General features: G+C 37.8%; 3 protein-coding genes across 3 annotated transcripts in view; 2 read left to right on the forward strand and 1 right to left on the reverse strand.

The window, feature by feature from the left end:
- Positions 1–1,157: 1,157 nt before the first annotated feature.
- On the forward strand, positions 1,158–17,940 carry LOC121420000 (nodal modulator 1-like). Its single transcript, XM_041614511.1, has 10 exons — positions 1,158–1,334; positions 3,760–3,895; positions 5,141–5,241; positions 5,766–5,869; positions 9,914–9,986; positions 12,430–12,582; positions 13,490–13,621; positions 15,064–15,153; positions 16,485–16,541; positions 17,722–17,940. The coding sequence occupies exons 1-10, from the start codon at positions 1,197–1,199 to the stop codon at positions 17,923–17,925; spliced, it is 1,188 nt and encodes a 395-aa protein (XP_041470445.1). The 5' UTR covers positions 1,158–1,196; the 3' UTR covers positions 17,926–17,940.
- A 331-nt stretch (positions 17,941–18,271) lies between these two features.
- Positions 18,272–54,382, forward strand: LOC121420667 (nodal modulator 1-like). The gene is made up of 19 exons (XM_041615329.1): positions 18,272–18,303; positions 19,419–19,569; positions 20,973–21,114; positions 22,012–22,143; positions 24,341–24,477; positions 25,984–26,132; positions 26,705–26,803; positions 27,426–27,596; positions 32,410–32,492; positions 43,837–44,011; positions 45,144–45,270; positions 46,335–46,576; positions 47,887–48,028; positions 48,844–48,930; positions 49,580–49,690; positions 50,530–50,631; positions 52,081–52,200; positions 53,269–53,361; positions 54,143–54,382. Exons 1-19 carry the CDS (start codon positions 18,272–18,274, stop codon positions 54,278–54,280), a joined length of 2,433 nt encoding a protein of 810 aa, XP_041471263.1. The 3' UTR covers positions 54,281–54,382.
- Positions 54,383–64,542: 10,160 nt separating this feature from the next.
- LOC121420001 (PR domain zinc finger protein 10-like) overlaps positions 64,543–72,089 on the reverse strand; it is a 16,827-nt gene continuing 9,280 nt past the window's right edge. Inside the window, exons 7-9 of the mRNA XM_041614512.1 lie at positions 69,867–69,970; positions 68,393–68,645; positions 64,543–68,099 (exon numbers count right to left, since the gene is read on the reverse strand). Of these exons, the coding sequence (XP_041470446.1) occupies positions 65,092–68,099; positions 68,393–68,645; positions 69,867–69,970 (3,365 nt within the window). The 3' untranslated portion in view covers positions 64,543–65,091. The remainder of the gene's footprint in view (positions 68,100–68,392; positions 68,646–69,866; positions 69,971–72,089) is intronic.

Consider the following 72,089-nt stretch of genomic DNA (forward strand, 5'->3'; position numbering starts at 1 on the left):
TAACAAGTATTGGAAACAAAACGATACTCTTGACAAATATTCCCTGAAATGAACCCCTAAACAAGTACAGGAATGTTTTATTGTTACGGGTCCTTCGGTCGTCGGCTTTACCTTATTTGGTTTAGTACGACCCCACCCCTTCTACACGTCGCTCAAATCGGACTCGAAACACGAAGTGTTGGGGAAAAAAGGACATCCTTTATAAAACATTAATTTTGTTTTATCATCCCCGCAAATTCGACCCTAAACACGTAATTTTCCTAGCGAAATAGATACCCTTTTTTCATTATTTTGGTGTTTTTGATACCCTTATCACGTTACGTACGTAACGTGCCCTATCGTGAAAAAGACATCCTTTTTACGTGTTTTTTTGGTCGCGCATGGTATGCACTCGTCAATATAAGTGCCCCCCCCCCGGGTAGACCACTGATCTCACCACTGACTAGTGATGAGATCAGTGGGGCAAACAATCGGGGGGGGGCACCTGTTAACATCAGGTTCGCAGAATGCAATCAAGAGAGATTTACGGAGGTGTTGATTAAAGGGATGCTTAGGGTTAAAGTTATTTATATTTCAATAGATTTGATCAAAATCGGATAACAAATAACGAAGTTATTGAATTCTAAATTTGCATCATTCCGGTGAAACAGTTTCAGGCATGTCTTCATGGATATGGATAGGTGGGCTGATAATGTCATATCTCGACTTTTTCTTTGGTATTTTATTATATGAAATAAGGTTTATTAAAAAAAATTTCTACCAAGAACTAAAACAATTGGATTGACAACCGATTAAGTGCATTAGATATTTTTGCTGCAACTTATTCCATCATATCAATTGAGACATATCCTTTACAATTATGATTTCAATAACATAAGAAAACGGAAAGTGGGGATGTAACATCATCAGCCCACCTAATAAATATTCATGAAGAAATGCCTCGAACTATTTCACCTAAATTATAAAAATCATTGAATTTCAATAATCTCGTTGTTATTTTTCCGATTTTGATGATATTTTCAGCATCATGCTCTGTCAATTTTACTATTTTTTATTTATTTACTTCAGCCCGCAGGCGCGGCCGGACGGACGGCCGTACCGTAGCACCTCTCAGTGTTGACGCCCTCTATTGATAATTCCTATCAAGGTTCGTCTCCCAATTTCTGCTGGCGCTGGCTTGGGTCGCTCGATCAATCATGAACTTACTTACCCAATTTATACCCCTTGTTTTTGCTGTAATTGCCTGTATGGCAATCTCGATTGAAGCCGAAGACTTTCTCACGTGCGGAGGCTTCATCAAATCAGAAATCCAAATAAACTTTGCAAGAATCGAGGTAAGGAATACGTTGATCTGCCCAGTCTTTGATTTTCTCCCTGGTCCCATATATTTCAGTTGGTGTGTGTCTATCGCTGTTCATCCGCTGAATTGCATTTTCTCTTGCCATCTTTTGTCTTTGTCCTCTCGGAGAAGTTTAATTGAAAACACCTTTTAATCTTTTTTTCATTTTACCTCCTAGACAGATAGCAAGCCAATTCGCACACAGTGTCATGAGGACAGAGCTGAATTTTTTATAATCAAGGCCAGGGAGTCATTTTGAAAAAAAAAATCAGTATTACTTTTGTCTTTGAGACATGTCAGAGCTGCCAGAGCCGAGGAGAGGCAGAGCCTTTTTGTTTTTCAGGATTCAGCGTGTGGTTTTAGGCTTTTGCTTTGCAGATCTTGCTTGCTTACAAACTCATTTGAAATGTTTCACATTGTTTGTAGGTCTAGGTTTCTATTCCTATTTTCTTTAAACTTTAAAAAAGGACAAGTCCACCCCAACAAAAAGTTGATTTGAATAAAAATAAGAAAAATCAACCAAGCATAACACTGAAAATCTCATCAAAATCGGATGTAAAATAAGAAAGTTATGACATTTTAAAGTTTTGCTTAATTTCACAAAACAATATATCATACATCTAGACAGCTGGCAGCCATCTGTTTCAAGGAGTTTTTAAACATTTTTTTTAATTTCCCCTCATACATAGATGGTTCGCTATCGTGCAGCCACCATTAGGGGACTTGCAACGCAAGCCAAGCCAAAATCCCCCGTCGGGGCTTTTCAATTTTTGTCTTCAGTGAATACAAATTTTGAAAATTAAAAGGGGAAGTTCACCCTGACAAAAAGTTTATTGTAAAAATAGCAGAAAAAATAATTTAAACTATTGCCGAAGGTTTGAGAAAAATTCATCAAATAAATAAAAAGATATTAGAATTTCTATTATTTGATTTGTGACGTCATATGCGAGCAGCATTCCTACATAGCGAATGGTAAAAAATCAATGAAATGTCATTTTCTCAGGAAATTGAGAATGGTTTTCACTGTAACTTTTGTATATCAATAGACAAATCATTTCACATCCGATTATGATAAGAAAACAAAATTAAGTCATCAGGAACCATACAAAATTTGAAATTCATGCATTTTATATTACATAACACATGGGGCAGCTGCTCGTTTATGACGTCACAAATCCAAAATTTTGAACTCTAATAACTTTCTTACTCTTTAACGGATTTTCCTCGAACCTTCACCAATATTTTTTACAATTTTTTCTACTATTTCTACAACAAAGTTTTCTTCACTGTGAACTTCCCCTTTAATGCGACCAAAATGCAAATTAATATTCCCTCTTGGCATTAATTGCCCCAAAACGGAGAAAAAAATCAAGTTAAAAGGAACAAAAACAGTGACTTACCTCGGCTGTCGCGCAAAATCACTTCCCCGTTTTATCCGATCTTAAGTACATAAACATATGGCCATTGAGTCCCCTGTACAGATCGCGCTAGAACTTCGGTCTCTGTATTTGGTGAGTGAAGTCAACGGAGTTCAGCTGAACAACCAACAAAACAGAGACCGAAGCTTTTGGTCTAGTGCACATCCTGGTCTGAACATGCAAATGACGAGACTGATGACATCATCCAGTCACTATTTCTTTTGTATTTCATTATATATGAAATATTGTCAAGTGAAACAATGATTAATTCCTCCATGAACATGTGGAATTAGCATTGATTAATACTGGTTGGTTCACTTAAGTTGGTCCTTATTGTCAAATCTGTAAAAAATGAAATATAATTCAAACAATAGAAAACAAAAGAAATAGTGAGTGAGGAACATCATCGACCGTCTCATTTGCACGTCACTGAGTTGTCCATATCTATGTTTGTGAAATAAGCAAAACTTTAAAATATATTAACTTTCTTATTTTACATCTGATTTTGATAAAATTTTCAGCATTACACTGTATGCTAGTGTGATTTTTCTCTATTTATTCAAATCAACATTTTTATGGGGTTGACTTGACCTTTAATCATGTTCATATATTGACTAGACCCTAATTGTTAAGTGTCTATTTATGTTACATCTGATTCAAGTCTGATGTTTATTTTTGTGTATTTAAATGGAGATTAGATCTAGCCTTGAGGACTCTGTGGTGATATTTGAAAATATTTTTACATATATACTTTTTTATCACAGAGCCTTGAAACCCTTCCCATACATGCATTTATAAGTGAGACCTATACACCCGGATGAATTTCCCTAGGAAATCCATATTTACTAATTTAGAGGGTGAAATCGGTTTGTATCTATTTATTTTATTTATCCATGAACCTTCATGCTCCTACTGCGTATGAAAGGTGTAAAAAGTAGACCTGGGACGATTGTCATTTTTACCATTCGATTATTTCCTTATTATTTCCTTATTTTCTTGCAGGTCAAACTTTACACGAAGCAAGGAGCTTTGAAGTACCAAACGGACTGTGCCCCTAATAATGGCTACTTTATGATACCGGTCTATGACAGAGGAGACTTTATTCTCAAGCTGGAACCACCATCAGGCTGGAGTTTTGGTGAGAAGGGAACAAGTGTAGGCACTCCTGGGCCCCGTCTTGCAAAGAGTTACGATCGATCCAATCTATCGTAACTCTATGGACATCCATCAGTGTCATAATTTCTTCTTCAGGAAATTTGTAAAATGTCCATTGTAAACAAAAGAGAACACACCAAAGTGTCAAGAAATCAATGAATTTATGGATATACATTCATATTTAGAAGATTTTTTGAACAAACATGCATTTTACATGCTGACGCTGCTGGCCGTCCATAATTGCGATTGATCAGATCATTCACAACTCTTTGTGAGATAGGGCCCAGGCCCCGTCTTGCAAAGAGTTACGATTGATTTGATGAACTTTAATTGTATGGAAATCCATCCATGTCATAGTTTTTTCTGCAGAATATTTGCACAATAACATTTGTAGACATAGAGAAGCACAGTAATATTCAAATTAAACAATGTATGAATATATAGCATATCTAGAAAATATCTTGAGCAAACATCCATTTTAAATATTGATGTTGCTGGCTTTCCATAGTTGTGGTTGATCAGATCAATCGCAACTCTTTCTAAGACGAGGCCCTGGTACCAATGAGGTCAAAACATAACAGTATTGAGTTGACCTCTTGGGCAACAAAAGCACATAAGTGTGGGGTGCATTAATTTTTGTAGAAATTTGCCACCCGCAGTAACACACACATGCACACAATGAGGACGACAAGCGTTGTCGGCGGGATGTATTGTCCAGTGATTTTTTTAAAAAAATTTAGTTATGAACTTTTGTGAGTGCGATCTAAAGTAAAAATATCTGCGGATTTTGTTTTTCGTTTTTTTCATTTGCTGTCGATACAGATTATCCTGATATCGTTTGGATCCAATTCAATTCCAATTTTTACAAAATCGTAATTTATTGAGAAAAATCATCTCTATGTCTCTTTTTCATAAAACGTACACAAATATGGTTATTAGATCAATGTAATTTCAGGTATCTTGTTTTTTTTCAATCATTTTGTTAAAACCAGGTTGAAGATATACACATGTTTCAATGTTTTTTTTTCATCTGCAAGAGCAGTGTGTATTTTAGCTTGCGTGCAGCTTGAGCGCCATGATGAGCGAGTGCACCAAGCATTTTATTATGGAATACACTTTTTGGGGGAAAATACATTTTTTTTAATCACAGAATACAGTTTTTCATTCCCAGAGGTTGGCAGGTCTGGCAATGTAATTTTTTTCCCTTATTGGTGCTTTCTTTTGATAGAGCCAACGAGTGTAGACCTGAAGATTGATGGTGAGAATGATCCCTGTAGTCAAGGAAAGGACATTAACTTCTTCTTCAAGGGATACACTGTCTCCGGAAAGGTATGCAAAGCTTTATGGCTGTGATGATGATGGGGATGATTGTGATGTTGATGAAGATGATGATGATGATGATGAAGATGATGATGGTGGTGGTGTTGATGATGATGATGATGATGATGATGGTGATGATGGTGGTGGTGGTGGTGAAGATGATGATGATGATGATGGTGATGATGATGATGATGATGATGAAGATGATGATGATGATGATGGTGGTGGTGGTGGTGGTGAAAACGATGATGATGAGGAAAATGATTGTGATGGTTATGGTGATGGTGGTGATGGCATTGATTGCGTTGATGGTGGTGTTGGTGATGGTGGTGATGATGATGATGATGATGGTATCATGATTATGATGATTAATGAAGGTGATTATTATGAAAATGAATAATGATGAGGATCGTAATGAAATATGAATACTGTGATAAAGTTATAAAATGACCTGGAAATTGTCAACAGATTGATAGCAAAACATAAATAAATACAGAAGTTAATCATTCCACGTCTCTTGTTCCTTTGTGTAGGTTGTAAGCAAGGGTAAGAAAGATGGTCCTGAAGGCGTTCTTATATCTATCAAACCCAAAGACAAAGATGTTGCCATGGAAACACGGACAAAAACGGGTGGAGTGTGAGTAGGGATCATTTTCTTCCTTCTTTAACCCTATCTAGGCCGGGGTATTTGGGAGTTCCTATGGCCGGGGGGGCCTCCCAGGCCCCCCCCCCCCGACCGTCGACCGCGCGATCGCGCCGAAAATTGGCACACGGGTTGCCTGGGACATAATCTACAAGATTTTATAGTAATTTATTTTATGCGAATGGCTATTAAGTGATTATGCTAATTTATGCATAATTAGTATGTGAAATCATACTTTTCCTCTAACTCCCTAAATAAAGCTCCAAATGTACTAATTTTTGGTATAGAAACTCTTTGTGGTGTCCTAAGCAAGAGTACATGAAAAAATTGTGATATCAAATCATTTTCTTATGTATTATATTGTTTTTGCAATTTCTTATGTATTTCTTTGTTTTTTTGACCTTTTGTTTTTCATTGTTTTTTCAATGAAATTTGTTGGGGACTCTTCTGTGATCATAAAAAAAATAAAATGAATACATTTAGACTAGCAAAACTAAAAATAATCATACATTTATGAAATTTGGTTAAAAACACAATTTGCATTGACTTTGTACACGAAATCACGTTTTTTAGCAATTTTCGGTCTGACATGCACTTACATAATGTTGCGTAGTTTCGGAACTACATACCCAAGTGACGCAAAATTGGTCTCAAGAGTTGCGCAAAACTTGAAAGTAAAAACTCAGCGAGCGACGCGGTCAACAAATTTCGCATTGCGAAAATATCGCGCGATTCGTTGAGGGGGGCCTCCGAGGCCTAGATAGGGGGGGGGCCTCCGAGGCCCCCCCCGGCCTAGATAGGGTTAAATAATAACAATAATAATAATAATAATAGCTGCATTTATTTGGCGCTTTTTGCCTATGGATACCAACTGCAAACTATTCTTACCCTGGCTTTAGCTTGAGTTACAACATTTTCAGCAGTGATAGGTGCATTCAAGAAATGAATCCTGGTAGTGCCCATTTACCTCATTTCTTTCTGAAGGGAAACATACCATGGCCAGGATTTGAACCCATGACTGTGTATTTGAAAGATGAGAGTCAGAACCACTAGACCACGACACTCCCTCAACAGAGCATTACAGGCTAGGATAATAATAATAATAACATTTGTAGGGCGCTTTATACGGATGTTTCAAAGCGCGCAAGTTGGCAGATAATAATGATATACAGTCCTTCGAAAAAAAAAGTTATGAGAAAAGGTGAGTTTTAAGTGATGATTTGAAAATTTCTACAGAGGGAGCATTTTGGATATGAATTGGGAGTTTATTCCAGAGGTTGGGAGCAATTACAGAAAATGCATGATCACCATATCGGGTCTTAGTGCGAGGGCCATGAATTAAATTATTGGAATATGATGGACCTAAGGATCTGACAGAAGAGGAAGAACGAAGGGAAATAAGTTCTTTGAGATATTTGGGTGACATATTATGGGTAATTTTGTATACAATGAGTAGAATTTTGAACGTTATGCGAGAGTGAACCGGAAGCCAATGAAGTGATCGGAGAATAGGGGTGATGTGTTCGTGTTTCTTGCTCAAGGTTACCATTCTCGCTGCAGTGTTGAGGATTCGCTGGAGGGGAGAGATGGAAGAAATTGGGAGGCCGGCAAAGAGGGAGTTGCAGTAGTCAAGATGGGATGAGACGAAGGCATGAATGAGACCAAGATATCATTGCCGTAGAAATGCACCAAGATATCATTGCCGTAGAAATGCACCAAGATATCATTGCCGTAGAAAATATTTGATAATGGATGAACATGGTGTTAAATTGATCAAAGCAATGATCAAAAGTCTATTGCCGATCACAGTGTTGCCAATCCGATGGACATTTGATCTAGCACCTTTTCCTTTTGGTTACAAAGCCATTCTTGCGCACAGATACTACTCTGTGTTTGGGCCACTTAAACAATAAGTCAACACCTGGGGGGCGTTTCATCAATATTTTCGTCCGACAAGATGTCAGATCTGACAACTTTCCTGGATTCTGATTGGTTGAGAAGCACTGTTACTATAGTAACTGTCGCATAAAACAGGACTTGTCGGATAAAACGTCCGACAAGTCCTTTCATGAAACGCTCCCCAGGGGAGTGTTTCATGAAAGGACTTGTCGTTTCATGAAAGGACTTGTTAGACGTTTTATCCGACAAGTCCTGGGAAGCGTTTCATCAGTATTTTCATCCGACAAGTTGTCAGATCTGACATCTTTCCATGATTTTGATTGGCTGAGAGGCACTGTTCCTATGGTAACTGTCGGATAAAATGGGACTTGTCGGATAAAACGTCCGACAAGTCCTTTCATGAAACGCCCCCCAGTTCTATCCGACAGTTACTATAGTAACAGTGCTTCTCAACCAATCCGAATCCAGGAAAGTTGTCAGATCTGACAACTTGTCGGACGAAAATATTGATGAAACACCCCCCTGAGATTGATCAGCTTAGTCCATGCAATACATTGTCCTCTTCGCAAAATATTATACAAATAATGAATGTGTATGCGTGCAATGGGAGGAATATTTTCATGAGATGAAAGATGTACATGTAAGGTTCCATTCAACGAGCCGTTAGCCGAGTTGAATGAAACTTTTAATCTTTCATCGAATGTAAATATTCTTTCCATTGCACAAATATTTACATTTATTATTTGTTTTATATAACTCATATAAGTTACAAAGTTTTTAAAAATGTAAAAAAGGAATAAAAAAGATAAAGATTAGGTTGGCCTATTTCCATCAACTCCTTTTCTCTGATAAAAAAAAATATTGCTAGTCGGTGGATTACACCATGTATCGACATCTCATCAGCCCTTTGCTTTCATTGTTTTGTGCCGCGCATTGCTTCATGGATATGAGTCAAGTGCGCACAGTCAGTTTGATCTGCGCTAACTTCATGCGCGCAAACACACATACACACCCTCACACACAGGTAAAAGTAGACATACACATGATTATAATGAGGGAGCGCTAGCGCGCTTACCATGCAATGGAAAAATAAAAAATGCACGGTCACCGTGCAATGGAAAATAAAAAATGCACGCAGTAAAGGATGGACCAAATATTGAACACCTTTCAACCAATCAGATGGCAAGATTCTTCGTTTGAGTTATATAAATGGGATTAAATGGCTATCTTGAATGTTAATAAAGAAATAAAGTCTAGGATAAGAAATAAACAAGGTAACTATAAAGTGTTCATTTCCACAAATGGAGATTTGAGCTGCAATTTTGGGATGAATGCTTATGGTTCATTCCGCTCCATATATTCCCTATTCTCTATTATACAAATATTCAATGTTGATGAGTGTGATCGTTCCGAATATTGCATGAGTGTGCAAGTCGAAACAGTCTACTGTTTCAACTTGCAACGAATGTAATATTTGGAACGTCGCACGAATACAACATTGAATATTTGTTTTATACAACATCGATAGCTTACACGTTAGACTAGATCTATAGGTCTAGTCTATGACTAACGCGTGTTAGGTCTTATTTTGCTTCAATAAAATGTTGTCTTTTGAGCGTCGAGTAGATTTACTCCAGTAATCCCAGGAGAGTCAAGTACTTTCAGCATAGATCCATGAAGTCCAATTTGTAAACAAATTCCATAAAACCCAGAAGGAAATCAAGAAGGTACGCAGCCGTACCCTGCGAATACTTTGCTTAACAACGTACATACGCACATTGTATTCAGCTTAGCAACGTGTATGCACAGTGCTACATACATCGGTCAGAGATACGAAAACGTGATTACGCGCGGGCCGCTAATTCACTTAACGTGTACGGGGCTTGTCCATGGGTTCAGTGTGCCCAGGGATCTTACAGTGCTGGCTCATTTACTTCAGCGTGCTATAGTCGATTCCTCTGAATGTCATGTGACACGCTTTCATCCAATCAGCTGTCAAGGATCTATCCATGTGTTGTATAATTCTTACTATTTTTTTATTGTAATGCTAGGTTTGATTTATGCATGTAATTGTCTGATTGTTATTGTATGATATAAAACTTTATTATTAAGAAAAAAACTATGTTGATCCTTTTTTAGGTACAACATTCCGAATGTGTTACCAGGCGATTTCATCATCACAGCTTCCCATCCCTCCTGGACTTTTGAAAAGGTGAATTTTATCTTCTATCTAAGCCTATTTTTAGCTTTGGTAAATCCCTTCAAAGTGCATGTCACTATTCCAGTTAAAGTGGTTAGTTAACATTGGTTTGACTTTTAAAAAATCTGAGCTAGAAGGTCACACTTGTCACCTGTGTCTGTGATATGTTACAAAAATGAAGCCCAGCAAAAATTGCATTCGAAAATAATTATTTAGTGCTTCAAAAATTGAAATATAAAATGACCCGAAACACCATCTAAATTTCATCCCATACACTTATGTGTTCTATTTAGGCGTCTATAAGACGCTTATTTACAAAATCGGGGTTTGCCTTGTAGTGTTAGCTTTTAATTCTCAAAAAATGTTTGTTTTCAGGGTTTATTAGTTCTAATACATTCAGTTGTACACATGTTTCATCTTGGTTAGAGATTTTTTAAATCGGCTGCTCACAAAGTTAAACAATACCTTTAACCACTAGGGCCCCATTACACAAAGGTTAAAGATCAATCGCTAAATAAATTGGCCTATCAAGATCATCGTTCCATGCGCATTTTCCTCAGTAGACTGACTAGCAACCAATCAGAATGGCTCTTTCAAATTAATAGCGATCTTCTGCGAATCTTTGTGTCACCGACCCCTCATTATATATGAATGTGTGTGCGCCCTGAAATGGTTAGAACGCGAAGGATATGAAATAAAAAAAGTGATTTGCAAGATAAATTTAGTGATTTAGCTCACTACATCGAACTATTGTTTGATTGGGTGCCTAATCAAACTTAAATACCATCATATTTTCATCTTGTTTTACATGAAACCCTTCTCAACCATGGAATGGGCTGAAAAGTAGAGCTGCCAGGTAGTACGGATTTTCAGTATTTAGTACTGAAAAATAAGAAGAATACTGATGGTTTCATGCAAAATACTGATTTCTAAAGTTTCTGTTTTATGTGTTGTCTTATGGTATTTCATTGGAAATACTGATGTCATCATCAAAACACTCATTTTCAGCTTTAAAAATACTGAAATGTTCTGTTTTAGGTTGGCAGCTCTGGAAAAGGTCAGGATATGGTCTTTGTCTTTAGCACTATATTCCAAATTTTAATTTTAATAACTTAAGAAAAATGCTAAATTTGAAATCTAAAGGCTCAAAAACATCTAATAACCACTACACTTTTGTAATATTGTTTGGTGATACTCAATTATAATTCACATTACAGACCCTTTGCCAGTGTGTACATTGGCTTTAAATCTTAAAAGGTAAAGGAAAGTCGTTACAGCAAACAATTATTTCATGAGAAACTATAAACTCTAGGTTAAATGCCACCATATAATGATAGATCTATATCTGGTACATTGAAATGAATTTAGCTTTGTGAAAACCTGAAATCTTTAGCTGTAAACCGATAACTCTAATGATTACTAACACAAAAATGTGTATGTGGGACAGTATATTAATATTGTTTGTAATAAGTACTTCCTTTGCCATTTAAATGCTGTAAAACACTGGATGATTTCAAGCCCCCTGTTGGTGGTGATGGTGTTGGAAGCACTGTTTGGATTGTGTTTCCTAACCCAAAATCCTATTCTAAGTTTATGATGGTGGGCCCCAAGTCTGCGCACCTAACAATTTGGGTTAAGATTTAACATGACTTTCTTCTTATTTCACAAAATCTGTTGGTTAATAATAGTGTTCCTTATATAATTAACAGTTAGTGTACAAAATTTCTCATTAAAAAATGAAAGAAAATACAAGATTTTCTTGAAAAAACCTCGGGCAGTCATTTTCAGATTGAAAAAAAAAATGGTACCCCATGTCTGCGCACTCATTCACTTTGCACACGATTCAGGGATTTTGATGACAAACGCTGCATTTTGAGGCCGTCACATGAAATGCCGTAAATTCATTATTTTTCCACCATTTTGAGTCGGATTTTTTTATGAATACCTGTCTATGTATTGCATGTGTAAAGTTTGTGCTCGTTGCGTATCTTTTTTTACTAGAATCGCGCAGATACGCGGGTGCGCAGACTTGGGAGACCGCGCAGACATGGGGGAACTGACCATACATAAATAATCTAGGGTCCTGTAACACAAAGGTTAGCGATTGATTGTACGCTTGATTTGCACGATTGATTTACGTTATAGTCAATGGAATCAATCGTAGAAAAATGTTCTACGATCATTTGTAAGTTTTGTGTTACGGGCCGCAGATTACAATGTTGACAGCTCAACACCTAGTGAATGACTTTTCAGGCCTATCATAATTTGTGTGGTGTTATACACCTGTAAAAATTGACCTAAAACCGACATTAAAGGTCAGTACTGAATTTGAAATCACCAGTTGTGGTGAAGTGCATTATGGAGAGTATCTGAAGTGCTTGTTATTGTTGCTATTATTATCATTCGAATGTAAGATTTTTACCCCTCTTGGCAAAATGGTACATTCCATTCTCAGGCCAGCATTACACACACAGTCACCAAGGATACAGCTACTGTGGACTCTTCCATTATTATATCGGGGTATGATGTGAGAGGCAAAGTGATGAGCGAGGGTGAGCCCATCAAGAATGTTTTCTTCATTCTCTTCTCTGACACGGTTAAAAAAGGGGTGAGTTTCGTTTATTCTTTTATTTAACGTAAGATAGGCCTCGCATGTGTGCACGCCAACATCATTTCCTTGTTATAAACCGTATTCAAAGGCATATTGGCCTCAAGATGAAATTAAAACAGCATGTAGGTCCAATCATGTGTGTTTCCAATGATCGTACAAAGGCAAGGAGAATGTATTTGACCAATCAGAAAACTTGTTTCATATGACTTATTTAATGGACTGTACACTGGTAAGTAGAGCGCTTCTGACCAATCAGAAAACTTGTTTCATTTGACCTTTCTTATGTAATGGATTATGCAAAAAGTATGATTTATGCATAAATTTGCATAATTAATTCATATAAAATAAAATCTCATTATTTGTGATAAATTTTACCATACAGCCTTGTAGATTACAACGCACACTACCAGCGTGCAAATTTTTGCGGCGCTCGCGCGATCGGTGGCCGAGATCTCAGGGGGGTTGAATCAACCCCCCCCCCCCCCGGCCACAGAACAGCCAAAAAAGCCCGGCGTAGTTAGGGTTAAAAGGAACTCATATTCTGAAAATTCATCTAATAAGAGTTTCAACTCCTTGATGCCAAGCACATTTTAATGCATATATGTTAAGTAGAATAAAACCGGTGTGTTTGCTCAGTTGGTAGAGCGTCTGTCTCACAACCGGGAGGTCGGGGTTCAAACCCCGGATGCATCAGACCAAAAGACGTTAAAAGATGGGAGTTGCTGCTACCCTGTTTGGCATTCAACCATTTTCGGGATAGAGCCTCGTCAATCTGGCGCTGCACAGCGGCTGCCAGGCCCACGATCAATTGGGCAAAGCAAATTTTCGGAGTATTTCATTTCATGTCTATTTCGAACAATAAAATATGGATTTTTTTTTAAATCCTTTCTCGAACCATTGATAGGATGTTACAGGATGTCAGAAGAGTGCAGTGAACGGGTACCAGTCTGAAGGGAAATCCCCTCTGTGCCATGTGCAGTCTGATGTGGAGGGTCAGTTTGTGTTTCCCAGTCTGGGCAGTGGCGAGTATAGAGTGGTGAGTATACACTGTATGCTTGTTACACATCGCACATAAGACTAACATTTGGTGTGGGAAAATGGTACCAGTCTTTTTTTTACTGAAATACAGATTTGATGTTTTTTATGTTTAGCAGTGGCGAGTATAAAGTGGTGGTGAGTATGCACTGTATGCTTGTTACACATCGCACATTAGTATGGTATTCAGAGCGGGAAAATGGTGCCATTCTTCTTTGCTGAAATATGGATTTGCCATTTTTTTTGGGGGGGGGGAAGGATGTGTTTTATTTTCTTTGCAGTTTCATTAGGGCCATTGAAACTAGCTATTGCTGCTTTACAAAGTCTAGGATTGACTTGCTTTTGGGTAATATACATGTAGAAGTAGATAGTACATGCATATAGCAAAGTTGTTCAAATTTGTGAATGAGGAGGGGATGAAAAGGGTTCAGTCGATCAAAGAATTACTTTGTTAATTAATTTGTATGACATATTTATTCATTTGTATGACATATTTTATGTTTTTATGTTTAAGGTTTAGGTTTAATGTATGATTGAAATTAGGTTTAACATATTATTTAGTAATTTAATGTATTTTGTAAAGAGTATTATGCACTTTATACATTTGAAATATTATTATTTCTACTTTCTTAATTGAGAATTAAATCTATGCGTTGATGAATGAATCAGTTAATCATATGTTCAATACTGATAAGTTATTTTGACAATTATTCACCTACAGTTTGGGTTTTTGTAAGTTTGCTTATTGACCTTGGATTCTCTTGTTTTTCATTGCGTTGTATTTCCTGTTTGCATTTAGGCAATACATAGGTGTACGCAAGCCCAGAATGCAAAGCTATAATCCTGTCCACAAATTTTTTCTGTGTCAACTAGGTATGACCAGTGTTTAGGCTTAGTTGGTAGAACTAAGTGGGGGCGTTGTGGTCTAGTGGTTCCGACTCTTGCCTTTCAAACAGAGGGTCGTGAGTTCGACTCCTAGCCATGGCGTGTTTTCCTTCAGCAAGAAATTTATCCACACTGTGCTGCACTTGACCCAGGTGAGGTAAATGGGTACCGGCAGGAAGAAATTCCTTAAAAAGCTGTGCACATCAGAATCTTTAGACTAGCTTAGTAGGGGTAATATAGGAGCGCCTTGAGCACCTAGCAAGATGGATACGTTGGCTATACAAATCCAATATTATTTATTTTTTTAGAATGTCCGTCTCACAACCGAGAAATCAGGGTTTCAAACCCCAGCCGCGTCAGACCAAAAGACTTGAAAAGATGAGGTTGCTGCTACCCTGTTTGCATTCACCGATTCAAGAAATAGTGCTACGTCGATCTGGTGCTGCACAGCGGCTGCCTAGGCCCACGATCAATTGGGCAAAACAAATTTCTGAGTATTTCTATTGCAGATTTCTATTTTGAACAATAAAATATTGATATTCATTGTCATTCTTCTAGGTACCTTTCTACAAAGGCGAACACACAACCTTCGATGTGGTTCCTGCGTCCCTTCAGTTTACTGTTGAGCACAACACTGTCCAGCTTCCGGTAAGTATAGCATACCATTCACAGAGCTGCTAACCATTACTTTTTTGCCGTAATCATTACTGTTTTTCAACCAAATAATGAGTTATGTTTTTTACTCACTAAGTATGTTTTTTAATAAAATATAGGAAATTATGTTTTATTGGAAGGATTCATCACCATGTGTCTATTTCATAAAAATATAATAATCATAGGCAATTGCATGAATTTAATTTCAGTTAACTAGACCAAGGTCACTGGTCATTTGGGGTCAGTATTATAAAACGTAAGTTTTGTTGGGATCACAAAATATAATATCTTATTCCGGGGGTTGGCATGTGGGTTCATGTTGACAAACTCCCCCCCCCCCCCCCCCCCGGCCATTTGGCCTCCCTAAATACCCAGGGCTAGATAGGGTTAATTTGATTTGATTGCAGTTTTGATACTAGTACCAATATACATTCAGTAATTACATGTACATTAGCAGTATTTTCTTGGATTTACGGACTTTAATGTATTTTCTCTATTACCCAGACCGTGTTCCAAGTAGCAGGTTTCTATAGCTCTTGGTGATGCTTTGTATCAATTCGACTTTAATGTGATAGCATTTTGTGTCATTTGATTGCAATTCAATATGATTTCCTAAACTGGAATCAGTAATTTCATTACGCTTGATTTCACAAACTGTATTCCAAGTTGCAGGGTTCTCCATTTCTGAAGAGAACTATCATTTGATGGCATCTTAGTATGTCTCTTGATTGCACTTTGAATTGATTACATACATTGCATTCAGTGATTACATTACTCTTGATTTCACATGCTGTATTCCAAGTTGCAGGTTTCTTCATCTCTGAAGATTACTATCACTTGATAACAAATAGGGTGTCTTTTGATTAGTTTTTCAGTTGATTACCAACTCAGCATTTAATTATTACATTACCCTTGATTTCACAGACTATTTTCCAAGTTTCATGGTTCTTTATTTATGAAGAGTACTATCATTTGATAGCATCTTAGTATGTCTTTTGATTGCACTTTGAATTGATTACCAACACAGCATTCAGTAATAGCATTACTCTTGATTTCACATGCTGTATTCCAAGTTGCAGGGTTCTCTATTTCAGGAAAGTGCTATCATTTGATAGCATCATAATATGTCTTTTGATAGCACTTTGAATTGATTACCAACATAGCTTTTACATTACTCTTGATTTCACATTCTGTATTTCAAGTTGCAGGGTTCTCCATCTCAGGAAATAGTTATCATTTGATAGTATTTTGTGTCATTTGATTGCACTTTGAATTGATTACCAACATGCATTCAGTGATAACATTTATTTTCTTGATTTTCACAGACGGTATTTCAAGTTGCAGGGTTCTCCATCACAGGGAGAGTGCTCTCAGTTGCAGGGGTAGGTAAAAGTTCAGATTTATGTTAATTTCGTTTGATTTAGATGAAAATAGAGTAATATGATATTTTAATCTTTTTGTTTGTATTCCAGTTTAGCTTTGAAAATCTGCAACAGAGCTTGTACCTTCAAGGTTTGCTCAAGAAAGTAAATTAGATTTGAAATTCTATCATTATACAAGTTAGGTAGAGGTTTTATTTTTTAGGCTAAAAAATGTTTCCATTGACATATTCCAGAATGAGGTAGGATGAATCAAGTGCTCAAAGGAATTATATTTTAACCCTAAAAAGACTGAGCTATTTCGACGCCTAAGAAGCTGAATCAGCCCCCCCTTATGATCTCGGCCGTCGATCGCGCAATTGCGACGAAAATTGGCTCATATGTTACCCATGGCATTATCTACAAAACTATAACATCAAATTCTGCAAAAAGTCTTGTGTCTCATTAATTATGCTAATTTATGCTTAAATCATAAGTGTGCTCTAATTAATAAAATAATGCCCCTGAAATGCAAATTTTTGTTTCACATACTGTAGATAGGCATCTGATCAAATTTATTTTGATAAAAAAATTTCAACATCACATTTATTTTCTCATGTATACTATTGTTTTCTAAATTTCTTATGTATTTCTTTGTTTTTCAACTTTTTGTTTTTTTATTGTTTTTTATATGGAAATTGTCGGGGACATTATTTTGACCATAAAAAAGATAAAATTAATTTATTTTAAGCAGTAAAAGGAAAAATAATGATACATTTATGAATTTTGGCTAAAAACACTATTTGCATTGGATTTGTACACAAATTCACATTTTTGAGTAATTTTTGGTCTGCATGCACTTACGAAATGTTGCGTAATTTCGGAACCGCTTACCCGGGGGTCACAATTTTGGTCTCAAAAGTTGCGCGAGACTTGAAAGTAAAAGTCAGCGAGCGACGCGGTCAAAAAATTTTGTGCGGCAGATTTATCGCGAAAAATGTCGAGGGGGGGGGCTGAATCAGCCCCACCCCCAGTCTTTTTAGGGTTAACAGTATTACATATGAACTAGAAAACAGAGACAAATCGTTGTCAGGAAGGTGCGACATATAGAGAGTCGGGAGTCAGATTAGATATTTCATGGGTTTGCCCCATGGCATGCTGTATGGAATAGCCCATATTCCTCCACCATCTCTTCTCATTACAGGGCAGCGGGGTCCAAGGTGCAAAGGTCAAAGTTCAGGGCAAGCCAGAGGTCGTGACCGGGCCCGATGGTACTTTCAGGATGGAGAAGATCAAGTCTGGAACCTACACACTGCAGGCCAGCAAGGAATATTTGACCTTTGATCCTTTGAATGTCAAGGTCACACCTAATACTCCTAGACTGCCTGATATAGTAGCCTCAAAGTAAGTACAGTGTACTTAACCTTAAAACAGGGGGGGGAGGCTTGAATCATCCCCTCGACATTTTCTACGATTATTTGGCCACACAATATTTGTTCGTACTGTGCCTTGTTGTTATGCTGTTCGCAAACTGTTTCCCTTCAAATCTTCCTTGTGCATCTTTTAAGACCATTTTTGCGAAAATCGGGCATACAGTTCCGACGGTAGTAGGCCTTGTATACCTGCCTGCCATAGCGAAAATGACCATACAAAACAATTTTTATGTACAAAATCAGTGCAAATGTTGCTTTTTGTCCTTCTTGAAATAATGCCTGAAATTGAAAACTGTCTTATTTTCACAGTTGTTTGCAAGCATGTTACGAGCTCTTGTAGTGGAGAAGAATGTGTTTTTGATCAATATTAAAGCTTGTGTATAGTTTTGGTAAATCCACCAAAATGCACCTATCACTATTCCAATTCATTGCTAGCTAATATGAATGGATATGCCCTATAACAGTTATGATGTGGAGGATATGAAATGAAAATGTGTTTTACAGGATAAATTTTGCGATTTTACATGGAAATTTAACTTGATCGGGTAACCCGATCAAATTAAAATATCTGTGTGTTTTTTTCTTTCATTTAAATCCTATTCCAAATCATGAAATGGGCTGAAACTTTCAAGATATGTTCTTTGTCTGTAACTTTTGGATATCTAATCACTAAATTTATAAGATAAGTGCTTGAATGCCCATTTTTTAAATTTAAAACAAGCATCGCCAAGAGAGGGCGCTACATATCCAAGAAGTGATTATTTGAAATTTTCTCAGAGAAGTGCAGTTGGAAAAATATGTAACGGTCTCTACGCTTCAGTTAGACTGTCATATTAGATGATATTCGATTATCAATCACATTATTGACCCTTTACCAAAGCTATACACAGGCTTTAAATGAAATTATAATATTACCCTCATTGAAATTTCGGTGCATTCTTGTAACAATTCATTTAGAATTAGTTGAGTTTTTGATAGAATCTGTGCTTTGATGATGATAATGGCCCGTATTCTGAAGTCGGGTTTAACTTAAACTCAGGTTTAAAGTTGTGGTTTAAGTATGGGAAGCCAAAAGTATCAGAATTGTTATTAAGTTGTATGTTTCTTATGTTTACTGTGCTCTTTCCTGATTCATCGATGGTAAAGATAATCATCTACTCTTACTTCCTACACAATTATGAATGATTTGAGAGCCGAATGAGCTGAAAGTATGATATCTCTACTGTTAGTGATTATGTAACAATTGGCTGTCCATACTTAAACCACAACTTGAAACCTGAGTTTAAGTTAAACCTGACTTCCGATTACGGGCCTATAAATTTACACAACCCTCATATTTATTTTCTCAGGTTTTGTGCATGCCATCATATAGAAACGACTCATTAAGAATTATCTGAGTTTTTCATTGAATCTGTATTATACTTGGATGATGATAATTATATATATTCACAAAAATCTTCTGTCACAGGTTCAGTGCCTGCGGTCGTGTAGAAACATCGGCTGGAGGCCAGAGGAAAGTCAGTCTAACTAAAGAGGGCAGCAAACAGCCTGAGATTGCTACGACAGACAAGGATGGAGCATTCTGCTTCACCGCCTCGCCAGGGGTATATGTGATGCAGGTGAGTCAATTTTATAGAGCTGGTGTGGCTCAGTGGATAAGTCTTTGGACTGTAAACCACAAGGTCTAGGGTTCAAATCCCACTTGCATCCTTTTGCAAGGCATTTATCTACATTTGCCACTCTCCATCCAGGTGCATTAGATGGGTACCTGGTAGGAGGAAATTCCTTGGATGCTTAATCATCCGATCAGAGTAGCTGTGCTGAAGCTGGGGTAAAAGTGGGCAGTGCTTAGAAATCAAATGGGAGTCACAAATTATCATGGCTTGAGTAGTTCATGAAGGAAAACTGAACAAAAAAGGGGTAAAGCCCCAGTCAGACATAAACGTGGGATTACCCTTCATATCCGGGATGGTCCGGGGAGAGATCCTTGTATACCCCTTGGGCATCCTTAGAGGTCTGTCGAAGTCAGTGTAGTTTGGTGAACTTCCAGGAGGCAAGCACAGCAGTTTTGGGGAGGTCGAAAACATCCGGCATCATCCTATGAGTGCCATGTTGATAGAGCAATCTTGGGAGGTCCGTATAGCTGCCGTACTGGTCCGTGTAGATACCCTGATTATCTGTGTAGATGCTGTGTGTACAGTCATCAAAGCTCAATCCGAGGCAAACCTTTCCCAGACCTCTCCGGATCATGCCGGCATTGCCGTGTAGATCCTTGAGGGTCCGTGTTCATAAGTCACCGGAGCTTTAAAAATTATCCCGGCTTGAGTAGCTCATAAAAAATAATAAGAGAAAAAAAAAAGAAATAAAAAAAGGAACAAAAAAATGGGCACCTGACATACAATAGGCAGGGCGCGACAAATTTAATTGCCCGCTTGTCAGGGGCAAGGGAAATGACGTGCGGGCAAGCAATTCTCAAAGTCAATTGCCGGATCGGGCAAGTGGTCGTTTTGGAAAAATATATCAGTAGACCCTCTAAATTTCAATATCTTTTGGATAATTGCAGCTATCTCTCATATTTTGTCAAACCAGTAAAAAAATTCAGTGGAAACTGATGTAAAATCAGCGCCAATTACCAATAATTTATCGCCAGGTACCTCGTTCCAAAAACCGTGCCATTGCATCTTACGTTCTATGTGTGCAATGACTGCGCATGCGCTACTATCTTGCGCAATTTGCTGATGCAAACCCCCCCCCACATAAAAAAACCCCACCAAAAGTGGCTAAAATTTCTTATTTTGCAAAAATCCATGAATTGGCCATCTGTTTTCCATATTACCTTGAAATTCTTTTGATTTAGTTGGAAACTACCGAAAAAAGGAAGAATATTCAGCTCTTTTTTTTGTAGAGGCCTGAAAAGGTTTATTTTATGGCATTGTCTAAAAAAATCTTGAGCAGAACAATAAAATATGGAATGACTCTAGTTGCAAGATTAAACATTACCCCTCCCCCTTCTTTCTTCCAGCCCTTGATGTCTGATGCTGAGAAGTCTGCTGGTCTACGTATCAATCCAGAAAATCAGAAGATCACCATTGTCTCTACCCCCGTCCTTGATATCAACTTCTCTCAGTTCAAAGCAACACTCCGTGGATCAATCAAATGTCTTGGTAAGTCAGCAGGATATTCCACCTTTTTATCATGTTAAAGGGATGGTCCTGGCTGGAGATATTTATATCTCAATAAATAGAGTAAATTCACAAAGCAAATTGCTAAAAATTTGATTAAAATCGGACAATGAATAACAAAGTTATTGAATTTTAAAGATTTGCATTATTCCAGTGTAATAGTTATAGGCATGTCTTTATGAATATTCATTAGGTGGGCAGGTGATGTCATATCCCCACTTGTTCTTTTGTATTTTATTATATGAAATCAGGTTTATTAAAAAAATTTCTACCAAGAACTCAAACAATTGGATTAACAACTGATTAAGTGCATTAGCTATTTATTGCCACAACTTTTTTCATCATAATGGAGACACATCATTTACACATGTATGAAATAATGAAACATTTACAATTTCATGTAAAAACAAAAGAAAAAAGGAAAGTGGGGATGTGACAACATCAGACAACCTAATGAATATTCATGACCATGTACATAACTGTTTTCATAAAATATTGATCAACTTTGAAATTCAATAACTTTGTTACATCTATTTGTTACCCGATTTTGATGAAATTTTCTGCACTTTACTCTGTGAATTTTACTCTATTTAAATATAAATATTTTCAGCCTGGACCATCCCTTTAAGGTAAAATACAGGAGTTGCTGCAAACAATTATTTCAGGAGAAAGTCTTTTAAATCAAGGTTAATTGTCAAAATATTATCATACATCTATATCTGGTACATTAATGTTAACTTATCTTTGTAAAATCATGAAATCTTAGCTCTCAAAATCTATAATTCTGATGATCACTAACACAGTCTACGAGACTGTGCTCCTTTCTTTCTCTGAGATGTATGTGGAGTCTAACAGACTGAACTCCTTTCTTTCTCTTAGATGTATGTGGTACTCTACAGGTTATGGTGGAATCTAAGGATGGCAGAGGGTTCAAGAAACCAGTTCCCGTTTCTCAACAAACCAAGCAAGCTGCGTTCATCATCAAGGACATCCTCCCGGGAAAATATTCAAGTGAGTAAAGCAAGCTGAGATGATAATCAATGTACACGGCTCTGTTGCTTCAAGTATCAAGAATATTTTTACTGTTATAGGTGTGGAGTGTTGTGGCCCAGTGGATTAGTCTCCGGACTTTGAAACAGAGGGTCGTGGGTTCGAATCCCAGCCATGGCGTAATTTCCTTCAGCAAGAAATTTATCCACATTGTGCTGCACTCGACCCAGGTGAGATGAATGGGTACCCGGTAGGATTTTTCCTTGAACGCTTTAGCGCCTATTAATATGGCGGCTCAGCTACAGCCGGGGTAATAATATACCAAGTATCAAAGCGCAGTTGAGTATATGCACATAGTAACTGCGCTATATAAATGGACATATTATTATTTTATAGGCATGATTAGGAAGGAATTCCATATTCCCCACCCAAAATGACTAAAGATTGTCAAGCCTTCCAGTTTGTTCACTGTATATTTCTCTATTGATTTTTTTTTAGTGTTTCCTACCTTGAGTGGGGACTTAAACACACCTCGTTGTAACTGCAGTCAAGACCTCTATTTGCTGTGCTAGCGAGAAATGCTGATACCAGAATAGGTCTTTTAGTAACCATGACCAATAGTCCTGACTAGTCTATACTCCCAGACTCTTTCCTGACTAAATAAACCAATATCTATGGATAATGACACCCACTAGATCCTGCTTGAAATTTGACAGAATAAAGCTATATTTTGGTACGTGTTTTCACTTCCCCATCATGTATGTTCTATGTTTGGGCTAGATATATTATTTTGAATCTTTTCTATGTTTTTATTTTCAATTTTAGTGGGGGGGTGCATATATAGATAGATAAGATATTTATTCGTCTTTCTGTCTGCACATACATTTTATCTTACAAGTGTGATTTCACATTCTACAAATGAAAATCAATTAACCATAAAACATTGTTACAGTAGAGAAAAAAGAAACACAGCAAATAACTAATTACGTATTGAGAGAAAGACAAGGAGAACCCCTGAAAAAGCAAGGCTTGTAAGGCTAGGGTCTCCTTTGTTTCAAGTACATGACTAAATAGTATTCAATGTGTACATGTAATATCCTTAAAAATACAAAAGAAACAAAACAACTAAAAAAAGCAACAACAATAAAACAAAAAAAAGACAAACTAAAACTAATCAATGACAAAAAAACACACTAAAAAATAGAATACATTGCTTGCATGTACAATTATGAAGTCTAATAAACTAACAACAATAACAATAACAATATGTTATAAGTAAGGGATATATGATGGAACTCAGGCCCATGATTCTGGTCAATCATTGAGAGTGTAATCCTGTATTCATGATGAAAAGAAGAATGTTTTGTTGAAGTAGATTTGTGAAAATAAAGCTAGTTGTATGTTACGTCTGCACAATGAAGAGATATGATATTCAAAGATGCCCAGCAGTCCTAAAATTGGCTGAAATCCTACCTAGGATATAGAAACAATATAGAGATGCGTAGTTATAGAATTTTATATACAGCAGAGTTTTAAAGCCTTTAGAGCACTCCAATCTTTCATCAATTGGCTATGGTATCAGATCAGAGCTTTGCACAGCACTTATCATATTGGCATGGGTTAAAAGCCCACCTTTGATGGCCGGTATAAATAATGATTTTTTTCAGATGTAAAATTGATAACATTTATTCCATTCAAATAAAGCCCAACAATAGTAAATTTCGGCAATAAAAACATGAAAGAATAACTTTATATTCACTTGGTTTGGCAGCCGGGCATCATAACAATTTTAGCCAAAATCATTTCTGTCGAGCATTGTGGCCCAGTGGATTATTCTCTAGACTTTAAAACAGAGGGTCGTGGGTTTGAATCCCAGCCAAGGTGTAATTTTCTTCAGCGAAAGAGTGATCCACATTGTGCTGCACTTGAGCCAGGTGAGGTGAATGGGTACCTAGAAGGAATTCATTCAATGAAATACTTGAGCAGGTACAGTAGCTCGCCTAAAGCCAGGGTAATTATCTATTTACTTCTGATAGAGGTATTAGGAGCTATATAAATGAAAATGAAATGAAAATCCGTATTTCATTTTTCAAAACAGGCATGAAATACTCCATAAATTTGCTTTGCCAAATTGATCATTGGCAAGTATAATAATTAAAAGTATAATATTAGCAAGTATAATAATTATTAGGTTTTAAAAACTTTTCATCATTCCCAGTCAGTGTGGTCCAAACCAACTGGTGCTGGACGAAGTCTTCTCTTGATGTGGAAGTAATAGACCAAGACATAGGAGGACTGGAGTTCCAGCAGAATGGCTATGTTCTTCACTGTCATGTCTCTCACCCTATTGAATTGGTAAGAAGGGTTTAGTCCCCCCCCCCCCTTCCCCCTTGGGCCTTCTCGCCCCCCCCCCCCCATTCTCAGGGTTCCCACAGGCATGGAAAATCCTGGAAAAATTTGTGGTCATGGAAAGTCAGGGAATTTAGAAAATTTGTGAAAAGTCATGGAATTGCATTTACCTCTTGGCTACGGCAGCTTTCCATTTTGTTGTGTCTTGCAACTCTCATACTCTGTGATCATACATGTACTCTGCTATTATAATTGGTGTTCATGATTTCCATTTTTCCCAGTTTGGGACATGCCGAATTCTACATAACTCCCGGGACGTCACGGGAAGTCATGGAAAGCAGCAATCTAGTCACGGAAAAGTCGTGGAGTTCTGTTTTCAAATTTCTTGTGGGAACCCTGCATTTTCTCCTGCCTCTTCCCTTACCCCCACCCACTCTTTCTTCCCCTTCACCCTTTTCAGCTACCTCCTTTTTCTCCCCACCCCCCACTCTCTTCCCTACGGAGCTCTCCCCTCTCCCCTTTAAGTCATTCATAACTTGCAAACATCTTTGTGAAACAGGTACACCCATTGAAAAAAACATGTGCATTGGCATTCGATCATTACTCTGGGTGTGGCAAGAAAATGTTTGCAATCAAATGCAAATATTCTGTTGCAATTTTACAATTGATACATCAATTTCAACTGTAGCAAATCAGATTACACTCCTTGTTTCAAGGAGCACATCAGCCAATCATTCATGAATTTGCAGTTCCTTGCAAGACATATGATTGATTTAGGAATCCAAAATAGACTTGCAATTGATTGTGAGTTTCTTGCAGTGCCCCATAATAGACACACCTCACTCTTCGTAAAACTTCCCATCCATTATTCATTATGATTTTTCTCTTTCAGCTTTATGCGCTGGATTTATTTCTATCAACAGGGGTTCATTCACACTACAGAACTTACAAACATGTGAAACACCCATTAAGAAAATGTACGCATTGGTGTTTAATCTTTGCTCTATGAGGCTGTTCTCACTACGTTCCTAAAACTAGTTTACTGGAAACTAGTTTAATGCGTAGTAAGAGCGGTCAAAGCGGTCTTGGAAGCGATCTTCAAAACCAGTTGGAAAACCACCTCGCGATGTAGTTTTCAAGATCGCTTTGCCTCGTTAAACTGGTTTTAGCGTGAGGACACAACTTGTCTTCGGGAAGCGATCTTTGCACATTTTGAGCGCGCTACTCCACACGACAGGTGTAGAATGCCTGTGCTGGGGTTTCGAATTTCGCGCGAAACGTGTCACCCTATTACGAGCGTTTCCATATCAAGAAGAGCGCTTTACGTGAAGTGATTATGAAAACCACTTCCGTGTGATCAAGTGGGAACGCTAGCAAAGCGATCTTCCAAAGTGGTTTTCTGAATCGGTTTCCAGTAAACTAGTTTTAGAAAGTGTAATGAGAATGGCCTCCAAGTCACACTTGTTTTTAAACACCCTCAATATTATTTATTATTATTATTATTTCTTTCAGCTTTATGCTCTGGACTCATCTCCTTCTTACAAGGGTTCATTCACACTGAAGAAAGGACCAAACCAATTCTGCTTGGAGAAACCGGGCTCCTACAAACTCAGCCCGAAATCTTGTCATCAGTTTGAGAAAGCGGAGTATGCCTTCCAAACGTAAGCATTAAAGATGCACTCTGGTTATGGTACCAACAGAAATTAAAGTTTTCACAGAAATGTAAATATTATAAGTAAATGATGATTTGTGGGGGCATCTTGGTATAGAGGTTAGGACTCTCGTCTTTCAATCTGAGGGACTTCGGTTTGATTCCAAGCCATGGCGTGTTTTCTTTCAGCAAGAAATTTACCCACATTGTGCTGCACTCAATCCAGGTGAGGTAAGTGGGTACCGGCAGGAAGTAATTCCTCAAAAAGCTGTGAGCACCGGAATAGTTAGACTAGCTAAGCTGGGGTAATATAGGAGCACCTTGAGCACCTAACAAGGTGGATACGTGTGCTATACAAATCCTATATTATAATTATTATTTATTATGATGAAAATCTGACATTTATTGGGATATAAAATTCATTTTGTTGAACAATTTTTAGGAAAATATATAATTGTAGAGTAATAAACGAAGGCGATTATAATAGAAGTGCACCTCGGAATATATTATTTCTGGATAGATGGCGCTGTATAAATGCCTATATTGTAATTACTGACGTCAATGTTTGTTTTGTTCATTTAGGTCTGCACCTAACATGTTGACGCTAACAGCTCTCAAACACCAGATACACGTAGAGATTACAACAACCCAACCTGTCATGGATATTACAGTCGCAATCAGGTAAAATGGCTGATTTATTACCACATGAGTTACCACATGGGGGGGGGGAGATGAGGACATGTAAACTTTTTTTTAGAAAAAAACTCTAAAGTGAGGAAGCAAAGCAACCGAGCTTGTCATTGGGGTGCTTTTTCATTTTGTAACATAAAATTGAAGGATTTGTGCATACTTTTGGTGAATTTTTTGGAAATTTTTCAAGAAAAAAATGTAATTTTTTTTTTGGGGGGGTGTCCCCTCCCCCCTGTGTACAGTCATTCATGACACCTATGTCCTCTCGACATTCCTCACTAGCACCAACTGCCATGAATGGATCGACTGACACACGTGCCATGTGCTGCACCTGTGACTCCATGTGTCCGCATCAGGGAAAAAAATTAAATGGGGGCTCGGGGCAATTCCACTCCCGAAATGCTGAAAAGAGCCCCCCCCAAAAAAAAAAAATTCCCATTCACTTCAATGTTTAAGCTTATCCAATGTAGCAGATATAGGCAACTGGTTGAGAAAAGTAGCTCCCCCCAATATGTTTTTTGGCCTGGCCCGCATTTTCACACAAATTACTACACGTATTCCTTAATATGCATGGATCATCTCCTAATTTCATTTCCATTTTTCTTCTGAATAGCTCTGGAGGTAAATTGGAACAGACCGTCAAACTAGCACCTCTAAAATCAAGACAACAGCTGGAGCAAGAGTCTAAACCCCCTGCAAAAAAGACGGGCAATGAAACGGCCGAGAAAAAGTCTGCACCTCAACCGGCGGGACCTCAGGCTTATGATGTCAGCCACTGGGCCGGGTGAGTCCTTAATCTCTTAACAACCAGGGTTAATTACATGGATTTGTTCAGACTCGTAATAAATACTGCAGGTTCCACATAGATAGGGGGTGTCATCATGATCTAGAGGTTTCGACTCTTGTCTTTCATTCCGAGGGACGTGGGTCCGATTCCCAACCATCGCCTTTTTTCAGGAAGATATTAAGCCACATTATGCTGCACTCAACCCAGGTGAGGTGAGGTGAGTGGGTGCCCGGTAGGAAGATTGTCCTTGAATGATTGAGCGCCTTTATGGCGGCTCAGCTACAGGTGGGGTAATTATATAATACCAAATGTTAAGCGGCATAGTAGCTGCGCTATACACAGACCTGCCAACCAGTTCGTTTTAGGGGTATTAATACCATGGTCACATTTGTTCTACGGCGGCCGTACGGCGAGTCGAAAACAGCCGTTTTATCAATTTTGATTCAAACCACCTATATGTAGTTGGACAAAAATGTTAAAATGGCTGTTTTCGACTCGCCGTACGGCCGCCGTAGAACAAATGTGACCATGGCATAAATACGCTTTTGCAACCAAAATACGGCAGTACGTTTTTGTCTCACCTGCGAAGCAGAGTGAGACTATAGGCGCCGCTTTTCCGACGGCGGCGGCGTCAACATCAAATCTTAACCTGAGGTTAAGTTTTTGAAATGACGTCATAACTTAGAAAGCATATGGACCTAGTTAAAACTTGGCCATAAGGTTAATCAAGTATTACCGAACATCCTATTAGAGTTTCATGTCACATGACCAAGGTCAAAGGTCATTTAGGGTCAATGAACTTAGACCATGTTGGAGGGACCAACATCGAAATCTTAACCTGAGGTTAAGTTTTTGAAATGTCATCATAACTTAGAAAATATATGGACCTAGTTCATGAAACTTGGACATAAGGTTAATCAAGTATCGCTGAACATCCTGCACGGGTTTCACGTCACATGACCAAGGTCAAAGGTCATTTAGGGTCAATGAACTTTGGCCGTATTGCGGATATCTGTTGAATTCCCATCATAACTTTGAAAGTTTATGGATCTGATTCATGAAACTTGGACATAATAGTAATCAAGCATCACTGAACATTTTGTGCAAGTGTCAGGTCTCATGATTAAGGTCAAAGGTCATTTAGGGTCAATGAACTTTGGCCGAATTGGGGGTATCTGTTGAATTACCATCATAACTTTGAAAGTTTATTGGTCTAGTTCATTAAACTTGGACATTAGAGAGATTTCGATTGTCTGCGACTGCAACGTATTCCTAGTTCACCGGAAGTGGTGACACCGCTCGTTCAGTATCACGTTCGTACATTGATAAAAACAGTTTCGATTTAAGTCGACATACCCGTACCACGCCACAGCATATACCAGCGTGATAGCGAGCGGGCCGTGGGCCGATGCTTGGCCGGAGAATCAGGCGTAGCATCACGCTACGAACCAGTTGGGCGACTGTGGGTGCAACATTTGCACTCTTGCGCAAAAAGCCGAAAAAACACGGTTGTTTGGAAATAAAACATCAATTACCTATCGGATATGTAGTGTCTGAAAACAGGACACACTAAAAGTAATGGAAAAGCTGGTAACAAGCAATAATTTGCAGTTTACCAGCCCTGCTGAATCAACGAAACTCGAGTGTTGATGCGGCTTCATTCATTTTTGCCAAGCTGGGATGACGTCATCATGTACGAACTAGCGCTCGTTCAAGCACTATGACACCGAACGTCAAAACCCTCAAATACGAGTCACAGATTTGGTCAGTCAACGAGAAGGCTCGTCACAGACTACTTCGCGCATGCGCAGTGCTCCCAAAATTCCTTAATCTTGTACGTCTACATGGCACGTCACAGAAAACGAAAGGTCTCAATTATAGTAATCAAGTATCTCTGAACATCCTGTGCGCGTTTCAGGTCACATGACCAAGGTCAAAGGTCAATGAACTTTGGCCGAATTGGGTGTATCTGTTGAATTACCATCATAACTTTGAAAGTTTATGGATCTGATTCATGAAACTTGTACATAAGAGTAATCAAGTACCACTGAACATCCTGTGCGAGTTTCAGGTCACATGATCAAGGTCACAGGTCATGTAAGGTCAATGAACTTTGGCCATGTTGGGGTTTTTTGTTGAATAACCATCATATCTCTGTAAGTTTATTGGTCTAGTTCATAAAAAGTGGACATAAGAGTAACCATGTATCGCTGAACATCTTGTGCGAGTTAGAGTAGTATTCAAAGTCAGCACTGCTGCTATATTGAACCGCGTGATGCAGGTGAGACGGCCAGAGGCATTCCACTTGTTTCTTTAAAAAATGTGTTTTTTTGTAAAAAAAAATACGATTTTTTTTACAAAATCATAATTTATTGAGAAAAATCGTCTCTATATGTCTCTATTTCATGAAACATACACAGATATGGTTATTAGATCAATGTAATTTCAGGTAACTTGTTTTTTTTTCAATCATTTTGTTAAAACCAGGGTTAAGATATACACATGTTTCAATGTATGTTTTTTTTTCATCTGCAAGAGCAGTGCGCATTTTAGCTTGCATGCAGCTTGAGTGCCGCGATGAGTGAGTGCGCCAAGCATTTTATTATAAAATACAGTTTTGGGGGGAAAAATACATTTTTTTTATCACAGAATACAGTTTTTCATTCCAGAGGTTGGCAGGTCTGTATACAGTCCATATTATTATTGATAGATTGTTTGCTACCTCTCGCTCGAAAATGCATGACCAGATAAAGGAATGTCTGTGGATGTGATTAAATTCAATTGGACTACATTACTGTCTTGAGCTTTCACGGTTTCTCAACAATCTGAATTCAACAAGCAACGACAATAAAACCTTGAACATGGCAAATACCCCTGACTGTGAGAACTCAGTTGGTACTAATGGTTAAACAAATTGTATAAAGTTCCTTACATGACTTACAATCTTGACTCAAAGTTCTAAATCAACACAAGTCACTGAACAGTGACAATGACAGTGACATGTAACAATAATATGTTATGTTAAAAACATTTTTCTTCTCTTCTTCTATCCACTGTTTCTATAACACTGTACATGGTGTACCGTAAACCACATCAGCAATTGTACATGCCACCATGCAAACCTTCAAACAACATCTAAAAACATTTTGTATAAATTTCCTTTAGAAATGAGACAAGACTTTTAATCCTGGCACAAAGTTCGAAATCAACACAAATTCACTGAACAGTGACAATACAAGCGAGAACGTGTAAAAACTGCCTTCCTGTCTTTCAACTCAGTGCACTTACTGCATTCATTCAATGCATGTATTTTGTAGAATGCACTTCCTCATTCATTTTTGAAAAAGCAATGTAAATCATTCAGTTTGAGTTCATATTCATATGTAACAAACATACACATTATGAATGATATTCAAGTTGTGAAGTTCCAAATAAGTTTTTTGTTCTACTGAAATAGACTTCAAGCCATGATAATCAACTTCAAATAAACTTTTTGAAATGCTGCTTAAATAAATGACAAGGCTGTTTTTATTTTAGATGATATAACTTAGTATTTTAGTCACATATGAGCAGCTAAAATGATAATAGTGATGATGATAAAAGTAATTGTAATAATAATAGTAATAATATACAAATATACCAGGATTTGAGTAAGTATAGTGAGAATTATTCGTCTGAGGTTGGACATGCAAAAAAATAGTAATTTTGCCAGAACAACCGAGGATGAATGATATGTTATATTAAAAACTATACTTTATACTTTCGAAATAATGACTGGTACATGTATATTTGTTTTGTATCCTACTTTAATAAGTTTGACCAATAGATCTTGATAATCTAATTCGTATACTTGTACTTCCTCAATCATTTAATCTGAACAAAGATAACTCGCTGCGTTGACTGACCTACTTTTCCTGAAGACACGCTCAGCGCGCGGAATGCGTATTAGTGCTTGCGCCGTCATGATCTGTGATGTCAATGATGGAATAGTGGACTATTCCATCATTGACGTCACGAAATAGTAATTTTTCTTTAGTGTATGTTTCATTTTCAACATCATCACAAATTAGTAAGAATATGTTTGGTCACATGCTGCTATTGAAACCAATCAGCATTCATTGAATCTATGTAGAATATTTATTAATAATAGTAATAATATGATATAGTAATAATGATTGCTATAATGAAATAATAATAATGTTTTTAATATTAATGATAATTTGTCAGGGCGCTACATAACTTTTAGAAACGCTTGCCCAGTCAGGCAAGTAGATTTTTTAATAGTTGGAATATACTTGCCCAAAAATCTATTTCACTTGCCCGAAAAAATCCTTGAAAAAAGTTTTACCTCTTCAAAAGAAAGTTTTGCGGTTTTAAAAACCATTGACCTTTTTTTCTCTTTTGACATGAGCTTATCTATCTTGTTATTGCATTGATTTTTCTGAAGTGATTTTATCTTGATTTTGCTTGCCATGACCAAAATTATGGTCAATATGATATCATTTCGACCCTAATTTTGGTCATTCTACTGTGAGAATTTTGCTTTCTGTGTGAATTTTGCTTGCTGTGTGAATTTTGCTTGCCCCGTTTGTGGCAAGTAGTTTTGGTCTTTACTTCAAAACACTTGCCTGACTCTAACTTTTACTTGCCCCAGGCAATTGGGCAAGTGCTTATGTAGCGCCCTGTTTGTCATTATTACCCAAAGTAGCCACTTCAGTTCCCAAAAGTGTTCACTTTATGGGATACCCATTCACACTGTTATTTGTTTGTGTGTAATAATTGGCTTTGGTTTGATTTTTTTTTCGTACAGAAATGGAGAAGTATTGGAGATAGTGCCTTCTTCAGGCGAGTTCTTGTTCTATCCATCGACAGTGAAAGTAACAGTGGAATCAGGTAAGAATTCACATTAAAGGTCAAGTCCACCCCAGGAAAATGCTGACTTCAATAAACAGAGAAAAATCAAACTAGCATAGTGCTGAAAATTTAATCAAAATCGGATGTAAAATAAGAAAGTTATGACATTTTAAAGTTTCGCTTATGATATGCACAACTAGGTTACTCAGTCGATGATGTCCATCACTCACTATTTCTTTTGTTTTTTATTGTTTGAATTATACAATATTTTATTCTTTATAGATTTGACAATAAGGACCAACTTGACTGAACCATATAGTATTAAACAATGCTAATTCCACATGTTCAGGGAGGCATTCATCACTAATTCACTTGCCAATGAGGATAAAATTAAAACATTTCATATTTTATATAATAAAATACAAAAGAAATAGTGAGTGGATGATGTCATTAGTTCCTCATTTGCATACTGACCGAGATGTGCATATAACTGTTTTGTGAAATTAAGCAAAACTTTCATAACTTTTTTTATTTTACATCCGATTTTGATGAAATTTTCAGTGTTATGCTTGTTGGATTTTTCTCTTTTCATTCAAATCAACTTTTGTTGGGGTGAACTTGTCCTTTAATAATAATGATAGTATATAGCATTTATGAGGCACTGATTATCTAGTTGGCTATACAATGACGCTCTATATATTACCCCTGCTGTAGCTCCAGCTTCTAAGGGGCTTGGTTTTCCAAAGAAATAACCATTCACCTCACCTGGGTTGAGTGTAGCACAATGTGGGTAAATTTCTTGCCGAAGACGAACACGCCATGGTTGAGATTCAGACACATTTGTTGCTCTATTTTAGAGACAATTCCAAGTAATCACTAGATCACGACAAATACCATAAAAAGATTAAAATTGTAGAAAGAATTCGCAGCGTAGCTCAATTAAATATTTATTATTGACAATTTAGTGCATAAGAATCTATCGTCAGTCATTCTCAAAGTCACCCTTAACTTACAAACAGCTTTATGAAACACCCACCTAGTTTTGTACCATGCTATAAATGAAACATTTGAGCCGTAGTATCTCCCTTAACCCTAATAAGACGGGGAGGGGGTTGGGCTGATTTCCCCCCCCCCTCGACATTTTTTTAGATAAATCCGCCACGCAAATTTTATTGACCGAGTCACTTGCTGACTTTTTACTTTCAAGTCTTGCACAACTTTTGAGACTTTGTAACCCCCGATTATGCCTGTGAAATTACGTATGCAGACCCCAAATTGCTCAAAAGCGTGAATTTGTGTACAAATCCAATGCACATTGTGATTTTAGCCAAAATTCATAAATGTATCATGATTTTTCCTTTTACTGATTAAAATCAATAAATTTTATCTTGTTTAGAGTCACAATAAAGTGCCCGAAAATTTCCATTGAAAAAAACAATTAAAACAAAGTCGAAATGCAAAGAAATACATATGCATTTTGAAAACAATAAAATACATAAGAAAATGTGATGTTGAAATTTTTTTAATACATTTGATCAGATTTCTATGCATAAATTAGCATAATGAGCAATGAGATTTTTCACAGAATTTGAATTCTTTTGTAGATTATGCCATGTTTAACGTGCATGCCAATTTTTGACGGCCGAGGTCATAAGGTGGGCTGAATCATTCCCCCGTCTTCTTACATGTAGGTGTGGAAATAGCTCAGTCCATTTAGGGTTAAAGCCTGGTCCCACTGCCTCCATCTGTTTTCATCCACTCCAGAAGTGGAAAACAATTGGCGAACAACGAAATCACAGTGGATGGATATAGAGCATAATATGTAAGACGTATGCAGAGAGTACGCAACAGATGCATAGCATTTCTCAGATTTTTTTTATATTTTACATCCGTTTGGCATCTGTAAGTGCAGTGGGACCAAGCCTTTATGAGGCGCTGTATTTTTTTCCTTCACTACGAGGAATCACACCAGTGTGCAACGTTTAGAAAGAGGATTATATACTGAAATATTAATGCCATTATAATACACTCCTGTATGTACTGACATTCCTGAATTAAGGCTGATAAATTTAAACCAATTATTCCACACTCAAATTGGCAATTCAAAAGAAAACAGAATCATTTTTCAAACTCCAAACTGGCAACTTTTTGTTAAAATGCTGTTATATCAGTCATTTTGACTGTATCTGTACTGCATATACATTTTTTTTCCTTTAAAGTATGATGATTAATAAGAAAATTAATGATTGTTGCCAAATTGAGGAGAGGATTAATTTTGACGTCATACAAGGGTTAACACAGCTTTGCAAGAAAGCGCCGCAACATTTTCAGAGCAAATGTTAAAGCATTAGATATTTGTTTTGTCAAGGTGCATATTCATGTACAGGTATATGGTTCAGGTGTTCTCACTGCTTCTGAACAATATGGACGATTTTGCTGAGTTTTAGAACTCTTAAAGAGAAGGGTTATGTGGAACAGGAATGAGCAGTAGTTGAATCTATAGAGAAATATCTGTAAATCAATTATTCCCATGTCTGCATATCAACCAACAAAGGAACAAACGTTTAAAAGAACAGAGTCAATTTATTTTTGTAATATATGAATAGAAGCAGGCCTAGCAGTGACCCCTGTGGTACTCCATGTCATGCTGTCTTTCATCCAAGCAATACTGATACATGCTGAGTTACGGATTTCTGTGCATTCTTGCAATGAATTTCCCCTTTTCGGGGCCGGAGAGAACTTTGATGAAAGCCTGTTATGTGCAAATGCTAGAATATTATTGAGTATTACCAGGCATCTACAATGTATGTTGTGAATTTCTGAACTGAACTGAATTTATTTCCAAATGTCAAAATACATTAATACAAGGTAAATTGTCATATAAACTTCATTGGTAAAAGGACTCCACAAAAATAGTAGGTACTGCTGTTGGACGTGGAGCCCCATCCTACAATATACATAATCATAATTAATAGCATGAAATAATGTGTAAAATGTAAGTTTACAGACTATGCTCTTCAGCAAATAACATATCTGGGGTATAAAAATCAAATGGAAGTCTATGAATAGGTCTAGTACAATGGGGTAAAAGCAAGAATTTCTACTTGTTTGGGATGGGAGGAACTTTGATGAAGTACAGCTTGTTGCCAAGATGTGCAAATGCCAGTAGATTTGGACTGATGGATACCATGTAGCACCACACTCGTCTTGCAGGGGATAAGTAGAGCTCGCTGAAGAAATGCTGATGTTTGATATGCAGTCCCTTGAGCGTGCAGATGGAGAGTCTCAGAGTTCCGAGGCTTGGGGAAAAATACCCGATGATCACCCTGTCCAGAGCATCTACCGTTGCACATGGGACTTCACTGTCATCTCTAGCGACTACAGTGCTTCCTATGTTACCTTCCTTGTCAAACAGTGCCACCCTCCGTGGCTTTGCGTTGGACACTTTCATGACGAGCACTTCCGATTGCGTCACGCAGATCTGTGCGACATTTGATTTTCCAGTGCTGATCACTTTGGAATGATGTGTCATGCCTTTATTACGAACTTTAAAGTATTGGACTTTGTTGGTGCCATTGGCAGCGTAAACAAAATCTTGGCTGTCTTTGTACAGTGTGCTGAAAGCATCCTGGCTCTTTTTGTTGGAGAGTTGCATGAATGGAATCACCCACATTGTACCATCTGAATTGTAGGCCTTGATTTCCTCAAATCCATGGGATGCAACTGCTCTGCCATCGTTTAGGATAACAATGTCTCGCACGGAGCCAGCGTTGATCAAGGAGTAAGGTCTTCGTTCTCCTGACACCTTAATGACTTCAGCTCCAGGGAAACTACTTCCGTACCCTACGACAACAGAATCATCTGCCAACCTGGTCATTCCCCTAACCCCACCTGGAAGATCTACATCCTTGACATGCTTAGGTGGTCTCACAGGCACCTTCACAGGCAGCTTATGCTGTCCTGCTTGGGGCTGTACTTCATCTGTTGCCTGAACCTGCGACAATCGCTTCTCTGAAGACATCCGAGCTTGGAGGTCATCTACCAGCGCATTCACCGTGACATTCCGCGGAAGTCCCTGTACACGATTCTCCCCAAGGGGGGTCTGCTCCCGGCATAGCGGACAGATCATGAGATTCATGTTTCGGTGTTCCTTGTCGTAACCCAGGAGGCACTTGAGACAGAAGGTGTGGCCACAGGTCAAGAGCGTTGCTTTCTCAAAGATCGAGAGACAGAGAGGACAGATTAGATTGGCATGGATAGCATCATTGTCAGTTCCCTCGGCCATTACTATCACTCAGAAAAGAATCTAGAAGGAAAATTGGTAAACATAAATAATTTTTAATAATAGGGGGGTGGGCTACTTTTTACAACTTCCTAATTCTGCAGCATTGGATAAGTTTTAACATTGCAATGAATTGGGATCTTCCAGGGCTCGCCCAAAACCCCCTTATACTGTAATTTATTCCCTGCTCTGGGTTTATATAGCGCAAATGAAGAAGTCTCTTTGCACTGGAGTGATGGACATGTGTAAAGGATTACATTTTAGTCATACAAAGTAATGTACATTGAAATCACAATGATAGAATATTTGCTTCTTTTCATTATACCAAGATGCCCCTTCTCAGCGAAAAGCCTGAATACGAGATTGCAGTAAACAATTATTTAATGAGAAAGCTGTTAAAATCATAGATCTAGATCTGGTAAATTAAAATCATCTCTGTGAATTCATGAAATGTTAGCTGAAAACCGATAATTCTGATGATAACGAACGCAAAAATGCATAAGTGGGACAGTGTATTAGATTGCTTGGGAAAATACCTGACATTTCATGTTATTCCGTGCTTATTTTGCTTATTTCTCAGCAGTTACACATCTTTTTCCAGAGCCAATTGGCAAATATTTGTATTTACCATGCAAAAACTTGGGTGGTCATTTTTTTAAACTAATTCTGAGATCGTTACCGCTACTGGTTTTAAAACATGGTCCATTCTAGGTGATATTTGAGAGCAAAGTTGGCTCAGTCAGTAAAGCGTCTGCCTGTCGAACCAAAGATCGTGGGTTCGAGTCCGCCCCTGGCGGATGACTGAAGCCAGTGCAATGTGTGTAAACGTCTCTCCCCTGTTTCATAGATGCAAGCTATGTTACAGTGGAAAACACTCCGTCCCTCGGATAGGACGTGTAGCAGAGAATCACCACCTTTGCACGTTAAGAACCCACTGCACTATTCGATAAGAGTAGGGGGAAACCCTGGTGTAGTGGTCTACCTGCATTCCCCCAACCAGTTATCGGGAGGAGAGACCTGCGGGTTGCAGTTCTCTGTGCGCGCCCTTGTAGGCTCCTCCAATGCGCCTTTGAATGTCTTTGACAGATATATGGCGCTATACAAATGCTGTGCATCATCATTATCATATTGATCAGGAGTTTTCGCTCTCCCCTTCCTTAAAGGTCAAGTCCACCCCAACAAAAACTTGATTTGAATAAAAAGAGAAAAATTCAACTAGCATAACACTGAAAAATTCATCAAAATCGGATGTAAAATAAGAAAGTTATGACATTTCAAAGTTTCAATTATTTTTAACAAAATAGTTATGTGAACGAGCCAGTTACATCCAAATGAGAGAGTCAATGACGTCACTCACTATTTCTTTTGTTTTTTATTGTTTGAATTATGCAATATTTCAATTTTTACGAATTTGACGATTAGGACCTCCTTGCCTGAAGCACAAAATGATTAAATAATGGAATTCCACGTGTTCAGGGAGGAATGAAACTTCATTTCACATGACAATGACGAGAAAATCAAAATATTTCATATTTCATATAATAAAATACAAAAGAAATAGTGAGTGAGTGATGTCATCAGTTCCCTCATTTGCATACCGACCGAGATGTGCATATAACTGTTTTGTGAAATGAAGCAAAAATTTTAAAGTGTCTTAACTTTCTTATTTTACATCCGATTTTGATGAATTTTTTAATGTCATGCTAGTTGAATATTTCTCTTTTTATTCAAATCAAGTTTTGGTTGGGGTGGACTTGTACTTTAACCGCCAAAATCCACACCAATACCAACAATAGGTCGCCAGGGAAGATGCTCTGTAAATTGCTCAAACAATAATTTGTTCTTCAAAAGGTATTAAAAAAATTATCCAGTTATCTTTAATATCTTAAAGAGAAACCCTTCTTCCTCATACTCTCAAAATTTGAAGCTGTACAGTTGAGAAAAAGCAGATGAGATACATGTACAGGATTTTTTAACACCAATATTTCCGGAATTCTGAATATTTTTGCAAAGTGTGCGCATCTTATGCTTGGGTGTTCCCTAAACTTCAAACCTTGTTTTCTCCTTATTTCTCTTTATTAAACTTTCACTGCATTTCTTGTACATGTACTTGCAATTAAAGAAAAATGTTGATTTGAATCAATAGAGAAAAATCAGACAAGCACAATGCTGAAGATTTCATCAAAATCGGATGTAAAATAAGAAAGTTATGACATTTCAAAGTTTTGCTTATTTTTAACAAAATAGTTATATAAACGAGCCAGTTACATCCAAATGAGAGAGTCGATGATGTCACTCACTCACTATTTCTTTTGTTTTTTATTGTTTGAATTATACAATTTTTCAATTTTTACGAATTTGATGATTAGGACCTCCTTGCATGAAGCACAAAATGTTAAAATAATGGAATTTCACTTGTTCTGGGAGGAATGAAACTTCATTTCACATGACAATGACAAGAAAATCAAAATATTTCATATTTCAAACAATAAAAAACAAAAGAAATAGTGAGTGAGTGACATCATCGACTCTCATTTGGATGTACGTGTAACTGGCTCGTTCACATAACTATCTTGTTAAAAATAAGCGAAACTTTGAAATGTCATAACTTTCTTATTTTACGTCCGATTTTGATGAAATTTTTAGTGTTATGCTTGTTGAATTTTTCTCTTTTTATTCAAATCAAGTTTTTGTTGGGGTGGACTTGTCCTTTAAATTCTTGTAAGGGTTGTTATTGATCAATTTGACAAAGAGTTATTTTGAAGATTTTGTGTGCTTTATCAAGCTCAATAGAAATCCACAGCTCATTTCGGATGAGTTGTTATAATAATAATAATCAACAGTTCTTGTATAGCGCATATCACGATTATGAATAATGTCTCTATGCGCTTCCAAAGGGCTTGGATATTATTACCCCAGCTGAAACTTGGCTGCCATAATTACTATGATTACAGCGCCCACGCATTTCAAGGAATAAATTCCTGCCAGGTACCCATTCACCTCACCTGGGTTGAGTGTAGCACAATGTGGATAGATTTCTTGCTGAAGGAAATTAAGTCATGGCTGGGATTCGAACACACAACCTTCTGTTTCAAAGTCCGGAGACTAATCCACTGGGCCACAACACTCCATTGTTTATTTTGGGTTGAAGGATCGCATTTTCTTTATTTTTCTTTATATACTATGTTGCAAATTCATGTGCTATTGAGCTCATATGCACTTTTACATGATAGAGTATCTATATACATACTGTACATGTTTTCAATATTCAAATGACGATTTCATAACAATGCCTCTCTTCTGCCAAAATATGTCCATTATACATGGACATGTAATGTAACTACAGTCATGTTTGAAAAGTGAATTATTCTAATTAAACCATTTTTTTTTGGGGGGGGGTTGATGAGATCAAAACACATGGTTAAAATTGAATTATGTCATGCAATAGAACAGTTAGAATTTCTAATGAATAGAAGAATTTAAACTTACCACTATTTGTAGAGAAGTACAAGAAGTTATTGTGTAATTATTCAACTTCCCTATTTCACTATTTGTACTGTAAAATCGACGTGTAAATGATCTCTAATAACAAAGTTTCAATCAGAGAAAATGAAAATGGCAATCCATTCTACCTTTGTCTAGCCCGCGATTCAGTTAGTAAATTTATGGAATTGCCTGTGACAAAGGTTTCAACAAAATGTGAGGGATTTTGAAGGGACAGGCATTGTGTGTTTTCTGTTATTATTACTTTGTGAGGATTGTGTTGATAGAGATATGGTTGAGCAGTTCCATTTTTAATATGCCGAGGAGAGAGAAAAGAAAAGAGTGAGAGAAAAGGAGAGAGGGAGAGATAGGATATGTGTTAGAGAGGGAAAGAGAGAGGAGCAAAGAAGAGATTTGAGAGAGAGGGGGGGGGTGAGAAAGAGAGATGAGTATGAAGTATTAATCAATACCAAGCCCGGGCTGTTTGATTTGATTTTAATTTATTTGTGCATTCACATCCGAGATAAACAACATATACGGAGGTATTATAACAAATCAACAATACTGTGGTCGTAATATTATAAGCGATTAAGTTAAATAACATAATATATGGTTCATTTAACATACATGTAATTAATCGTGAGCGATTAGGCTTGATAATGATGGCAGCCTTGTGAAAGGTACATGTGTTTCAACATTGATCTAGTTGGTGCAATGCAGGTGCTGTAGGGAGCAGTTGAGGTTTTAATTTGAAGAGTGGAAATCATAAGATAGGATAATGTATCTTTTAAGATATGAGAGAGGGTAAGAGAGAGAGAGAGAGAGAAGACCAGGGGGGGGGGGGCAAGGGGCCAACAAGAGCATCAGAGACAGAGTGACACAAAAAGACAGAGAGAGAGAGAGACAGTATGAGAAAGAAAGATGTGTATATGAATCAATAACAAGCCCAGGCTGTTTCAATATGAACTTTACCCAGCCAAGGACATGTAGTCTTATAAGACAAACCCCAGTATGACATTCAGCTTGAAAGCATACATAGAAAATCAGAATAGCTGCCGTTAAATTACATTTTTATTAGTGCAGATAAGGCCTTGGACTTTGATTATATAAACGTTTTTTTTCTTACTATTATTTATTCAGCTGTGAAAATGTTAAATGTGATAATTTGCTATTGTGATTGATTTAACCGTTAATTAGTGTGAGGGCGATATTACCAAATATGACATGGTTAATCATTGAATATACCTAAATGGAGGAGCCGTGGTGTAGTGGTTCTGACTCTAGCCTTGTAAACAGAGGGTCGTGTGTTCGAATCCCACCGCGGTCTGGCGTCCTTTGGCAAGGCGCTAATCCACACTTTGCCACTCTCGACCCAGGTGCTAAATGGGTACCCGGTAGGATGTGAAAGTCATTGTAGCTTATCCAGTACTGTGTGGGCCTCACCGGCGACTAACTGGAATACTCCCCAGGGAGTGGAGGATGTGCACACATTGTGTGCGGGAATGACTGATTGAATCCGATGACCGGGGTAATAATATATCTATAAAGCGCTTAGACATGTCGTTCCGATGTATTAAGCACTATATAAAAGCGGATTATTATTTTTGTTATTAAAATATACCACAGTAGTGTTATACAAGGAGATGAGTATGACATGAAGTCATGCTTAAACACCAACGTGCACATTTACATTATTGGCTATGCGGTACACATTGGCTTTTTTAAAGCTGAAATTTGGAAATGAATGAATTATAGATGGATGTGAGTATCCACTCATCACTTTCAAGATTTCTCATCTTATCTTGTCCCATTTTGATCCAATTCATCACTTCTCCTTTTGATCTATATGGTCCTTTTAAAGTGGAAGTTTACTGTAAAAATAGGAAGATGATAAAAATATTCTTCAGGGTTCGAGGAAAAATCCAATAAAATTTAATTATATTAGCCTTTTTTGTTTTAATTTGTGATGTCATACGCGGGCAGCTTCCCCATATATCATGTAGTAAAAAAGAAAATTGAAAATGTTTTTTTATTTTACCTTCAGTGTACCAACAGACAAATCATTTCACACCCGCTACTGAAAGAAAAAAAAGGTCATTATGAACCATGAAAAATTTAAATGTTTGCATTTCATATCACATTATATATGAGGCAACTTCTCTTATATGATGTCACAATGAAAAAGTTAGAATTGTGGTAACTTTCTTAATTTTGATCGAATTTCCCTCAAACCTTCACCAATATTTCAAATGATGTTTTTTTGTCATATTTTTACCACAAACTTTTCATCAGGGTGAACTTTCCGTTTAAGAACTTTACCTTGTGTCATGAAAGACACTTCTCAATCTCTCACATCTCTTTCGTTAAAACCTTTTAAAGGACAAGTCCACCCCAACAAAAAGTTGATTTGAATAAAAAGAGAAAAATCCTACAAACATAACACTTAAAATTTCATCAAAATCGGATGTAAAATAAGAAAGTTATGACATTTTAAAGTTTTTCTTAATTTCACAAAACAGTTATACGCACACCATGGTGGGTATGCAAATGAGGAGACTGATGACGTCATCCACTCACTATTTTATATTTTATTATATGATATAGGGAAAATCCTATTTTTCTCCTCATTGTCAAGTAAAACAATTTCCTCCATGAACATGTGGAATGAGACTGCTTAATACTATATGATTCAGTCAAGTTGGTCCTTTTTGTCAAATCTATAAAAATGAAATATTGTATAATTCAAACAATAAAAAAGAAAATAGTGAGTGCAGGGCATCATCGACTGTCTCATTGAGTTGTGCATATCACTGTTATGTGAAAAATCAGCAAAAGTTTAAAATATAACTTTCTTATTTTGCATCCGATTTTGATGAAATTTTCAGCGTTTTGCTAGTGTGATTTTTCTTTATTCATTCAAATCAACATTTTTGTGGGGTGGATTTGACCTTTGATTATACCATCCAACTATTCTTGTTTGACTATCCACATTGGCCTGAATTCAAAAAGGTGGTTTTGAAAATCATCGGTTGAACCCATGGTTTATGCTGATTTCCTGCATGAATAATAATAATAGTGTTTATTTGTAGAGCGCACACACCGTCAGTAGACGCTCATGGCGCTAGCCGAGCAACAGTTCTCTTTTACAATGGAAAAATTAGATTTTATAGAAATTTATATAAATACTACACAAGAACCATGAACAAGTACAATGTAAGAATAATAATTTCACATCTGCTTGATTCACCCCAACCCATCCATCAGCCCATCATCATATCATGCGGAACCCAGTGCCCTCTAGCTGCCCCGTTCACTGACAATTTAAGGGGTAAACCCAGTCAGTACATAACTCACAGGAGCTCTAGCAATCTGAGGACACCGGGTCCCACATGAACAGCCAGTGAACGGGAAGGGATGAATCATCTTTCTTATAATCATAAATGGAATACAACAAAATACATCTAAAATCAGTTACAATTTAAATAGGTATGTCTTAAGATGATCTTTGAATTACGATCAAGTTACTGCACATATTAAAAAATACTATGCAAACCTTCAAAGGTCTACCAATGGACTCCATTTCTTTCTTTCTCTCTCTCTTCCTCTTCATACATGTAGGTGAGAAGTGTCCGGGAGTGGTTGCAGAATTTGAGGGACGTCCTGGAGTGTTCATTACCGGTCAGGTGACTCCGCCCCTCTCAGATGTCAGGGTGACCATCACGCCCACAAACCAAGCCGAGGGGTCAACAGAGGGCGCCCTTACACAGATGACGGACCAAAAAGGACAATACAGGTAGGACTATAAGCTAATAACATTTGAGAATTGAACCTTGCCTTGGAAGCATGGCAAGTAAATTGCTGCAGACAAGGCAGTATTAGGTTCCTTTTAGAACAATATACAGCAGAGAATGAGGCGGAGGCAAGTAGCCAGCATCTTCTAAAAACGGCAGACGAAGCATACACGAATCAAGAATCATCAGAGTTAAGGCATTCAAAACATTGCAGCTGCATTGTAATCGTTGTACATGTATAATGCATAATGGGCAGTTGGCACCGTCCACAGCGTGTACATACGTCCAACAGTGCCATCTTGACTCCCGGGAGAGATTACCTATAAATGAAGCTAAGGCTTGGGAAGATCATTCAGTGAAGCAAATAGAGATGGTATTGATGGGAAGTATGTAAATTTAAAGGGGAAGTTCACCCTGAAGAAAACTTTGTTGTAAAAATAGCAGAAAAAATAGTAAAAATTATTGGTTAAGGTTTGAGGAAAATCCGTTAAAGAATAAGAAAGTTATTGGAGTTCAAAGTTTTGGATTTGTGACGTCATAAACGAGCAGCTGCTTCATGTGTTATGTAATATAAAATGCATGAATTTCAAATTTTTTATGGTTCCTGATGACTTAATTATGTTTTCTATTCATGATCGGGTGTGAAATGATTTGTCTATTGATATACAATAGTTACAGTGAAAACCATTTTCAATTTTCTGAGAAAATGACATTTCATTGATTTTTTACCAATCACTCTGTAGGAATGCTGCTCGCATATGACGTCACAAATCAAATAATTGAAATTCTAATAACTTTTTAATTATTTGATGAATTTTTCTCAAACCTTCGTCAATATTTTTTATTATTTTTTTCTGCTATTTTTGCAATAAAGTTTTTGTCAGGGTGAACTTCCCCTTTAAGGGTAATTCCATTAGGTTTGGTCCAAATCTTAAAGAATGTTCATGTACGTACATACAAAATGTATCACCTATTGATTTCATAGTGAAGATCAATTCAGATGTGGCCAAGTTCTGATCTGTCTATATGAGGTCGGATTCCACTTAAATGGAGAAAGTGGTGGGAAGTACTGAAAGTTAGAATATTTCGTGGTATTGCCCTTTTGCTATTTATTTCTTTCTCTCTGTCTTTCAGAGTTGGTCCGTTACCGGATACGAGTGAGTATGAAGTAGGAGCTTCTCTTGATGGTTACATCCTGACGCAGGAGGAAGGCAAGCTGGGATACTTCAGGGCGTTCAAGCTGGGCAAGATCAGGATCGAGGTAAGGGTCTCGTCAAAAAAGGAGAATAGGCTCCCTAGAGTATATATCAGGCTTTTCCAAAGGTTCTCCTTTCCCATTATCAATCTTTGTAAATGATGAACATTCTTTATGCATTATTGTTTCGATTTTAATATTAGTATATACGCATTGTTTGTAATAATTGTGTAAATATGTTTTTATGAGAATGGAATAAATGATCAATCAATCAAAAAGAGTGGGGGGGAGTCATAAACATTTAAGTGTGACTTAAAAGATGAAATGGAAGTTCTCCCAGGCTTGAGAAAGAAATATATTAGTAAAGATTTGGCCAAAGTCATCAGAGGGTAAAGATAGATTCCAGTTCTGGTAACGATCTCAAAATTACTTTTTACAGAATCTAATATAATGATCACCCAAGTGTCTGTTTGTATGAATAAAAATATGTGCCAAAGGATTCTGGAAGAAATTGTGTAATTGCTGAGAAATAAGCAAAGTAAGCGTGGATCGGTCACTTCCGTCGAGTCTTTATTCCAGCAATAACACTGTCCCACGTGTGACTATCTGTGTTGGTGATCTTCAGCGTGAACATTTTTCAGCGTAGATTTCAAGATTTCACAATGTTCAGTTTATGTAACTGTACCAGATCTAGATCCTCGATGATATACTGACAATTAAGCCTTGTTTTACAGACTCTCTCATGAAATCAGTGTTTACTGCAACTACTGGCATTTCTCTTTAATTGCATAATATTTGTTCTAACATTTTGTTTTGTGAAAGTACATGCAAGCCGCTCCCTTATGGGTCCTGTTATAAAAATTTCATAAAATGTCATTTTCCTCCATATTTTTGGGCTTGTTTTTTATTGATTTAAGTCATCTTTTACCGTTAGGTTTAATACCAGATTCAGTTTGATGCTTTAATGCTTGATGCTTAATGTAGAAATATCATTACCATCGAGTCTACAATTAAGCATTTCTAAAATGAACGTTGATTAGAAGGTTGATAAGTACATTAATGTAAAAGTTTTCTTAAGTGTCCTTTTAATGCTATGCCTTACTAAAACTGAAAAAAATAATGAACCACAGGTAGCGGATGGAGAGAACAGTGCCCTCTCGGGAGTGCTTCTATCATTGAGCGGAGGAAACTTCCGTAGCAACAACCTGACCAAGGATGATGGTATCTTGACCTTTGGTGACCTCGGACCAGACACCTACTTCCTGCGAGCCTTGATGAAGGAGTTTGAATTTGAACCAAGTACCCAGATGATAGAGGTCAGCGAGGGGTCGGTCGTAGACATCAAGGTCAAAGGTCGTCGGGTAGCCTTCAGGTGAGCTAGCTGAGTTGTTTAGTGTGCTGTATGATTTCATTTTATAAAATGGTAATAGTAGTAGCTGTAGTGTTTGTAATAAGTGTTACTTATAGAGGTGTTACTTACTTGGGTGCATCGTGGTTCTGACTCTCACCTTTCAAACAGAGGGCCATGGGATCGAATCCTAGCCATGGCGTGTTTTCCTTCAGCAAGAAATTTATCCACACTGTGCTGCACTCGACCCAGGTAAGGTGAAGTGGTAACCAGCAGGATAAATTCCTTGCATGCACTGAGCGCCGGTGATGGTAGCTTGAGCTAAAGCCGTGGTAATAATAGCAAGCGCTTTGTATCCTCAGGAAAAAAGCACGATATAAATCCAGCTATTATTATTATTATTATTTGTAGAGGTGTTGTGGTTCAGTGGATAAGTCTCTGGACTTTGAACCACAAGGTCCGGGGTTCAAATCCCACTGCAGCACCCGTGTCCTTAGGCAAGGTGTTTATCTACATTTGCCACTCTTCACCCAGGTGTAGTAAATGGGTACCCGGTAGGAAGGAATTCCTTGAATGCTCAACCGCCCAATCAGGGTAGCCGTGCTAAAGCTGGGTAATAGTATGCAGCGCTTTGAAACATTTGTATTAAGCACTATATAAATATTGCATATTAGTATTACTTTGTTCTGTTTTCCTATGGAAGTCCCCAAGCAGAAAGCCTATTAAAGCCAGGAATCTCTATTGAAGCAATCAATGCTGGTTTTCTAACATGTGTCACTTTATTCTACTTTCCTATAGCTGTTATGGACTGAATAAGGTTAATGTGTCTGTAGCGTTTGCAACATGAATTACTTTATTCTATTTTCCTACAGCTGTTACGGATTAGTGACGTCCCCAAACGGAAAGCCTGAGACATGAATCCCTGTCGACACATTTCATAATGTTGTTACTTTATTTTATTTTTCTACAGTTGTAATGTGCTGAATAAGTTTAATAAGTGTGTATTGTTTGCAACATGTGTAACTTTATTTCACTTTACACAGCTGTGATCAGTGACATCACTTATCAGAAAGCCTGAGCCATGAATTTATTTTAAAGCATTTCATATTGTCTTCTTAACATGTGTTACTTTATTCTATTTTCCTACAGCTGTTACGGATCAGTGACGTCACTAAACAGAAAGCCTGAGCCATGAATCCCTGTTCATGCAATTCATGTTATCTTCCTTACGTGTGTTACTTTATTTTATTTTCCTACAGCTGTTATGGACTGAATAAGTTTAATGTTGTGTGTAGTGTTTGTTACATGTGTTACTTTATTCTATTTTCCTACAGCTGTTACGGATCAGTGACGTCACTAAACGGAGAACCAGAGCCCGGCATCTCTGTTGAAGCCCACTCAGAGGAGAGCTGCGGTCAGGTCGTAGAGGAAGGTGTGTCGGACGAAGAAGGCAACTTCAGAATCAGAGGACTCCAGGTAGGTCAGAGGTCAAATTGCATCCACCATTTTGTGATTAAAGGCCACCGCACTCCTTATGACCCGACTGGTGTAAGACTGGCTTGCGACTGGGTGAAGGGAGAGATGACGTCACATCTCATGTCAGCTTGAGAGTCGCAGACCGGTCAGAGACAAGTCGCAACGAAATTGTAACGATTTGCCATATCAAATCCTTATGACGGGATCGCAAGCTCAATCTAAATTCCAGCCAAACAGACAGCAGAGTTGCATAGGATTAGAAGTATATGATAAACAACGTGCATATGCATTAGTAAGCGCATTTTCCCAGTTGCTATGGCAAAAAGCGCATACGTAAGTCGCAGACAGCATGGTAGTCGGATCGCAAGGTGTGCAGTGACGAGGCTTATGAGCACCTTGCGATTCATCTCTCCCACTCAGTCGCAAGCCAGTCGCAGACCAATCGGGTCGTAAGGTGTGCTGCGGTCATTACTCTCATTTATAAGCATACTTTGTGTTACTGTACTTTTTCTGTCAAAACAACGGAATGGGGGGATAATGTAACACCGCTAACATTATCTACATTAGTGTTCATTTGGTGTACGAAAGTCTTTGGGCTTTGTGTGGTTGAGTGTGGGAGAGGTAGTGGTTTTGATGTCAAATAATCCTTCCATGCCTTTGTTATTGTTATTTTTTTATTATTCAGGTACATTACTATGGATGATACGGTTTGTAGTATGAGGGGATATGTGGCAAGGGCCTTATTATACAGTGGTTTGCATTATCGTGATTCAGACTTGGATGGATATTTTTGTTTTATTTTTTTTTTATTGCAGCCAAACTGTGACTACAAGATCCAGCTGAAAGACTGTGAAAGCAACAGTCATATCGAGAGAGCATCGCCAAAAACACAAACTGTCACTGTGAGTAAAAGCATTTTTGATGATATGATACCCCTGCCAAACAAAGTTTGAAATGGGTGTATAGGAATCATGGTCGGGCAGTCAGTCCGTTTTAAATCTTGCAACCAGTTTCATGAAATTCAGAACATATATTGGTCTTGGTAAAGATGTGCAAGACACATGTTTTTGAGTGCGTTGGAAACTGTGTTGCCATGGTAACTGTATAACCATACTAAGATAATGTGTGTCACTCCGAAACATTGATATCAAGTGCTGCTTAAATGTTGCTTATTATATTAGTAATTCATTGCACCGCTGTCATCTTTTGGCCCGTAGCCTAGAGCTGAATCCATAACACAGTTGTTTGTCAATCTGCACGTTCGGATCTGATAGTTGCTGGCCGCTGAGTGCATATGCAGTGTGCTGCTTATTTGTGTTCATTTGTGCAGGGGTACAGGGCTGTGAACTTATAGAACATGTGCATGCCAAAGAACCCAGCTTGTCTTCCATAAAGTTGCAGCAAAAGTTGATAAATTCCTATTTGATTGTTTCAAGATTGGTAATTCCTAATGCATGAAGCAACTGGCAAAACAAGTTATTTGATTAACCCCAACAACTTTGCAATGCCTTTTTGTATGAAAAAAAATTGTTTTCTTTGATTTGATTATAGATTGGCCAGAAAGTGATCAAGGATTTGAGGATCATTGTGTTCAGACATCTCAACCAGTTTGATATAGGAGGAAATATCGTCACTCCGCATGAATATCTGGCATCATTGAAGGTACAGTAAGAGAGCTAAAGAGAAGAAGAGAGAGAGGGGGAGAGGGAGAGAGAGGGAGGAAGAATGGCACACCATTAACCCGCTGCCAACTGGAACCAGGCGGTACCTGTACAAAGTCTATGAGAATTACAGATGTCAGTATTCAGCGGATTAAAGTTTAGGGACCAATAGCCGGTCTTTCAGTTCAGTCGAGTGGCATGAGACTTAAAGGATAAAAGCTGTTAAATGTTGCGGGACTATCCTTTTGCGTTACAGACTTATCGAGAAAAAATGTTAAGGAGGGATAAATAGGGTTTAAGGGATGAGAGAGAGAGGAAAGGGGAAGAAACATTGCCACTCCACATGAATAGTTGAAAAGGGTTTGCTGAGGGAGATGGAGGAAACAGAGAAAGAGAGAGATATGCAGACACAGAGAGATACAGACAAACAGAGTAAGAGACATACAGACAAACAGGTGAAAGAGAGACAGAGCTAGGAAGAAACATTGGTGCTTCTGAATACTATTTGTTTATTCATTTATTAATTCATTTATTCCTTTTTTATTATTTTTCATTTATCTATTTAGTTAGTCAGTCAATCAGCCAGTTTTAGTTCAGGTTACATGTAGCTACATCTGTCAGTAATTCACATACTGCTTTACATGGAGGGGGGGGCCGCATAACATAAAATACAAATAGAAATACAAAGATTCACATAAACAAAATAAATGGAAGATGCATTAAGAAAAATAAACAAAAGCCACTTGCAAGCTCTGCCAATCATACTTATTATACATGAAAATATTTGTTGAAGGGAGAAGGACATTGATTCGTTTCTGACATCGTTTTATTTTTTTCCAGGTGTCTTTATACAGTGAGGAGGATCCTGATTCACCCATTCATACTCTCTCGTTAGAGACGGGAAGTTTCTTTCAGTTCTCTGCTGTGCCTAATGACGGGAGGGTAAGTCAAATTAAAGGGATGGTCCGGGCTGAAAATATTTATATCTTAATACATAGAATAGAATTCACTGATCAAAACGCCGAAAATTTCATCAAAATCGGATAACAAATAATAAAGTTATTGAAGTTTAAAGTTTAGCAATATTTTGTGAAAACAGTCGTCATGAATATTCATTAGGCGAGCTGATGATGTCACATCTCTACTATCCGTTTTCTTATGTTATTACATAAAATCATAATTTTTTCATTATTTTATACTTGTGTGAATAACATGTCTCCTTATGATGGAATAAGTTGCAGCATTAAATATCTAATGCACTAAATCAGCTGTCAATCCAATTTTTCTAGTTCTTGGAGGACAAAATTTGAATAAACCTAATTCTATATAATAAAATACAAAGAACAAGTGGAGATGTGACATCATCAGTCCACCTAATGAATATTCATGGCGATTGCTTTTACAAAATATTACTAAACTTTAAAATTCAATAACTTTGTTATTTGTTATCCGATTTTGATGAAAGTTTTGGAATTTTGCTTAGTGAATTCTACTCTATTTATCAAGCTATAAATACTTTCAACCCGGACCATCCCTTTGAGACCAGTGGCTTGTAACACGAAGCTGAGCAATGATCGTAGAACAATTTTCTACGATTGATTCCATTGACTACAATGTACAATCAGTCGTGATTCTTACAAAGATTGATCCGGTCAACCACAACTATAGAAAGCCAGCAACGTCAACATGTAAACTGCATGTTTGTTCAAAATATTTTCCAGATATGATCTATATTTATACATTCATTGTTTTCTTGAAATTTCAGTGTTCCTCTCTTTATTTACAAAGGACATTGCGCAAATATCCTATAGTAGAAATTATGACATTGATCAATTTCCATATTGTCGAGGTTGATTGGATCGATCACAACTCTTTGTAAGGTGGGGCCCAGTTGTTGTGTGCTTAAAGTGATTGGTTAACATTGGTTTGACTTTTAAAAAATCTGAGCTAGAAGGTCACACTTGTCACCTGTGTCTGTGATATGTTACAAAAGTGAAGCCCAGAAAAAATTGCATTCCAAAATGATTATTTAGTGCTTCAAAAATTGAAATATAAAGTGACCGGAAACACCATCTTAATTTCATCCCATACACTTATGTGTACTATTTAGGTATCTATAAGACGCCTATTTACAAAATCAGGGTTTGCCTTGTAGTTTTAGCTTTTCATTCTCAATAATGGTTGTTTTCAGGGTTATTATTACTAATACATGCACTTGTTGTACACATGTTTTATCCTGGTTTGAGAAGTTTTTAAATCAGCTGCTCACAAAGTTAAACAATACATTTAATGTTTTTTCCCCAGACATATACGTATATGGAATCTGACAAACATACATGTACTTCAATGATTAAACTGGTTTGTGAATAATGGTTTTGTTTGTTGTTTCAGAGGTACATGATAAAGCTTGAGTCCACCTTGCCCAGATCAAGCTATGATTATACATTACCAGAAGCAAGCTTTACAAGCACCGGATACCAGAAACATGTCACACTGCCGTTCAGTCCTCAGGTGAGATGACGTTGGAGATGATGATATGATAGTGGTGGTGGTGGTGATCATGATGATGATGGGGATGATTGTGATAAGGATGATATTGATGAGGATGATGATGGTGATGATAAGGTTGATGGTGATGATTATGATGATGACGATAGTCATGATGATGATGCGGACGAGGTGGAGGATGATGATGATAATGATAATGATAACGATGACGATGATGATAACGACGATGATAATGATGATGATGGTGATGAGGATGATAGAGATGATTGTGATAAGGATGATGGTGGTGGTGATGAGGATGAGGAGGATGATGCGGACGAGGTGGAGTATGATGATGAAGATGGGGATAATGATGATGGTGATGATGGTAATGATGATGATAATGATAATAATAGCGGCATATTTACCCAGGGTAGCCACTTCAGTTCCAAAAACTGTTCTCCCAGCGGGCCCAGCTATTATTACCCCGGCTTTAGCACGGCTACCTTGATCTGGCGCTTGAGCATTCGAGGAATTTCTTCCTACTGGGTACCAATTCACCTCACCTGGGTCGAGTGCAGCACAATGTGGATAAATTTCTTGCTGAAGGAAATTACGCCATGGCTGGGATTCAAACCCACGACCCTCTGTTTCAAAGTCCGAAGACTAATCCACTGGGCCACAACACTCCATGATCATGGTGATGATGATGATAATGATGATAAGGATGATGATGATAATAGTGATGATGGTGATGGTGACGATGATGATGATAGGGATGATGATGATGGTGATAGTGGTGATGAGGATAATGATGGTGATGATAATAATGGTGATGATGTTGTTGATAACGATGTTATTGGATTTTGATGGTGACGTTGATGATTATTATATTGTTGATAATGATAATTGTAATGATTATGGTGATCACGATGGTTGTGATTGATGCTGTCCTAAATCAAAATTCTTTTATTCAACCTGTTAAGTTCTTACATGTATTTGATCTGTACATGTAGCTGTGATGATGTATAAGATCAACTTCTTTACTTAATATATCCCCCATCTCTCTCTCTCCCTCTCTTTCTCTCACAGAAACGTGCCGTTGAGCAAGAAGTTATGCAAGGTTCCTATTTCGCCCTTCCTCTGGTTGTAGCACTCATTGCTGTGGGTGTTAACCATGCCAAGGTTAGTTTATCTTAGATAATAGTCCTTCTTCGGGGGAGAGAAAGCATGTATGAAGAGAATAGATGAAGGTAACAGTGGATTAATGACGGTACTCTACAACATGTGACTCTATTCTGCAACAGAAGAAGACAAAAGAGAAGATGAAGGAGCAGAAGAGGAGGAGGAATGAGAAGGGGGGGGATGAGGTAGCATGCTATCTGATATAGTAGTATCTGCGATCGCTTACACATGAATACCCTTTTTACACAGGCTAAAATTTCCTTAACCCCGTACTATTGGTGGGGCTAAATGGCAATTTAGCCCCACCTATAGTACGGGGTTAAGGAAATTGTAGCGTGTGTAAAAAGTGTACGAGTGTAGTACTTGTACTACGAATGATCGACAAAAACCACTAGTCCGGGGTTAGCGAGTTTCGTGTGTAAAAAGCAAGCATTCCTTATCCGGGGTTAGCAATAACAATTTGGCATGTGTAAAAGGAAAAAAAATAGTACGGGGTTAAGGATAGTACGGGGTTAGCGATAGTCAGGGGCTAAGAAAATCCTGTGTAAAAAGGGTAGAAGAGAACAGAAATTTTTTCCGCAATATTACGTTTGGTCAGGGGAGAAAGAGAATAAGACCAGGCTTAATTCCCAAGTTTGGAACCTTAATCATGTCAAATAATTTTAAAGAAAATATAGTTGGCTGTACAGCAAAATAAACATATCGAAAATCAAAAGCAGAAGATTGATGTCTTTTCAAGGATCTTATTTCTCTCAACATGTACTTTCCGTTTTTCCATCAGATCCTGCCATTTATACTTCAGTTTGGACAGAGCATGCGAGGCTTACAGAGCACCGCCCCCGCCAGCAGACCAGAGACGGTCAACGTCGACGCCGATTTGTCACGGCAACGCAAGAAAGTCAAGCCAAGGAAGACATGACGATACTCTGCTTTGTCGTAGATTTATGTTAGTAGATAGTACAAGCTTAATTAGCCCACCACTGAGTGTGAATACTTTGTCAAAGTCTGAGAAAGGGTAGTTCAACCCTGACAAAAAACTTTATTGTAAACATAGCAGAAAAAATAACAAATATTTTTAAAGGTTTGAGGAAAACCCATCAAAGGTTTGAACAGTTATTCAAATTTTTATTTTTTGATTTGTGACTTTCACATGTGAGCAGCTCCCCATGTATCATGAGTTAAAAATATCAATGAAATGTCATTTTCTCAAAAGATGAAAATGGGCTTTATCGTACCTTTAGTATATCAACAGACAATTTTTTTTCTATGCTTTTTTTTCTTTTATCCTCTTAATCGAGGTATTCATTCACAATAACATGTTCCTATATACATGTTTATATATACAAAAAAAAAAATCAATTCAGTTAATAAATTAAAATGCGTTCACTTTTTTTTTTTATTGAATAGATAATTTCTCACCTGCTTCCAAAATAATTTTTTTTTAGTCATCATGAACCATTAAAAAATTGGAACATATGGGGCAGCTGCTCGTATGTGATATCCCAAATCAAAATCTTGAAATTCAATTAACTTTCTTAATCTTAAATGGATTTTCTTCAAACCTTTACCATTATTTTTCATTGTTTTTTCTAGTATTTTGATAACTAACTTTTCGTCAGGGTGAACTTCCCCTTTAAGCAGGGATCCTTCTATTAAGGTACTTTGAGTCTATTCATAGTGGCTTTCCTGCATTTCCAGTTATATTGTCTATGATGAGATCGGGGGCCCGTCTTTCAAAGAGTTGCAATTGATCCAATCAATCGCAACTATGGAAAGTCAACATATTCAGTGCATGATTGCTCAATTTTTTTTCTAGATAGCTATGTATATTCATAAATTCATTGATTTCTTGACAGTTCGGTGTGTTCTCCTTTGTTTACAAAGGACATTGTGCAAATTTCCTGTAGAAAAAATTTTGACACTGATGGATTTCCATAGATTTACGATTGATCCGATCAACCTCAACTACATGGAAATCCATCAGTGTCATATTTTTTCTACAGGAAATTTTGCACCATGTCCTTGTAAACAAAGGAGAACACACTGAACTGTCAAGAAATCAAAGAATTCATGGATATACATTCATATCTAGAAAATATTTTGAACAAACATGCATAATAAATGTTGATTTTGCTGGCTTTCCATAGTTGTGATCGATCGGATTAATCGCAACTCTTTGTAAAATAAGCCCCTGGGCCCCATCTTACAAAGAGTTACGATTGATCCAATCAACCTTAACTCTATGGAACTCCATCCATGTCATGTTTTTCTACAGGACATTTGCACAATGTCCATAGTAAACAAAGAGAAGCATACTGAGTTTTCAAGAAAACAATTGATGTATGCATATTATATAGCATATCGAGAAAAAAAAATTGAACAAATGTGCATTTCAGAGGTTGACGTTGCTGACTTTCCATAGTTGCGGTTGATCGGATCAATCATGAGTCTTTGTAATTAGATGGGGTTCCAGGTAATGAAAGGCTGCCTGTCGGATTCCGGTGCAAGCAAATTGGCTCTGACTTTTAACAAGGTACGTCAATGGCCTGGCTAGATTTCGCAATCTAAGGAAAAGTCCAATGGCGTGTTGCAAGGAACTTATGATCAATTGCAAGTCTACTTTTGGTCCCTAAATCTATTATATGTCTTGCAGTTAATTACAAATTAATGATTGGTTAATATTCTGCTCCTTAAAACAAGAAGTTTAATCTTATTTGCTGTAACTAACGTTGATCTATGAGTTACAGAATATTTGCAATCGATCGCAAATATTTTCTTGCAACACTCCTTTACATGTACTACATGTAAAGAAGGAGTGTTAATTACAGATTAGCCTTGGTGTAACAAGTTCCCGCAAGCAATATTAGGTAACCTGGGGGTGTTTCACAAAGATTTAAGTATGACTTTGAGTTGCGTGCGGTATAAAAGACATGACCACATTGGTCAGATCACGCGAAGAGGACGCGCACTACTACTTATTGATCAATAAGATTGCGCGTTGCATGTCATGTACGCGTTGGCACTTAAGTGCAACACTAATGGGGTATTGCAAGAAACTTGCGATCAATTGCAAGTCTATCTTTGGTCCCTATAGCAATCATGTCTTGCAATTAATTGCAAATCAGTGATTGATTGCTAATTTGCTCCTTGAAACAAGAAGTTCAATCTGATTCGCTACAGCTAACGTTGATCTATCAGTTATAAAATTGCAGCAAAATATTTGCAATCATTGCAATTGATTGCAAATATTTTCTTGCAACACCCCTTCAGTCATACTTAAACTTTGTGAAACATCTGCAGTACGCATTTGGCACCCAATTTTAAGTCACAACCTAGAGTGTGAGACTGCTTATTGAGGAACAGGGGTTGGTTTCATTAAACCTTTTTATCACTAGCAGTATGTGAGCAATTGTTATAAGCTATAATGGAGTTATACATGTACAATATCAGTGGCATTTGTCACAGAATTCAATCATTCGTGATTGATAACCATTCTTATGAATCTTTGTTTTGGGCATGTGTCTGAAACTTCATGCCGGATTTTTTCACACCATGTTTTGTATGTATTGTCTCTTCTTAGACTTTTGTTTAGATAAATAATATCTAAATTTCCAAATTTTGTCTCCAAATTTCTGATGCAGTCGGGTCATTGAGAGTTTGATGGTTGAGTTTTTTTGTTTCATGTAGGTTATATCGTTTCACAACATTTGCACCGGCGACAATTGCTCCGGGCTTTATTTTGTCCAAGATATATGGTTAGAGTTTCAAGAGGGTTTTATGTCAGGTTTAGATAGGGTATAGTGTTAAATCCAGGGTTGAAGTTGGTCATTCCATTAACGTGTGGAATTTACAGGGGAGCGATTGTCGCCAGAGCAAATGTCATGGAACCGGTCACACATGTTTATCAGGGGCCCGTTTCCTAAAACCTGGGGGGTGTTTCACAAAGATTTAAGTATGACTTAAGTCGCACTTAAATGCCGACGCGTACATGATATGCAACGCGCAATCTTATTGATAGATACGCAGTAGTGCGCGTCCTCATGACACGATCTGACCAATGCGATCAAGCCTTTCATACCGTACGCAACTCGGCATTTAAGTACGACTCTAAGTCATACTTAAATCTTTGTGAAACACCCCCCTGGTATAATAACAAATTTGCAATAACAGTTTTAAAGCGGCACCTCATACGGCACCTTGACAGAGTACCGGTAGATAAGGCCTGCTTTTACAAACTTTGCTCATTCTCCTGAAGACGTCAAGAACACACTTGTCGAAATGTCAACTCTGGGTGGTCCATTTCAGGACCAACACTCGCCTAAGAAAGATACATGGTGTACCATGAAACCTGCTACACTAGTTTTAAATTTCCTGAAATCATTCAATTTAATTGGCTGATAGCAAACTTGTTATAGAAATTGTGCATTTGTTGTTGTAACAAGTCTTTGTGAAACAGGGTCTGGTCTTAGAATTGGGATTTCCAAGGAATACATACAGCGTAGGATATCGTCGCACGCACCACGAACAGTCCTCTCTGCGCACTTCGATGCGAAAGTTAAGCACACTGTATCTATTCCACGAACCGTCCTCTCTGTTACGTTGCCCACTGTGGCGTAAATAATTAACTTCAAGAAAATATAAAGATACGGGATGAAAATTTGGAACCTGAACTTTTTAACGAAGACACTGGTAAATAATTTGCTCTTCTAGTAGGTGCACTTACTGCTGGTTTAAAAAATTTCTTTGAATGCGTTTTCTGCAAAAGTAACTTTCGCATAGAAGTGCGCAGAGAGGACGGTTCGTGGTGCGTGCGACGATATGGTTACTAGACCAAACTGTGTGGGAGATTGGTAGAAAAGTGGTTTACTGGAGCTGTTCATCATTACATTTTTGTTGTAATTATTATGCCTTAAGAGTCTAGTGGTTTCATGGTACACCGTGTATCTTTCATGGGCATATGTTGGGTGATACCTCATATGCTCTTGCGACATTTTGTCCGGTCATCGTATCTCGTAGGGCATAGGGTTAGAGTTAGGATTGCAATAGAGTTTCTGGTTCAGAATAATGTAAGGATAAGGGTTTATTTAGTGTTGGACGTTGGATTTTATGTTTGGCTTAATGTGCAGATTTGCCATCGGAGCAATTGTCGCCGGAGCAATTGTCGCCGGAGCAAATGTCATGGAACCATATGTTGGTCCTGCAATGGACCAGCAAAACTTGACATTTTGACTAGCGTGTTCTTGTTGTCTTCAGGAGACGCACTTGTTGAATCGTCAAGTTTGGTAATCCTTTTCAGGACCAACATTTGCCCACTAAAGACACATGGTGTGCTGTGAAATTACTGCACTCTTTTTCGCCGCTATGGAAATCTTCAAAAGTTTTACATGTAATTTGTTTTAGCTACCGAATTATGGCATTACATTTTTTCTTATGATTTTTCCATGAAAAAGTAAAAATTGTGTTTTATTGATAATTTTTTTTTCTTTTTGTCTCATTATATATTTCATTACACTCAACACAAGTACATGTATAAGCAAGTGGATGGATGTAATTTCAGGTAAATACATGTAGACCAAGGTCAATGGTCATTAGGGAGTCAGAATACAGTTTGGGGAATCACTGAGTCAGTTTGGTTTAATTCTATAGGTATGTAGTATGTAGATTAGAAAGAAGTTCATCTCTTTGTCTTGTATCTATTATGATCTTTATGTGTAAAAATTTGTTTTTAAGAAATTATAATGAGGACCTATTGTATTGTGATAAGTAATGAATCCTACTGCAATAAAATCACTAAAATGTGTGTATGTATGTATCGACTGTTTACGTGCAGTTTTGTATCGACAATTTGCGTAGAAATCATCTTTATGGACATTTTTTTTTAAAGTGAATTAAGATTTTCTTTCTGGTCAGTGATTTTAAAGGGGAAGTTCACCCTGACAAAAAATTTGCTGTTAAAATAGCAGAAAAAATAATAAAAATTATTGCCGAAGGTTTGAGAAAAATTCATCAAAGAATTAAAAAGTTATTAGAATTTTAATTATTTGATTTGTGACGTCATATGCGAGCAGCATTCCTACATAGTGAATGGTAAAAAATTAATGAAATCTCATTTTCTCAGCAAATTGAAAATGGTTTTTACTGTAGTTTTCATATATCAATATACAAATCATTTCACACCCGATCATGTATAGAAACAAAATTAAGTCATCAGGAACCATACAAAATTTGAAATTCATGCATTTTATATTACATAACATATGGGGCAGCTGCTCATTTATGACGTCACAATTCCAAAACTTTGAATTCTAATAACTTTCTTAATCTTTAACGGATTTTCCTCAAACCTTTGGCAAACCTTCGGCAATATTTTTATTATTTTTTCTGCTAATTTTACAACAAACTTATCTTCAGGGTGTACTTCCCCTTTAAGTAGATTTTGCTTGAAGGACATACATTTTGTTTATTGCGCAGTCCGTTCACTTTTGCACTGTCTAATAATGATGATGACACTTGCTTATATAGCACTTACAAATTATCAGAAGTCTTAAAGTTCTCTGTAGAAAAGCAGCATGATTACAATAGTAATAATAATTAACATTTGTGTAGCTCTTATAACTAAACATGTCTCTTAGCGCTAACCTTATAATAATAATTATAATAGGCATTTATATAGCGCCATCTATCTAGAAATAATCTATTCCGAGGCGCAGTATTTTTTATTATTACCCCGGCTTAAGCGCGAGCTGCCTTCAAGTGCTCAGTGCATTTCAAGGAATTGATCCTGCCTGGTACCCATTCACCTCACCTGGGTTGAGTGCAGCACAATGTGGATGAATTTTGTGCTGAAGGAAATTACGTCATGGCTGGGAGAATACTTAATTACATGTAGTAGTGCAACTGTTGGGAGCAATGCTTACATTTAACTACATGTATTACAGGTACTATTGTCACATTTTGTTCATTTACAACAAATGGTATTACTATTTTAATGTAATTTTTTTTTACCAGAAAGGTGATTATGTAAATGTTGACCATGTTGAAATTAAATTGAAAAAAAATCTTTTGGATCTTGTCTGAAATTTGTCTATCATGTGCCTCCTCCATCCCTCAAGACAAATCTACCATTTCTCTGCAATGCAGAAAAAAGATAAAATCAGAGAAACTGAAAATTTGGCACTTAAAAGGGAAATCAGGGCCCTGTCTCACAAAGTTACGATTGATCCAATCAATCGTAAATCTATGGAAATCCATGTTCTTTGTAAACAATGGAGATCACACCAAATTGTCAAGAAATCAATGAATTTATGGATACATTCATATCTAGAATTTTTTTGATCAAACATGCATTTTATATGTTGACTTTGCTTGCTTTCCATAGTGGCAATTGACCCGATCAATCACAACTCTTTGTTAGGCGGGCCCCTGGGCTCTGTAGCACAAGGGTTAGCGATTAATCGCTAATTTGAAAGAACAATGCTGATTGGTTCCTAGTCTACGGAGCAAAATGCACATGCAACGATGATCGCGATAGGCCATTTCATTTAGCGATTAGTCGCTTTGTGTTACGGAGCCCAGGTCACAATGATGCATTAACTTTTTATGAAAACCCATCCAAAGTGGAATTTAGAGCTTACATGTATAAGCTGTGTATCACAAGAATCATTAAATTTGTTTGATTGCACGTTTGTTTGAATCCACTGGTTGTTCGAATGGACTTTAATTAGCTTTAAAGGGATGGTCCAGGCTGGAAATATTTGCATTATTCCGGTGAAACAGTTCTACGCATGTTTATGAATATTTGTTAGTTGGGCTGATGATGACATATCCCTACTTGTTCTTTTGTATTTTATTATTTGTATTTTTATTATTATTATATGAAATTAGGTTTATTCAAATATTTTCGACCAAGAACTAAAACAATGGATTGACAACTAATTAAGTGCGTTATTTCTTGCTGCAACATCATAATGGAGACATATCATTGAAACATTTATGATTTCATGTAATAACATAAGAAAACGGAAAGTGGGGATGTGACATCATTAGCCCACCTAATGAATATTCATGACAATGTGCATATGACTGTTTTCACATATTGATGAACTTTAAAATTCTATAACTTCATTATTTCTTATCTGATTTTGATGAAATTTTCAGCACTATGCTTTGTGAAATTTACTCTATTTATTTGGATATAAATATTCTCAGCCCGGACCATCCTTTTAACTTCGAAACAGAAATTGATTAGAAACCAATGTGAAAGTACCCCCCTTGATAATGTGCCCACAATTTTTTTTATTCTTTGCCTGCACAGATACAGAAGAAGAAAGACAAACAAAGCAACGTTTCTATAAACTTCAATTTTTTTTATTGTTCGATTATTGTTCAATGTACATATTCTTGCTGAAATATCCAGCTATACATTATATACATTTGTTGAAGACCCCTTCTTTCGGTATACAGCATGGTAAATGATTAACAAACAATACCTTATTCATGGTGGCTGTGAAGCGCATACATTCGTAATTCTGAAGCTTCGTTATTCCGAAGGTTCATAATTCTGATGGTTCGTAAGTCTGAAAACGAAATTAAGTTCGTAATTCCGAAGGTTCGTTAGTCCGAAAACGAAATAAGGTTCGTTAATCATTTCGTTTTCGGATAAACGAACCTTATTTCGTTTTCGGATTAACGAACCTTCGGAACAAAAACCTTATTTTGTTTTCGGATTCACGAATCTTCGGAACATCGAGCCTTATTTCATTTTCGGATTGTCGAACCTTCGGAATAATGAACCTTCAGAATAACGCAACAAATGTTCGGATTAACGAACCCTTTTACGTTTTCGGATTAACGAACATCGAGGTATAGGCAATTTATGTGTTTCGGAATTACGAACCTTCGGAATTACGAAGTGTTACCCTCTGAAGTACGGTCGACAACACACATGTTCACGATTTATTAGTATTCGTACAACCTCACATAAAAGCATATTTTCATTCATATTTTCATAAAATAAGCTAAATGCAATTCGTTCCAAAACCGGATCACGGACGAGTGGTAAGGTATGCAGTGGCCTTCTCAGTCAACATGTGCCTTGGAAAAAAAAACCCAAAGGAGCATAAACACGTAGTCTGTGAAAGTGTGTTTATGATGGGCATCTTGGCCTTGACAGAGGGGACATAATTGCGCCCTATGGTTCAATCACAGCAAGGAAATACAGACATTAACAAACCTGGGAATTTAATTATCAAATTGCAAAATGGGACAAATTCAACTTAACCCTGAAATAAACCATGCGTCAGAGTGTCTTTATTAAAAAAAATTAATGTCTCTAATAGAAGATTATACAAGAAAAGTGTTGTAATTAGCTAAAAACTGTATTCCTCCAACAATGACTGTTTAACAGATTTTTTTCACACAAGACAGCAATGAGGTTTAATACATCAGTATTTATTGTAAATGGATAATTCAATGTAATGCTCAAAATGCTGCCAATTGCTCAAGATTAGTAACTGTATTCATGAAAATAACAGAAAAAGTCAAGAGATTTCACAGAAACTACAGTATGTCATTAATTTACTTTTCAAGCAGTAAAGTGTTCACAACAAAGATAAGCATTGTGCTTTCTCAAATATTTACAACCTAAATAAATAAATAAGGATTCCCCCTCTTTATATACAATGTATAAAACAGAATACAATATAATACATAAATGAACATATTCTGGCTGGATTTTACCTAAAACAGAAAAAACTAAAAAATTAAATTGAAAATCAACTGCACTAAAAATAAAACCAAAACAGCAACTGAAGAAAAGAAATCTTGCTAAATAGAAGAGAAATATAACTATTGACTAAACTTTCTCTCTCAACACAAGAAAATAAATCTTGAAGAGTTACCTCCATTTTCAATCAATCAATGTAGTTATTTTCCTCCAACACAGATGAACTTTCATGATCAAACATTTTAAAGACATTTTTCTGTAATTAGAAAAAGGCATGTAAATAGACAAGTTGATGAATTATTTTGTTACGTTCGTCGTTTGGAATGATTAAATTTTCATAAATCTATTACTATCTAATTCTCGAATCAAAAGCAGGAAATTGACGAGACTACTTTTCATGATTTCTCAGGAAATTATCATATCACATCAAAGTTTCTTTGCTTGTTTAATGTTACAATCAAAGTTAATATTGATTGGAAGTTGTCTGCAAAAGGAATGGTCACCTCTTCAGTGAATATAAAATGGATGGCAAGACTCCAGCTACCAACATAAACTGCTTTGTATTGCTAATTTTACTGGCCAACAAAGCTGTCCCTGAATGATGTGTGCACTAAACTTCATTACAATAATCTTATAAAGCGAGTTCTGGGTCCCGTAACACAAAGGTTAGCGATTGACTGTACGCTTGATTTTCATGATTGACTGTACATTGTAGTAAATGCCCGGGGGGGGGGGGGCCACTTCCATTCACGAGTGGATACCATGCGCGACCATGGGGTCTCAAAAGCACCCTAAACATGTAATTTCCATATTCTGAAAAATGCACCCCTTAACAAGTACTGGCGTGTGAAACCCTACCCTTAACAACAGAACTGCCAACCTGAACATTACAGTATTTTCAAGGCTGAAAATCAGTATTTTGGTGAGGAAATTAGTATTTTCACAGGAATACCATAGGACAACACATAAACTGAAATCAGTATTTTGCATGAAACCATCAGTATTCTTCTCTATTTTCAGTACTAAATACGGAAAATCAGTACTACTTGGCAGCTCTGTAACAAGTATTGGAAACAAAACGATACTCTTGGCAAATATTACCTGAAATGAACCCCTAAACAAGTACAGGAATGTTTTATTGTTACGGGACCTTCGGTCGTCGGCTTTACCTTATTTGGTTTAGTACGACCCCACGTCCTTCTACACCTCGCGCAAATCGGACTCTAAACACGAAGTGTTGGGGCAAAAAGGACATCCTTTATAAACATTTTAACTTTGTTTTATCATCCCCACCAATTCGACCCTAAACACGTAATCTTCCTAGCGAAATAGATACCCCTTTTTTCATTATTTTTGTGTTTTTGACACCCTTATCACGTTACGTACGTAACGTGCCCTATCGTGAAAAAGACATCCTTTTTACGTGTTTTTTTGGTCGCGCATGGTATCCACTTGTCAATGTGGGTGGCCCCCCCCCCCCCCGGGAGTAAATGGAATCAATCGTAGAAGAATGTTCCACAATCATTGCTTAGCTTTGTGTTACAGGCCCCAGGTATAGAAATCTAGTTTGATAGGAAATGACTGGAAGGAGTCAATTGTTTATCATACCCCATTAAGCTTATTTAGAACAACAAAGGTTGATTAAACTAATTCAGGACTGCTTGAAATATTCATTTCATTAACACATGCTTTTCTTGGTGTAGCGAGCAGTCAAGAGAGGGATTTTTCTGCACATCATCGATTGTCCAGCTCATTTTCTACAAAGCAGATGCAGAGTTTGGGAACTAAGTAGAAAACATGTAACAACAATATAGGCTATAGAAAAGCATGCCATCAAATGACTAGGGATTAATTGATCAAATTGACTCGGGATTAATTGCTCATAGAACTAGTATTTCACTTTGATATGTTTTTTTTTTTTTAGAACTCGATTTGTTCACTCAGCAATACACATACGTGCAATATTTTCATTGTGTAATTTAGGTGTAAGATTGACACAATCCAAGTTATCTGAAGGTCTGGTTGAAGTTGGCCCAGTTGCGGGCAGCAAGGAAGACCTGTTGGGTCTGTCCTTGTTGGTTCTGGACCTGGATCTCGACCTGTCCTGGTTGGACCTGGACTCCTTGGTGTGGGTTCCCTTGTGATTCAGTCTGGATGATAGATGATGCAACAGGAACACTGTTCTGGGCAACAGACTGGAGCTGAAGAAGCTGGGTGGGTGCTTGGAACTGTGTTGGAGACTGCCGAAGGTGGCTGACATCGATCGTCGGAGGGCCCGCTTCGACTTGCGTCACCTCGACTGCATTAGGCTGGCTGGCCGAAACGGTCGTTGCGACTTGACCGACTGGCTGGCTGATGCCCAGTGCAGCTTGGCTAACAGCCATTGCAGCCTGGGTGACAGTTAATTGAGGCAACTGGTTCTGGACAACGGTTGCTTGGTTTGCTTGAAGGGAAACCGGAACAGTGATAGTTTGTGGCTGACCAGATATCTGGAATGTTGATTGGCCTAGGAGTCCGGTCTGTGCATGCATGATCCTCTGGGCCAGGTTCTGGTAATCTGCATTGGGCTGCTGACGGAATTCATTGATGGTCTGTGAAAGTTCTGACATGGCCTGGGTTAGCAGGTCGGTGGCTTGGACAGACTCCGTCTGGACAACAGGCACCTGACTTGTTTCAATATACCGGATAGTAGGTTGGGTGTCAGAGTTACGTTCAGCACTGGTTGACGCGTTGTCATTCTGATTTTGAGCAACAACCACTTGTAATGTTGGCTGGCCTCCAAGGACCTGCCCACCAAGGTGTTGCAAGATAGGTTGTAGGGTTGTGCTTCCATCGGGGTTGACGGTCGCTATTTGGATATTCTGGATGTCATTCGCTGTAAGCTGTGACTGATTTTGAGAGATGACCTCCTGGACAGCTTGCTGAATGTTCTCTGGTACTTGTGCCACCAACGTGATGGACCCAGACTGTTGACCTTCATTTTGGACTGCAGTCTGCTCCTGGACTACAGTCAACTGTTGAGGATTATTCATCATGGCTGCGGCCTGAACAGGTTCCATATGCTTCTTGCGGACATGGTCCATCATCTTAGCCTTGGTACTATACTGCCGAGGACAATGGGCACACGCAAAGTAATGCGTTGTTGTCGTTCCTGCAGGTGCTGTGTGTGGGTCACCGAATGGGCTGTTGGGGTCACCCTTGGTTTTGCGAAGACTGGGTGGAACAGAAGCCCCAGGGTGGTTTTTCATAATATGTATCTTCCTCTTGCTACTGCTCTTGTAGACTTTCTCACAGTATGCACAGAAGTAGTTACGGTTCGGCTTGACAATCGGTAGGTTAAGTTCTGGAACAGTGTCAGGCGCAACCTCTGGATGGCGCTTAGCTAGATGATTAACAAGCATCCCTCTACGCTTGAACCCCAAGGTGCACAGACGACACTTGAAAGTAAAAGCTGTCATTTCAGATGGAGGAATCTTTGGCTTGAAGGGTTCCTTCTTGGGTTTCCCAGCTAGCAACTTATTCCGTAGTTCCCGTTCAGGATTGTGCATTCTGGACATATGCTCTTTCAGTTTGTCTTTTCGCTTGAACTGCTTGCCACAATTGGCACAGAGGAAATCTTTCTGATCCGAGTGACGAAGCATGTGAAGTTTTAGCTTGTCTGGACGAGGGAATATTTTGTCACAATGCAAGCAAGGGAACTCCTTCAAAGAATGGAAACCCCTTATATGTTTCCTCACCTGGTTGTATTCAGTGAAGCGCTTGCCACAGTGAGGACATGTATAGTATCCATTAAAGGCATGGGTTTGGACATGAAGCTTCAGGTGCTCATTGCGATCAAATGTTTCATCGCAGAAAGGACATGTGTAGTACTTTGTCCCACTGTGGGTTTTCAAATGGACCGCCAATGCTGAATTGTTCAAGAAACACTTGTTACAGAAATCACACTGAACAGTTTTTTTCCGCTCCCTTAAATGGAGGTCCATGTGTCGGTCATAACGTAGCTTGATACGGAACACCTTGAAGCACTCTCGACATCTGTATGTTGGACGAGTCTTGGAACGTAATACAAACTCCCCAGTGGAACCCTGTCGGCGGCCATGATCAGTGGCATGTAATGCTAATTCCTTCTGGGATGGAAAAACCTCTGTGCAAGTGGGGCAGACAAAACCACCTTTAGTGTCTACGCTGCTCTGTTCTTCTTCCTCGTTCTCTGCAGTCTGTCCTGCAGCAACGGATGATGCGTCTCCTTCACCACCAACAAGCCTCTGACCCTCCTGGCTGGCATCAACTCCTTCTCCACCATCAACGAATCCATCAGTTCCATTTTCTTCTTTGATTTCCTTTATCTTCATATCCATTTCATCTTCTTCATCTTCATCTTCTTCGTCGTCCTCATCCTCTTCTTCTTCCACTTCTCCGTCTTCCATCTCATCCTCCATATCCTCCTCACCATCATCTCTCATTCCTTCAGGATTCTCACCAAAGTGAAGGCTGACATGAATCTTCAACAGTCGTTCACTCTCAAACTCCAAGTCACAGTGTTCACAAGAAAATGTAAGGGTCCCATCGCTGGGTTGGTCCGACTTCCGTCGCCTCACTGGCGGCAGTGGCCCAGAGAACTCGCCTCTCTCTTTATGCCGGCGCATGTGACGCGTACGGTTATATATGTGGGCAAACGTCTTATTGCATACATCACATGTGAAGTTCTTTTCACCGGAATGCTTCACCAGGTGGCGCTGTAGACTGTAAAATCTTGGAAACTTCTTATCGCAGAAATCACAGTTGTACTCATCCTTGGTCTCTGTCTTTATGTGTTCCAGCTTTGCTTGCGCAAGTTTGCGCTGCCGTTGCTTGTAGCCTTCGGGATACTTCCTTGGCCTTCCTCTCTTGCCTCTTCCTCGACTCTTGACGAGCGGTGCATCGTGGGTGGACAGGTGTTTCTGTAGGAGCTCTGAGGTTCTGAATTTACGTGTGCACTCAAAGCATGGCCATGTGTTCTCCTTTTCTTGCATTTCTGTCAATGATAAAGAGAAATACAGAAAAACATTACTAGTCATAACCTCAATGATCTAAAGTAAGAATGAAATCAATGCTGATGCTCAGATAAATCTACAATCTCAAGGCCTCCGTAACACAAAGCTCAGTGCTTGATCAAGAGGGTTGGTTTTATTTTATTTATTAGGGATGGATTATTTTGCTATAACAAATGCTTTCCATAGACTCCAGCCCGTATATTTACGGGCACAGTCTCGACCGGGTTTAAAGTCAAGATGGCCCAGAATCTTTACGGTTATTCAAGAGTCATACCTGCAGCTTCCTCTGCTGTGATTTCCAGGATGTTTTCCCCAATGGTTTCTGCATAGGCCTTGGCATACCAGACCCGTAGCTCAGTCCGGGGTGCGATGTTCTTGATGGTGGCAAAGTAGATCTCGGTCCCATTCAACTGGAAAGCTATCAGGTTCTGCTCAGAGTAGCAAGACGCTGGCCTGATGAAACTCATCCAATTAGATTCGTACTCGTCAGCGCAGTCTATATACATGTCCTGTCCATTTCGCTTCACCTGCAAAGTATCAATAAATAAATAACAAGTAATAAGAAATAAAGAAGTGTTATGGAAGAGGGAAAGAAATATGATACATTTCAGGATTCAATGATTATGTACAGCAAAATCAACTCACAGTCATAACTTCATGATAGACCAGGGAAAAATTCACACGGGGCTCTGCAATTTTTCCCAGAAAATGCTCAATAGAGCCAGAGAAAATTAAGAGAGAGCCATGACAAATCCCCATTCACTACAATGTTCAAGGTTCTCCAATACTGCAGTCAGTCATCTAGGTTTGAATGTGGTTTAGTCATACCTACCAACCTCTGGGAATGAAAAATTGTATTCTGTGATTGAAAAAAAATGTATTTCCCAAAAAAAAGTGTATTTCATAATAAAATGCGTGGCGCACTCGCTCATCTCGGCGCTTAAGCTGCATGCAAGCTAAAATGTGCACTGCTCTTGCAGATGAAAAAAAACACACTGAAACATGTGTATATCTCACCCTGGATTTAACAAAATGATTGAAAAAAAGTTACAGGAAATTACAGTGATCTAATAATCATAGTTGTGGAAGTTTTATGAAATAGACACATATAGAGATGATTTTTCTCAACAAATTACAATTTAATTTTTTTTTTTTAAAGAAAAAACGTACTGCCGTATTTTGGCTGCAAAAACGTAGTAAATATGCCAAAACTTATTGGTTGGCAGGTCTGTTTAGTCCAAAACTTCGGGTGGCAGGATTCCCCTTGCACGTACAGAAATTACCCTCACCCCTTTATTTCCTCCACTCTATTCGCTGCATCTTCCTCCCTCCACCCAACCCCCCAACTCTCCTCCACCACTTGCTCTCCTTCCACGTCTTTTTTCTGTCATCCCCTTCCCCGCTGACCAGCCATCTCAAAAGGGCCATAAATATGATGCAACAACGTTCAATGATTATACAGTAAACACAACTCACAGTAAAAAATTTACAATAAATCTCTTCGCTTATTTTTTAATTGATTTGTTTTACCAGTCGAAGGTGTTGCACACTCATAGTGCATTAAATTTCAGAAAATTGTCTGTTACTCATACAGCGAACAACAAAGAAAACCTCACACAGAAACAAGAAGCGGATCTCTATTTAACTAAAGCATGGCCTAATGTGTATTGTAAGCATCATGCCTTCTATGTCATGTGATCTTACTTTCCATGTCATGTGATCTTACTTTCCATATCATGTGATCTTACCTTCCATGTCATGTGATCCTGGGGAACCTCAGCTCTGGTAACGATTCTTCCTTCTAGGGGTCCAAACTGAGTTCTCTTTGAAATGGTTCTCTTGGCAAACACACCTGCACAAAAATTAAATAAAAATATTCGAGTTTTTTACTTGAGATATCAAATATCATCTATTTATATAGCGCAGCTACTATAATTGCATGTACTCTACGGCGCTTGATACTGCCGGGTACCCATTCCCCTCACCTGGGTCTAGTGCAGCACAATGTGGGTAAATTTCTTGCTGAAGGAAAACAGGCCATGGCTGGGATTCAAAACCACATCCCTCTGATTGAAAGACAAGAGTCCTAACCACTAGACCATGACACCCCCACACTATATACACTGTATGAGTAATTTGTGCATTCCGCTATTCTGCCAGCAGGCTATAATACCCTGCAAACATCACAAATATTTGACGCCTTTGCAACTGAGATTTTCTTTTTTTCAGATGTGTATTAATCAGATAGATTATTCCCCCCTCAACCGGCCCCAAACCTTTGCATCAATTTTTAAATTTCCGGTGGGTGTTGCATAAAGCTGTTCGTAAAGTTACAAACGACTTTACGCATGACTGGAACATGTTCTTAGGTCATAACTCATTTACATAGGGATATCACATAGCACAAGAAAGGATAACCAGTTGTGCATGAAGTCATTTGTATCTTACGAACAGCTTTATGAAACACCCATCTGGAGTGGCTTGGATTATGAGGGCAAGCCACAACGCCCAGTTGCGGACGTTTCTGGCAGTTTTCTTTTTTTTTCAAAGCAGACTGTGAGAACAAGAATTTACACAAACCATGCTAATTCAGAAATTGTCATCATTCATGAACTTGTACAGATAATTCAACTTATTGGCACAATAAAGCAAAGTGCAGCATGAAAAGTCAATCGTCTTTTATGAAAATAAATTGCAAGAGAGACTAGGAGAACCAGCTACAAGAACCGCAAGATCAACAGAGGATGCAATGACGGTGTAATGTTGCTAAGTGAGCATCGAGGGACCATTTCATGAAAGGACTCAGATGCTTTTTCCGAAAAGTTACTATGGTAACAGTGTCTCTCACCCAATCATAATCAAGGAAAGTTGTCAGACCTGGGGTCCGTATCATAAAGGACTTGCAACTGTTGTAACTTTGCCATTATCAGGGATGTGAGTGGTCACAAATAAAAAGATCTGAAAAAGCTGAAGAGTACTGAAAAAGTCTGAAATAGAAACAGCTCCCATAGTTTTTGTACAGAGAAAAGCCCAATATAAGCTGAAATTCAGCTGAAAATCAAAACAAAAAATCTGAAATCAGATAAAAATCTGAACTTTCACACCCCTGCATTATGGCAACTACCATAGAAACCTTGATTATTGTTACAACAGTTGCAAGTTCTTTATGAAACGGGGCCTCAGATGTTTTATCCGACAAGTAGGCCTACTGTTGAGGAATGTTAGAGGCTTGCTGGGGAAGTTTCATTATATTATACTTGTAAATGGCTTTCACCTGGCAAATAAGATCGCATTGTCAGATTAAATCAGGGGAAGTGAGGGTTTTGTTTTTATTTCATTGTGACTGTGCCATCGACCAGCGATGGCCTGGTCGTAGAGTCGCTGGCCGGCAATCAGTAGGTCAGAGGTTTAAATCCCGCTGGTTCCTACATTTTTTCCTGACTTATTAGTTGAACAGATTGATCAGTGCGATCTTGTTCACTGGGTGAAAGCCATAAGTATTTACAGTATAAAGTACTGTTTTATCAGTTACTATTGCAACAGTGTCTCTCAGCCAATCATAATCAAGGAAAGTTGTCAGACCTGACAACTAGTCAAACAAAAATTTTGATGAAACACTCCCCTGATATAATTTATGTTTGAAAACACTTTGGCCCGTATTCACAAAGGTGGTTTTAAAAAATCAGAGTTGAATCCATGGTTTATGCAGATTTCCTGTAAAAATTACGCATATTTTACCAAAATGTCCAATGCTGAAGCGCGCTTTTGTCATAGTGTGCCAAATTGACGCCTGTTCCATTGCTAGATACGCTATTCTATTCATGAGTCCACTGTTTGGGGAGTGGACTCATGAATAAAATAGCGTATCTAACCATGGTAACCGGCGTCAATTTGGCGCACTGTGACAAAAGTGCACATCAGCATTCATTGGACATTTTTTTTTATACACACGCTCGATACATGCTACATAA

This window comes from Lytechinus variegatus, chromosome 8 (assembly GCF_018143015.1).
Source record: "Lytechinus variegatus isolate NC3 chromosome 8, Lvar_3.0, whole genome shotgun sequence".
NCBI classification, from domain to species: domain Eukaryota; kingdom Metazoa; phylum Echinodermata; class Echinoidea; order Temnopleuroida; family Toxopneustidae; genus Lytechinus; species Lytechinus variegatus.

Excerpts from the sequence above, each read along its gene's own strand:
- LOC121420667 (XM_041615329.1), top strand. The coding sequence starts at position 18,272 with ATGTTACGAGCTCTTGTAGTGGAGAAGAATGT. Across the intron at positions 18,304-19,418 it reads CTTGTAGTGGAGAAGAATGT|GTTCAGTGCCTGCGGTCGTG; the intron begins GTTTTTGATCAA and ends CTTCTGTCACAG. Across the intron at positions 27,597-32,409 it reads GATGTCAGCCACTGGGCCGG|AAATGGAGAAGTATTGGAGA; the intron begins GTGAGTCCTTAA and ends TTTTTCGTACAG.
- LOC121420000 (XM_041614511.1), top strand. The coding sequence starts at position 1,197 with ATGAACTTACTTACCCAATTTATACCCCTTGTTTTTGCTGTAATTGCC. Across the intron at positions 5,870-9,913 it reads CGGACAAAAACGGGTGGAGT|GTACAACATTCCGAATGTGT; the intron begins GTGAGTAGGGAT and ends ATCCTTTTTTAG. Across the intron at positions 15,154-16,484 it reads ACAACACTGTCCAGCTTCCG|ACGGTATTTCAAGTTGCAGG; the intron begins GTAAGTATAGCA and ends TGATTTTCACAG.